The sequence below is a fragment of the Quercus robur genome, chromosome 12, assembly GCF_932294415.1.
Source record: "Quercus robur chromosome 12, dhQueRobu3.1, whole genome shotgun sequence".
Classification (NCBI taxonomy): domain Eukaryota; kingdom Viridiplantae; phylum Streptophyta; class Magnoliopsida; order Fagales; family Fagaceae; genus Quercus; species Quercus robur.
This window is the reverse complement of record NC_065545.1, coordinates 20,401,820-20,473,908: the sequence shown is the minus strand read 5'-3', so window position 1 is coordinate 20,473,908 and position 72,089 is coordinate 20,401,820. Positions and strand designations below refer to the sequence as shown.

At 36.5% G+C, this 72,089-nt stretch overlaps 3 protein-coding genes across 3 annotated transcripts; 1 reads left to right on the top strand and 2 right to left on the bottom strand.

The window, feature by feature from the left end:
• Positions 1–23,753: 23,753 nt before the first annotated feature.
• Positions 23,754–25,040, bottom strand: LOC126708269 (F-box/kelch-repeat protein At3g23880-like). Its single transcript, XM_050408071.1, has one exon. It carries the CDS (start codon positions 25,038–25,040, stop codon positions 23,754–23,756), a length of 1,287 nt encoding a protein of 428 aa, XP_050264028.1.
• A 28,559-nt stretch (positions 25,041–53,599) lies between these two features.
• Positions 53,600–57,393, top strand: LOC126710419 (RAN GTPase-activating protein 1). Its single transcript, XM_050410864.1, has 2 exons — positions 53,600–53,874; positions 55,476–57,393. Exon 2 carries the CDS (start codon positions 55,487–55,489, stop codon positions 57,089–57,091), a length of 1,605 nt encoding a protein of 534 aa, XP_050266821.1. The 5' UTR covers positions 53,600–53,874; positions 55,476–55,486; the 3' UTR covers positions 57,092–57,393.
• Positions 57,394–57,879: 486 nt separating this feature from the next.
• Positions 57,880–60,946, bottom strand: LOC126710420 (chloroplast stem-loop binding protein of 41 kDa a, chloroplastic). The gene is made up of 6 exons (XM_050410865.1): positions 60,533–60,946; positions 59,999–60,120; positions 59,240–59,342; positions 59,013–59,151; positions 58,458–58,735; positions 57,880–58,206 (listed from the first exon to the last, which is right to left on the bottom strand). The coding sequence occupies exons 1-6, from the start codon at positions 60,908–60,910 to the stop codon at positions 58,024–58,026; spliced, it is 1,203 nt and encodes a 400-aa protein (XP_050266822.1). The 5' UTR covers positions 60,911–60,946; the 3' UTR covers positions 57,880–58,023.
• Between the last annotated feature and the right edge of the window lie 11,143 nt (positions 60,947–72,089).

Sequence of the window (72,089 nt, the reverse complement as noted above, 5' to 3'; positions counted from 1 at the left end):
GAGAAGATTTGAGATGAGTTGATTAGCGGATTATTGGTCTGAAATTTTTTTTAGTTTATGTTAACCAACCCATATTGAATTTGTTTTGTTTGGTATTCCAATCAACATCATCAAATTATGTGACTCATCTTATTTTAACTGAGCCCCTTTGCTGATCAATCTGTTTGAGATCTATTAGGGTGGAGCTGGAATTGAGTAATGAATCAAATTCTTTGGATCAGATTATTACTAAATTTGGTAATTTTTGGCTTCATAAACTGCCAAGATTTAACCAGACTAGTAGTAGGTTAACAATACTAAATGTTGGGTTAAGATAGTTTGAACCTAGTTAATTAATTCAATTACCTAAGTTGATTAATTAGGTTCAATTGTATGCAAATTGTGAAGGCAACAACAAATCACCAAATAAACTAAATGCAGCAAAAATTAAATTGACACGGTAATTTGTTGACAAATGGGGAAAACCTCTTGTAGGGAAAAAACCCCACCGAGTGAATTTAAGGTCACTACTCCCAAGAATCCACTAATCAATAATCAAGCAGTTATAAGTATGAGGAATCTTACCACCACCTTGGCTTATCCCAAAATACCAACTTACAGTTGAACCTTTGCTCCAATACCTAATTGGACTTGATCTTGTAGTAGTATTCTTTCCTTTGATGCACAAATCTCCAATCTATGACTAACTCCTTTGCATGGATTATAGTACGTGACTAATTCCACAGCAACCTTTTGATTGTTGTAGTTGATTTGCAACAGCTTCACTTAGAAACACCAATAAGATTTTCAATGTTGATGCTAGAGAATTTGCTTGGTTACAGAACCTAAAAGCGTACAAGAAATGCAACAAGAACTCTTTCTTCTGTAGAATGAGGCTAGAGTTTCAAAAAGAAAATCTTATGAAGCTTTCTAGGTTTAGGGTTTTTTTTCTTCACCTCTTTATTTAAATAGGAGCTTAATAGGCCTTTTAAATAGGCTCTCCAATTCCAATTAGGTTTACACAAACCTTGGGCTTTCCTAGTCCTATAAGGATTATACAAACCCATAAACAAATAGGCTTTTAGAATTAAACATTGCAAACTATATCGAACATTCCGTAAGCTCGATAGATCGAGAGGTATCGAGACAAAAATATCGAGTTTCAATAAATCTCGATAGATTGACAGGTATCGAAGAGGTATCGAGACCTGCAGATTCAGTTTTTCTTGAGCAGTTCTTGAGTAATCTTTATGTCTTCAATGTAACCACTTGAAATGATCATCTTGAACCTACTTAGATTTACCCAAATACAAGTAAAGTGCATTTTGTCATAGAATATGCCAATTACATAAAAATATGAACCTAACACTAAAGATTCTTACAATTTTTGAGATAATGTAATATGTAAATCATTTTGGATTTTTTTTTTTTTAATGTTAAAAAGAAATGAAGTTCATATTGGTTGACCAAACTCCAAATTCAAACCATTTAATTAGTCCAACAAAATGGGGATTGGGTGCCAGACTTGTGAGAGACCGCGCTCCTTGAGGGGTGCTTTCAAAAAGAGATTCGGGTGCTTAGGACACCTCTCTTTTGGGGTAATTGTGTGGAGTCGCCACTTATTTTTTATACAAAAAAAATAAAATACAATTACATGTCCAAAAATTCCTCGAATGTTATTAATTGATTATGGAAATACAATTACATCATAGTAGAATAACTTTACAAGGCTTTGGTCCTAATACAATCTATGTAAAAATTGCAAAGTTTTGATCCTAGTTACAATCTACCAAAAACAAAAGATAAAGCACTAGTCTAGTATCTAAAAGCCTAAGTTCGGGGGCTAGGTTACAGAATGGGAAGGTGTTAGGCACCCATTCTGCCCAGACAAAGTCTCGTCTTCTAGTTTCTATTGACCATTATATACCCTTTTGTATGACATTGAATGATATGTTGTAATACATGTAACAAAAACTTACTTGACAAAATTAATTTAAACAAATTCGTCTTATGAATATGCCTTCTTCTCAAAGAAAAATCAGATTTGTTTTGTAAGGTTGAGAAAAATGAAATTCGATTAACAAAAATCAGATTTGTTTTGTAAAGGATAAAAAAAAGGGATTTGGCTAATAAAAATAAGATATGTTTTGTAAAGGTTAAAAAAGAAAAGAAAAGAAGAGATTTTAGAAGAGGATTCATATTCATAATTCAAATCTATTATGCATGCATCACATATTTATGGAATGACATATAAAACAAACTTTAACCTAGCTATTAATTCATTCTTTAAAATTCAAAATCTATAGTTTTTATTTAAGAAGAAAGCTATTTTAGGAAAATTTTTAGATCTGTATTTAATGAAAATACAGATCTGTTTTTTACCAGAAAAAATTTCAAATCTATATTTAGTGAAAATACAGATTTGTTTTTTACTAGAAAAAATTTCAGATCTGTATTTAATGAAAATAAAGATCTATTTTTGACTCGAAAAAATTTTCAAATCTGTATTTAGTGAAAATAAAGATCTGTTTTTGACTCAAAATTTTTTTTTTCAGATTTGAATTTAGTGAAAATACAGTTCTGTTAATATTTAAAAAAAGAAGAAGAGAGTTTTGGTGATTAATTGCATATTTTGAAATTGAAGAAGGATTAAAACATGTTAAACAATTAAAGAACATTCTAACTAAGCATGCGAACATGGCAAATATAAATTGAGAACAAGATCATTATAAAATCAAACACATATTAACAAAAATTCATGCAATGAACAACTCAACATGTCAATTAAAAGAAAAGAACCATAAGAATGAAAATACCTACTTGCATGAGTGTACCCTTCAATGGAAGAATATTTTAGAAATCAAAGCAATTTTCACTTCTTTGAGGAAAATACTTTACTTACAAAAAAGAAGTTCTTAAAGCCAAGGGTTCCAGAACGTTTTTAACGTAAAGGGAGCAGAGGAGTCAGAAAGGAAGGCCAGAAAGAGGGCTCAAAAAAAGGGTGTTGAATGTTGGGAGGCCTCCCTTATTTATAGAGGTTGGGATGCTTGGAAAATAAGCTGAATAAGATCAGATACAAATTGGAATGCGTTCTTATCTCTAAAAATTCGAAAAAGATAGGTTTTATCTAAATCAGGAGGTTCCCAAGCCGGGCCGAGCATTTGGGCCACGAGCCTTCTTGGGTACCGAGCCCCCTTTTCAATTTTGGTTTGATTTGGACTCCTTTTTTGAGGATTTTTTAGCCAGGAACTGCTCCTAGACACTTTTTTAATTCATATTCTAAAAATTAATCCCTTTTTCTTGATATTTAGGTCTTTGAAGTAATAATTATTTGATAGGTAAATATTCTAAAAAGACTTAATTATCCACAATTTCTTTATTATATGATTATCCACTTTATTCCGATGCAAGCAAGCTTATTTTTGACACTAACCAACAACCAATCACAGAATTATTTAATTAATTTTAATTGTTTAACCAATCAAAATTAATTTAAATTAATCATGCATGGTCGGTTCCACCAAAACAAAATGCATGCAGATCGTGAAAACTTGATCGTGTGATTTCTTTCAATCCAATGGTTCGATTTAGGAATCGGGCATACCATTGTGACCGTTAGAATCTCAAGATCATTTTTATGATATGCAATGAATGAATTAATGCATGTAATGCAACTATGATTTTTTGGGTATATGAATGGTCACTCTAGCCATCTTCCAAAATTAAATCATGGGTGCAAAATTGAGTGTTTACAGAATGCCCCTCATTGACAGAGGTTGCAAAGCGAATGTCAATGTAAAAACAAAGACACTGATTTTAGTAGTCATGAGTTAATTGAGGTTGAATTTTCAAAGACTACCTAGCCCTAGAACCTAAAACCTTGGGACATAAAACTAGTGTTTTATTATTCGGAAATATGAGAACTATGAATACTTGATCTACTTGATAATTTGATGGACCTGAATTAAATCTTGAAATTTGAGGTGACTGAGAGGCTTCTCTATCTCAATTTGAATCTAAGGGCAATTGAGAGGCTTCTCTATCTCAATTTGAGTCTGGGGTGATTGAGAGGCTTCTTTATCTCAATCTAAACTTGAGGTGACCGAGAGGCTTCTCTGTCTTGGTTTGAATCTGAGGTGATTGAGAGGCTTCTCTATCTCAATCCGAATCTAAGGTGACCGAAAGGCTTTCTATCTCGGTTTGAATATGGGGTGATTGAGAGGCTTCTCTATCTTAATCTTAATCTGAGATGATCGAGAGACTTCTCTATCTCGGTTTGAATCTGAGGTGATTGAGAGGCTTCTCTATCTCAATCTAAATCTGAGGTGACCGAAAGGCTTCTCTATCTCGGTTTGAACCTGGGGCGATTAAGTGGCTTCTCTATCTCAATCTGAAACTGGGGCGACCAAGAGGCTTCTCTATCTTGATCTGAATTTGAGGTGACCGAGAGGCTTCTCTATCTTGATTTAAACATGGGGCTTTGCCTACAAAAGATCAAAGTCTGGGATTAGATTTTAAATGATTAATGCTTTATTGTTTCATCATTTTGAGATATGTGATTCTTCTTCTTTTTCCTTGTTTTGATTTGTTTTGTTTTTTTGTTTTTTTTTTTTAAGAATTGAATTTCCTCTTCAAAAGAAAAAACCATTGATTTTTATGAAGTCTTTTGAAAATTTTTCATCATTTTTTTTTTTTGAAATTTGTTCATGGAGATTTTTCATTTTCATGAAGATGTTTTCATGGAGATTTGTCATTTGAAGATTTGTTCAGGAGATTTTTCCCTTTTTCATGAAGATGTGTTCGTGAAGATTTTTCCCTTTTGAAGATTTTTTCATGGATATTTTTCCCTTTTTCATGAAGATGTTTTCATGGAGATTTGTCCTTTGAAGATTTATTCAGGAGATTTTTCCTTTTGAAGATTTGTTCATGGAGATTGTTCCCTTTGTGAGGATGTGTTCATGGAGATTTTTCCATTGAAGATTGAAGTGTAGGAGATTTATCCCTTTTTGAAAATTTGTTCATGAAGATTTGTCATTTGAAAATTTGAATAGGACATTTATCCTTTGAATGTTTGTTCATGGAGATTTGTCCTTTGAAAATTTGAATAGGAGATTTATCCTTGAAGATTTAATCATGGAGATTTGTTCTTTGAAGATTTGTTCAGGGGATTTTTCATTTTGAAATTTTGTTTTGGAGATTTATCCTTTTAAAAATTTAGGAGATTTATCCTTTGAAATTTTCTTAGGAGATTTGTCCTTTTGAAAATTTGATTTTAGGAGATTTTTCCTTTTTGAAAAATGTTTTAGTAGATTTATCCTTTTGAAATTTTGTTAGGAGATTTATCATTTGAAAATTGAAGTTCAGGAGATTTTTTCTCTTTTAATTTCCGGCAAGAAAAACAAGAGTTGATTTCTAGTTAGTTAATTTGTATAACTCATGAACTACCACTCTTTGATCTTTGTATTTGATGACTTTGATATGTATGGACTTATTCTTGTAAGAGCTTGATTCAGAAAAGTTTAGAGTTTACCTGATAAAGCTTTGTGGTGCAAAGGTTTGAATTTACCTGACAAGTTTTGAAAAGGGTGATCTTGCCTGAATGAGGCATAGCTGAATGCCCCTAGTCTACAAATTGAAGCATGATTTTAAAAACCTTGACTTTTGAGGAAAAGATGATTTTTTTTTTTTCAAAATGGATGAGGCATGGCCGAATGCCCCTAGTTTAGAAATGGATTCATGATTTTTGGAAATCTTGATTTTTTTTTTTTTTCTGAAAAGATGATGATGGTGAATTCTCTCTCTCTCTCTCTCTCTTTGAAAATGAATGAGGCATGGCCGAATGCCCCTAGTTTGCAAATTGATGCATGACTTTTGAAAATCTTGATATTTGAGGAAAAAATGATTTCCTTTTTTTTTTTTTTTTTTTTTTGTCAAAATGGATGAGGTATGGCCGAATGCTCCTAGTTTAGAAATGGATACATGATTTTTGGAAATCTTGATTTTTTTTTTAAAAGACGATGATGATGATCTTGATGGGCCAATGGGCTTTGTTGGAGTGCCGATTGGCACATCTTAAGCCCTCTCCAGTTGTCGCATTTTCAGCCCTTTTTCTAGGACATATGGTAGTATCGAAATTGAAGATTGATGGTGAACGTTGAGTATTTGAAAGATCCATGTCCACCTCCTACAAAAGTTTCTTTCCATGAGCTTGTTAGTAATCAATTATTAAAAAAATGTTTTGGGCCAATGCCCCTATTTTAGACATGCTTGCACAGAAAAGTGATGATATGCTTAATGCAAAATAGATGCTCCTAGCCTAAATTCACACAAAGAAATGTCTTGATATCGAGTCATTCAAAAAATGTTTTTTGAGTGATTGTGATCGGGCCTTTGGAAAGGTTGCCTACGTACCTCTCTCTTAGAGGATCAGGTCTGAATGTAGTTTGAAAAAAGTTTTGAAAAATAAAGTTTTGAAAAATCTTTTTTTTTTTTTAAATGAAGTTTATGTTTAGGTGATTGTGACAGGGCCTTTAAAAAGGTTGCCTATGTACCTCTCTCATAGAAGATCATGTCCAAATGTAGTTCGAAAGCAAGTTTTGAAAAAATGATTTTTTATTTTATTTTTTAAATGAAGTTTCTTTTTGGGTGATTGTGACCAAGCCTTTGAAAAGACTGCCTACATGCCTCTCTCATAGAGGATCAGGTCCAGACGTAGTTCGAAAGAAAGTTTTGAAAAGTGATTTTTTTTTTAAATGAAGTTTCTTTTTGGGTGATTGTGACTGGGCCTTTGAAAAGGCTGCCTATGTACCTCTCTCATAGAGGATTAGGTCCAGATGTAGTTCGAAATTTTTTTTTTGAAAAATAAATTTTTTTGAATTTTTTTTTTGAAAAATGATTTTTTTTTTTTTTTTTGGAAAAAATTTCACTTAGAATGAGACTTTTTGAAATTTTATATATTTGAAATGAACAAAAGGTGATCCTTTGAATAGCCTCTTTGACCAATCATAATGCTCAATTGCTAACTCGATCTCATTGGCTAGGAAGGATTTGAAATTATTAAAAACATTTAATTAGATTTGCTTCTTCATTTTGAACATTTTCAAATTAAGTCTTCAAAGATAATCAAAGAAATGAAATGCTTGGGAATCACATATGTTGGGAACAAGCAAGAAAGGGAAAAGTCCCAAGTTTGAAGAGTTGAAACTTTTTGAAAATTTGGAAATTTTGTTCTCTTGAGAGTCATTTTTTTGCTGGAAGCAAACAAAGGGAGTATTTCAAACTTAAAGATTTTTTTTTAAGTCACTTGAGAATTTGTGAAATTTTGTCTTTGGAAGATATCAGCCAGTGGGGCTTGATAATTTTGAGTAATTTTCCTTTATAATCCAAGAGAAAATATTATCAGAGCTAAAGGTGCACCTACAATCAACATGACTTCAAGGAGGACTTTATTCAAAGGTTGTAATGTAGGCCAAGTTCAGGTTATGGAATGAAAGATATAAAAGGCTCAAAACCCTTATGACATTTCCCCAAGTATGCAATACTTTATATTCAAGCTTTGGAAGGGTTTTTCACATATTCCATTATTGACTCTTTTGCTAAAATCCTTGTCATGTTTATCATCTTCTCATTGGTCTTCATTGATTCCTTTTATTTGGTATTGATTTTTTTAGATTGACAACTTCCTCTTTTTGGTCTTCTTAGCATTCTATCTTGTGGTCAAATCACTCACTCTTATTTTTGTTTTTCTCTTCTTCTTTTTTTTTAGATTTGTTTTTTGCTTTTTTTTTTTTGCTCTAATTTTTGCCTAGACCGCCTTTTCGGGTTTTCAGCCTAGCGAGTTTTTTTTTTTTTTTTTGCTCTAATTTTTTTCCTAGACCGCCCTTTTGGGTTTTCAACCTAGTGAGTTTTTTTTTTTAATTTTTTTTCTTTTGGAATTTTATTGGCTTTCACTTAATTGCATTTTTTGTTTCTTTCAATTTGACAGACCTCCATCTTTCCTAGATGAATTTACATTTCTCCTTGATACCCTCTTATCCTTTCTAATACACTTTCATTTTTCTTGACTTGATTGAACACACTTTTTTTTTGTTGATGAAATGTATGTTGCTTTTTCCTTTCCTCATCTTCCTCAATTTGATTGAATTTTTCTTTTGATGAATCTTCATTTTTGCTCATCCTTCTCAACTTGAATTATCTTTCATGGAATCTCATGTCTTTTGTGTCTATTGATGAATCAGTATTCTCTCATGTCTTTTGTGTCTTTTCCTCTCCTTTTTTCTTCCCTTTTTTGTTGTTGTTGTTGTTGTTGAAGTCTTTTCTAGCTTGATGACCTTTTTTTTCTCACAGTTTGATACTTTCTCAAAATTTTATCTCTCCTTGATGGGTTTTCTTCCTTTCTAGCTTGATGGAGTGAACTATCCCTTTCTTTGATGAACTCTCTTTTCTGAACTTGATGAACTCTTCATCGATCTCATTTTCTTCATTGAAGACCTTACCAAGTGGTGCTGAATCCATAAGGCCAACACTTCCTCATCTTGAGATTTAAGCATGCATACTTAATTTTGCCACCCAAGGTTTAAGTTTTTAGTGGGTTCATTGAAAAACAGGCTAATTGTTTAAAGGCTCAAGTTGGTTAGCAATGGATAACTATTGTAATAGGTGTCAAGGAATAATGTGGGTTACCGAAGGCCGTCTCCTATCCCTAGTGATGCTTTCTTTTAATCACAGTGAATTAAACTCCTTTAATAAATTGTTCTTGGAATAGAAGTATAAATGCTCTAATGATGTGAAAATTATGTAGAGATTGAGATTGAGTGTATGTGTTTTGTGGTTTGAGGAATTGGGATGAATGGATGAATTTCTTTGATTGCCTTTTAGGACCTTTTCTTATCATATTTTGAATGTTTAGCAAAAGTCCTTACATGGATTGAATGAAATCAAATCCCTTTTTGGAACAAATTGATTGGTAGAGCAATTCATCATCATGATTTGGAAAAAGTTTTGTCAAATGGATCATCTTGTACTCTCTTGAAAAGAAGGCTTTTGAAAAAAATTTGGAGTCTTTGAAAGGGAGGCTTTGGAAAAATCTTGGAGTCTTTGAAAGAACAAAAAGGATTTTTTTTTTTGATTTTTTTTTTTGGGATTTTTTTTATAAACAAAATGGATGAAACATAAAAATCAACAAAAATACATTAAACCTCAACAAATATTCTCATTAGAAATATGTAGTAAACAACAAACTTTAAGATAAAACAATGATCCTGATAACCCAAATATGGCTTATGGCTTGACTGCTTATGAAATGAGGCAAAGTCGGGCTGCTTGTTTCTTCTTGGTCCATTGTGGATGTTTGAGTTGAAATTCTGAAAATTGGACCTTGGTAGGCCTAAACCTCGAGGAAGATGAGTTGATCTTGATGGAATTGGGCTTGAATGAGCTTGAGTTTGATGAGCTTGATGGACTTTGGGCTTAGCTAGATTGGGCTTGAACTGCATATACACATGACATACCTTTCTTTCTAGGAAAACAAAATCAGGTTTATAAAACATATAACATTCAAACAATTATGATAGGCCCAAGTGTTGAACTTGGGCTCACCATTGCTCAAACAATGGTCAAACACACACAATATGCAATGCAATTTTAACATGGAAGGGCCTAAGGACAGGTTCTAAGTCATTACATTGTAGGGTGGGTTTGTTGTTTCATTGTTTCCCATAGCTGGGACGTTACACCTCCCAACTTGTAATGTGATGAACATTATGTTTGTCCAAACGGCATGGTCTATCCTTTGTAGTCAACAATAAATGATCCAGTGACTTTGGTTTATGAGTTGGTGAGTTCACCATTGGGTACTTGAATCAAATGAATACCGGTGATCCATGATTACTACCACCATATGTTGAGATGGGTACATGCAATGTTTGTTGTTTTGATGGCACATACTATGATAGTTAGAAAAAGCTCTTAACAATCAAGATGGCAACATAAACAAAAAATATTATACAAACATCTCAAGACATAGACAACCAAACAAACAAAAACATCATACAAAAAACAAGGGTATATAATTGGTCACTAAAAGTCTAACACGAAGCTTAGTCCTTGACATCCCTAGCAGAGTTGCCACTGCAAGAGACCGCGCTCCTTGAGGGGTGCTCTCAAAAAGAGATTCAGGTGCTTAGGGCACCTCTCTTTTGGGGTAATTGTGTCAAGTCACTACTTATTTTTTTATACAAAAAAAAACAAGAAAAAATAAAATACAATTACATGTCCAAAAATTCCTCGAATGTTATTAATTGATTATGGAAATACAATTACATCATGGTAGAATAACTTTACAAGGCTTTGGTCCTAATACAATCTATGTAAAAATTACAAAATTTTGACCCTAGTTACAATCTACCAAAAACAAAAGATAAAACACTAGTCTACTATCCAAAAACCTAAGTTCAGGGGCTAGGTTATGGAATGGAAAGGTATTAGGCACCCATTCCTCCCAGACAAAGTCTAGTCTTCTAGACTCTAATGACCATTATATACCCTTTTGTATGACATTGAATGATATGTTGTAATACATGTAACAAAAACTTTACTTGACAAAATTAATTTAAACAAATTCGTCTTATGAATATGCCCTCTTCTCAAAGAAAAATCAGATTTGTTTTGTAAGGTTGAGAAAAATGAAATTTGATTAACAAAAATTAGATCTGTTTTGTAAAGGATAAAAAATAAAAAATGGGATTTGGTTAATAAAAATCAGGTCTGTTTTGTAAAGGATAAAAAATAAAAAATGGGATTTGGTTAATAAAAATCAGATCTGTTTTGTAAAGGATAAAAAATAATGAGATTTTAGAAGAGGATTCATATTCATAATTCAAATCTATTATGCATGCATCACATATTTATGGAATGACATATAAAACAAACTTTAATCTAGCTATTAATTCACTCTTTAAAATTCAAAATTTGCAGTTTTTATTTAAGAAGAAAACTATTTCAGGAAAATTTTCAGATCTGTATTTAATGAAAATATAGATTTGTTTTTGACCAGATAAATTTTCAAATCTGTATTTAATGAAAATACATATCTATTTTTGACTTGAAAAAATTTTCAGATTTGTATTTAGTGAAAATAGAAATCTGTTTTTTACTCGAAAAAATTTTCAGATCTGTATTTAGTGAAAATACAAATCTGTTAATATTTTTTTAAAAAGAGTTTTGGTGATTAATTGTAGATTTTGAAATCAAAGAAGGATTAAAACATGTTAAACAATTAAAGAACATTCTAACTAAGCATGCGAACATGGCATATATAGATTGAGAACAAGATCATTATAAAATCAAACACATATTAACAAAAATTCATGCAATGAACAACTCAACATGTCAATTAAAAGAAAAGATCCATAAGAATGAAAATACCTACTTGCATGAGCATACCCTTCAATGGAAGAATATTTTAGAAATCAAAGAAATTTTCACTTCTTTGAGTTCTAAAATACTATACTTACAAAAAAGAAGTTCTTAAAGCCAAGGTTTCCATAACGTATTTAACGTAAGGGGAGCAGAGAAGTCAGAAAGGAAGGCTAGAAAGAGGGGTAAAAAAAAGGTCAAAAAAGGGTGCTAAATATTGGGAGGCCTCCCCTATTTATAGAGGTTGGGATGCTTGAAAAATAAGCTTAATAAGATCAGATATGAATTGGAACGCATCCTTATCTCTAAAATTTTGAAAAATATAGGTTTTATCTTAATCAAGAGGTTCCTGAGCTGGGTTGAGCATTTGGGCCAATCGACACTCCAAGAGTGCCGACGGCCTTCTTGGGTGCTGAGCCCCCTTTTCAATTTTGGTTCGATTTGGACTCCTTTTTTTGAGGATTTTTTTTAGTTGGGAATTGCACCTAGACGCATTTTTAATTCATATTCTAAAAATTAGTCAATTTTTCTTAATATTTAGGTCTTTAAAAGTAATAATTATTTGATAGATAAATATTCTAAAAGACTTAATTATCCATAATTTCTTTGTTATCTGATTATCCACTTTATTCCCATGCAAGCAGGCTTATTTTTTACACTAACCAACAACCAATCACAGAATTATTTAATTAATTTTAATTGTTTAACCAATCAGAATTAATTTAAATTAATCATGCATGGTCAGTTCCACCCAAACAAAATGCATGCAGACCGTGAAAACTTAATCATGTGATTTCTTTCAATCTGACGGTCCGACTTAGGAATCAAAATTGTCATTAAAATATCTAAATTTTATTACAACAAAATTTGTTTTTGCACAAACCTATCTTAAATTTTATTGCAACACCTTGCATCAACTATTGCAATGATTGTTTTCCTTATAATAAACATTTTTTCTTGTAGTTGAGGAGGTCTTTTCTTTTTTGCATTTTTTGGAGTTTTGCAATTGATAATGACAACATCGGATTTGAATGTCTATTTTACCATCGGAGTTGTCCATTGATACGATGAAGAGAAAGAGGTAATCTCTTAATCTTCAGATAGTCTAAGATCACAATATATTAGAGAGAATCACAAATTATAACACAACTGCTACTACAAATGGTTGTCAACTTTGGTGAAAACCATAATTTCAATTTCCTCAATCAGGGAAATATTTCTACAAATTTTTTTTTTTTATCAACTTCATCAGATGCTTCAGGCCCAGCTATTATTTCATCTAACTGAAGACACTACCAAATAGTAATTTGTTTCAGGTTGGCAAAGTTGAGGAGCAACCCAAGAGCAAAGAGCTTCCTTATATTCAGACACTCATATATTGAAAATCTTCAAGATAGGAAAAGGTGCCAGGTGGGATCATTAGTGCTGGTGTGACTTTCTCTTCGCTAAACAGTATCTGTAACTTGTCCAATTTCTTGAGATGTATAATCACAAGTCCTTGATGAGGAAAGGTGTAAGAATAAGAAAGAACGTTGTCTATTTCTTCACACTCAGTGATCCAAATAGACTCTGTGCATTTTAAACACGCCTATATGCCTAACTCAACATGCCTGATGCAATAAATATATCATTGCATCAAAATTTTCATTAAAATATCTAAAGTTTATTACAACAATTTTTTTTTTTTGCACAAACCTATTACCTTAAATTTTATTGTAACACATTGCATCAACTATGCAATAACTTTGATGTTATTGCAATGATTGTTTTCATTGTAATTGATAATGACAACATTGGAGTTGAATGTCTATTTTACCATTGTTTTGGACTTTTGCAATTGATAATGACAATATTGGAGTTGAATGTCTATTTTACCATTTTTTATTTTTACTAGTCGTAGACCCACGAAAGAGCCATGTGTAAAGCACATGTCTGGAAGATGAAGAGACATGCCAGCTTGGAGGTTTTTGCGAGTGTCTCATGGGAAAGGCCACCATGCGAAGTACTTGCAAAACTTTTTGTTTGGCAAAAATTTATGTTTGCTTTACCAAATCTTTACCCACACTATATATACCCTCATTATCCACAAACTGTTAGGAGTGCTTTTCAAAGAGAAAACCCTAGAAGCTACACTTGAGTATTAGAGATTGTTATACCCACAATCATTTACACATTTCCTTGTGGTTTTCCTTAACTCCTACCTCTCCATCTTCATATCCTTGAGAGGTTGGTAGGCCAAACACTTACCACACCCATCTTGAGTGTAAAGTGAGAATTTGGTGCCATTGGGAAGCATTGGAAAAAGCCATTCATTGGCAAATGCAATTCATTGGCAAATGCAATTGGGCTGAATTGCGAGATCTAGAAAGCTAGAGAAGACAAGGTTCTGAGAAGCCAGTTGGTAGTAGGAGCTTGAAGGGCTTAAGTGCATGGGGTAGATTAGGCTTGGAGGGTCTTTTGTTATTCATGTATTCCAACTTTACTCTCTAGTGGATCGATTTCGACTTGGAGGGTCGCAGAGAGGTTTTTCGCTGAGTTCTTTAGTTTCCTCTTTGATAACTCGTCTTGGTGTTATCTTGTGTTTGCATCTCTCTTCCCTACTCTTAACCTTTCCTTTTATTGTTGATAATGAATGAATATGGCTTAAGGTAGTGATAACGGTTGTTTGCGCTTCTTTACTCTTATTCCACACTTAGTATAAGTTAGAGTAAAAGTTATCTAGCCGTAATTTTAATTTGGGGGTCTAAACAAGCTCTTGTGTTTTTACATAAATCCGAGCTTTCAATTGGTATTAGAGCAGGTACACTTATCAGATTTCATTATCCTAGTGTGATCCTAGACCCTAAGTGAGATGGATAGATCTCAATCTCTCAATGCTCCTCCCTATTTTGATGGGAGTAATTATGCTTTTGGAAAGTACGAATGCGTGCTTTTCTATGTGCGATTGATGAAACGGTGTGGGATTCCATCGAAAATGGTTGGGAAAGACCCACTACAGCCAAATCCGAATGGGATAAGGCTGCTTTTGCTTTGGCAAACGCCAATAGCAAAGCGATTAAGGCTATTTTCTGTGGTGTTTCTACTAATGAGTTTCATAGGATTTCACATGTGAAGACCATGAAAGAGGCGAGGACCATTCTTGAGACAACCTATGAAGGTACCAAGAAGGTTAAGGACACCAAGCTTCAAATGCTCACTACACAGTTTGAAGAAGCAAAGATGAGAAACGATGAGTCGTTTGATTCCTTCTATAGGAGACTCAATGAGATAGTGATTTCCAAGCTCAATCTTGGGGAGAAGATTAAAGATGCTAAGGTGGTGAGGAAGATTTTGAGATCCTTACCTGAAAGCTTCTGGGCTAAGGTCATAGCCATAGAGGAGAGTAAAGATTTGGATAAGATCAAGATTCAAGAACTCATTGGATCTCTTCAAACATATGAGCTCGGACTACCTTCTCACAAATCTAGCAAATCCCTTGCTCTCAAAACTATAAATGAGCGATTGGGTGATTCCTCCAATAAAGATGACATAGAGAAGGATGTGGTATTTCTTGCGAAGAACTTTCGAAAATTTCTCAAGATGAAGAACAATGGGAAGTCGTCTGGCAAAGGAAAGTTCTCATCCTCCAAAAATGAAAAGGAGTTCAAGAAGAAAGATGGGAAGGATTATCTATCCACTCAAGGAATCGTGTGCTATGAATGCAACAGCCATGGAGATTTCAAGAAAGAATGTCCAAACTATTTGAGAGGATGCCACTACCCTTAGTGATTCAGAAAGCTCAAATTCTGATGCAAAATGAGAGTGTGATAGTGAGGGAAACTATTTAGCCTTCATGGCAATTACCACAGTTGACTTTAGAGATAAGCTGAATGAATTGGTTGAGGAGCTTGATGTACATTCCAAAGGTGAAGAAGTTGATGATTTAGAAGATAAAGATGTGTGCCTCAACGAAGGTGAGAAGAACCTTCAAGAAGTCTATGATGCGTTGCTTGAAGATTGTGGCAAATATGCCAAGGTTGCTAAGAGCGCAGTCAAGAAAATGAAGAAAATTGAAGAAGAGCATAAGTTCACACTTGTGCAACTTAAGGACGCAATATGTGAAGCTGAAGGGTTGAAGGAAGAATTGTTGAATGCCTACTTGAAAACCAAGTTCCTTGAGCTTGAAATCATTCAAGCATATGTCAAAGTGGAGCGCATTTCCACCAAGAAACTTGACAGCTCGATTTTTTTCTCAAAAACCTTCAAATGACAAGACTGGTCTAGGCTATACCAGTGAAGGAAGCTTAAGTAGCGAACCCAAGAAAGAGGTGCGGTTTGTATTAGCCAAAAATGTAGAGAAATCTAAAATGGAGAAGTCCAAGATTGAGACCCCTATTGTTGCCAAGAGAACCATTGGTACAAAACCAAAGGAAAAAGGGAAGTCATTACCCAAAAGTCAAAGGGACCTCAAGTGAAGCATTTATGTCATCATTGTGGCGTGCGAGGGCACACAAGACCAAATTGTTTCAAGCTTCAGGCACTTAAGAGGGCTGATTCTTTGCATTGGCAAAGACAAATCAAGAAGAATGCCAAAGGGAGTTAAAGCTAAAGGAGAAAATGAGGGACACCTCATTGGAGATGTTATGGAAATGTTGAAGAACATTTCATCATGCCTTGCAAGCTTCACCCTGTGGTTTGAAAGTTATGTCAGTCGTACCCCTCCATCTAAGGATCTCACCCAAAACACTCGTACAGTGTGGGTGAAGAAGGGTACTCATGCATGATCACTCACTATGCCCATGCATTAATACTTCTAACAAATTAGGGTTATAGTTTCATGCATCATGATATATGCTATCTTCTTGTGTCATTGCTTTTGTTTTAAGCATGTTTCTTTTAAAATGTTTTTTTGTTTACCTTGTTTTTGTAGATCTTACTTTGTTTGTTCTGTTTTTGAGTGTGTTGAAAAATTCAAAAATCCATAAAAAATTATAAATCTCAAAAAGTTTGATCGCTTGTGTTGTGTATATCATACGTGAGTTTGGCCTAGTACCTCCGTACTAATGGCGTAGTACATTTACGAGCTTAACTTGTTATGTATACACTTTTTCTAAGTGTGAGTGACATCTAGAAATCTACGTTTCTTTGTTGTAAATAGATCTTTAAGCTTGTCATGAATGATTGGTCAATAGTCTTGCTTGATCTTGATACATGCGTAGACTTGTGCACATATATCTCTTTACATTTTTTTTTTCAAAAAGAGCTCTTCAAATGTCAATCTCTAAAAAGAGAAAGAGCTAAAAAAGCCTTGTTTCAAAAACTAGTTTGACTAGGAAAAGGTGGAGCAAATATGTATTAAATTGTATGCTGCCAAAGCCAAAGGCTTATTCGTCAAAACAATCAAAAAGTTTATGGCATCGCTTCTCAAATTTTGAGTTGTATCTTATCAAAAGTATGAAAAATGGAAGCCAAATGAAAAGCTTTCAATCAAATGTAATCACATTGGTGAGGGGTCATATATATTCATTTATACAAGTGAGATAGGTCATTTGACTTCATACTAGTTGTGTATGACTTTATTAAATTGATTATTGAAGCTTCATACTAGACTTTAGAGTAGTTCATACTTGATCCACACACACAACACACAAATTTAATACTCAATGAATGCTTATTCTATTTGTGTGATTGTATGTGTTCAAATGTGATGTGTATACTCAAGTGCTTGCTGATCAAACCTAAAAATATTTTTGAGTATTTTTATATGTTTTTGAAAGTGTTTTTATGATTTTGTGTGTTTAGAGGTTTTTTTTCCAAACAGTTCATTTCATTTTAGTTGAAAACTCTTTTAGAGGCATTTTCATGAGTAAGTCTTGAGTAAGATCCTACCTGCGAAAATGAGGATGGAAAATTTTAGAAAACACTGAAATTCAAATAGAGAGTTTCGCGACTGGCTCACGAGAAAGAGCTTCCTGTGAAAATGGTCTATATGCTTTAGTGGCCATTTCGTGAGTAACTTTGTAAAAAGCTTACCCGTGGAATGAGCGATTCTGAAATTTTTAAAGCCAAGTAGTGATAGTTTTTCAAACATACTCATTTTGCCTCCTCTGTGCCTCTCTCAACCCAAAATAGATTTTCTCTCAAAAACTCAACCAAAACTCGAGATCAATCCCTCCTAAGATTCATCTAAGGTATGTTTCAACATCTTTTTACTTTTGAATCCTTAGATTAAGCCTTAGATTCTAGGATTTCTAGGGTTGGGTTATTTTTGATAGGGTTGGGAAAAACTTAATTTTTTACAATTTTTTTTTTCTTGATTTGGTTGTGTCCTATTTTGCTTGTGTATGTGTTGGCTATATGTGGAATTTTGACATGTATTTAGGCAAGATTTCAACATGTTCATGCATTGTTTTACATGTTAGTGGTTTGTATGCACACTATATGTTTGATGAAATGCCCAAATGGCATTTTGTTGTTGTTTTGGACTCGATGAGTACCAAATTTTAGGGATTACTATGATTTTACATTCTTAACACGTTTTAAACATTGGTTGTGTGTTTTATACACTTTTCCCCATGTGTGTCTTGTCATGCTTTGTTCATGCATCTCTCATGCACACCACATGCACACACTTGATCACTTGACATGTTTTTCACTTCACTCATGCTAGATAAGTGTTGTTACATGTTTAGCACTTAAAACATGGTCTTGTGACTTTTGGTTTTTTGTTTTCATATTCTTTTAAGGGCTTATGGTTTGGTTTATGGACTAACTTGTATCTAATCAAGTTTGGTTCCTCATTTGTTTTTGTCTTTGTTTCTTTGTGTTTGTGTTATCTTTGTAGATGTCTCCTCCTAAGAAATCAGCCTTAAAGAAGTCCTCAAAGTGTCCCCGCACCCCCTCGAATGCACTCCAAAACGATGATGCAGATATGGCCTATAATGATCACTACAAAAGGGCCCCAATCATCTTGGAAAGGACTGTGGAGTTAGAGTCCTTAGAGGGCACTTTCATTCACGACGTGTTCAAAGAGAGGACATGGACAAAACTGTTGAACCTGATGGGCAATGTCTATGAATAACTCATTCGGGAATTCTATGCTAATGCCATTGTGGAAGGGGATCGCATAAATTGTTGGCTAAAAGGGAGAGAGTTCTATATCACAAGGGAGTCCATTCAAGAGATCTTGGAGGTTCGTCCAATGACTCCACACACATCCGTACAATATGATAAGAGAATGGAGAATCTAGGACCTATTGTGGAAGTCCTTGGTGGACAAATCAACAAGAAGGTTTTGCACACCATTCCTTTCACTTTGGAGATGCGAACCTTGGCCTACATCATGATCTTCAACCTCTACCCGATGAGGAACTTGACGAACCTGTCAGCACCAAGGGCCATATTTCTGTTTGATCTCTTCACACACAAGGAGATCGACATCTGAAGCCACATCTACCACCTCTTCACCAAATGCATCACAAAGAGAAATACAAGGATAATTCTACCATTTCCTAGCCTTATCATGTCTCTTATCACAAAGGCAAGAGTGAAGATTTTGAGTGGACTTCAAGTGATGCAAAGAGATTATCCAATCAATGCACAAATCAATAAGAAGGCTTTGCACACCATTCCAGTCACTTCGGAGATGCGAACCTTGGCCTACATTATGATCTTCAACCTCTACCCGGTAAGGAACTTGATAAACCTGTCAGCACCAAGGGCCATATTTCTGTTTGATCTCTTCACACACAAGGAGATCGACATCTGTAGTCACATCCACCATCTCTTCACCAAATGCATCACAAAGAGAAATACAAGGATAATTCTACCATTTCCTTGCCTTATCATGTCTCTTATCACAAAGGCAAGGGTGAAGATTCCGAGTGGACTTCAAGTGATGCAAAGAGATTATCCAATCAGTACACAAACCATGACTCGAAGCAAAGCTCATATCCCCGAACCATCAGTTGGTGTCTCCCAAATTCCAAGAGATGAAGAAGGAGCAGACACTGAAGAAGAAATTGAGCATTTCACATCTGTTTTGGAGGACACTGCACAACCTTCTCCCCAAGAGCGTGCACGAGCACTCGATCTTCTTGATCATCTAATCAGACGGGTTGAAGGGTTGCACGGAATGATAGCTTCCCAAATCAGCCACTCCACATCTCAATTCACCTACCTTGAAGGACAAATCACTGCTCTCTTGTCTTAGATTGATGACATGATGAGGGACTAGCAGCAGCAAACATCAGACTCAGAGTCTGATGCATTCTAGTCTCTTTGGCCATTTCGATCAAAAAGGAGGAGTAGTTTAAGGGGGAGTACAGCTTGAGGGGGAGCATAGTTTAGCACATTTTAGTTACATTGGTTTATTTTGGTGGTCTCTAGTTTACTTTAAGTTTTTATAGCTTTTGGATATTTACAATGCTTTCGTTTAAACCTTTTAAGTACTTTAGTTTAAAACTTATTTATCTTTAGTACTCATTTGTATCTTGGTTTTTATAACCTTTTGATACTTATTGCTTTCTAATACTTTTAGCTTTAGTTTCTTTAATGCATCATGCTTGTTGGCCATGCAATTGATTTTAGCATTGCTCTTAATTGCATTGCATGTCCTATGATCATTTACTAGATAAATATTCATTGTGATTATTTCTTGATGACTGTTCATGTTTGATCAAGTTATTCTTCATAGCTTACATTTATGTTCGTATCTTGATCGCATTTTACTTGTTCCTATATGTATCTTGAGTTTTACTTGTCATGAGCTTAACAAAAGTTTGTTGTATGCGCAAGTGTTTTAGGATACAGGTGTATATGGTGCAAGTGCTTCACAGCTTCTAGAATTAGGTGTGAGTGAGTTTTGCCTATGTTCTCAAACTCACATTTAAGTCTAGAGTCTATTTAGGGGTTTTGTCATCGAATAGCTAAAGGGGGAGATTGTAAAGTTGTAATTTATAACTATTTTATGTTGGCTTTAATTCCGTGCCAAATTTGATTGTAATTTCTTCAATCATATTTCCCTATATGTAAGTGGGTTTCTAATTGTGAAAGATGAGTATGAGAGAGTGTGAAGACTCAAGCTTAAAAGGATGAACAAGTGGATTTTGCGAGTGTCTTGCGAGAAGCCTACCCGCGAAAGAGCCATGTGTAGAGCATATGACTGGAAGATGAGAGTCATGCCAGCCTAGAGGTTTTCGCGAGTGTCTCGCAGGAAAGGCCATCCCGCAAAGTACTCGCGAAACTTTCTGTTTGGCAAAAAGCTATGTTTGCTTTACCAAGTTTTTACCTACACTATATATACCCTCATTACCCATAAATTGTTAGGAGTACTGTTCAGAGAGAAAACCCTAAAAAATACACTTAAGAGTTAAAGATTGTTATACCCATAATCATCTACACATCTCCTTGTGGTTTTCCTCAACTCCTACCTCTTTTTCTCCATATCCTTGAAAGGTTGATAGCCTAAACACTTACCACACCTATCCTGAGTATAAAGTGAGAATTTGGTGCTATTGGGAAGCATTGGAATGAGCCATTCATTAGCAGATGCAATCGGGCTAAATTGCGGGATCCAAAAAGCTAGAGAAGACAAGGTCCCAAGAAGCCAATTAGTAGTAGGAGTATGGAGGGCTCAAGTACATGTGGTAGATTAGGCTTGGGGGGTCTTTTGTTATTCGTGTACTCCAACTTTATTCTCTAGTGGATCAATTTCGACTTGGAGGGTCGCGGAGAGGTTTTTCGCTGAGTTCTTCGGTTTCCTTTTTGATAACACATGTCTTGGTGTTATCTTGTATTTGCATTTCTCTTCCCTACACTTAAGCTTTCCTTTTATTGTTGATAATGAATGAATATGGCTTTGGGTAGTGATAACGGTTGTTTGCGCTTCTTTACTCTTGTTCTGCACTTAGTATAAGTTAGAGTAAAAGCTATCTAGCCGTAATTTTAATTTGGGGGTATAAACAAGCTCTTGTGTTTTTACACAAATACAAGCTTTCAGGATTGAATGGAATAAATGAGATCAAATTTATACAAAATAAGATAGGGAGAAGATGAGTCAAAATATAAGAAAGAGGAATTGATGAAGGAAATTTAACGGTAAAGTAAAAAGTAGTAGGGAGATAAAGTGACAAAGAGGGAGGGGAAATGTTAGAGGAAGAGAAGAAGATTTGTTTTTCTTAGAATTGGAAGATGAAATGTTTAAATATTCAATTTTAACAATTACTTGAAATTAGAAAGAAAAAAAAAAAGAAAAAAGAAAAGTTGAAATCAATTTAGATAGTTGAATATTGTCAAACATTTGCATCTAATGAATAGTCAAACATGTGAATATATCCACTAAAAAGATAATGAATTATTCAATTTGAACAATTAATTGAAATTAGAAAGAAGAAAATGAAAACTTGAAATCAATTTGGGAAGTTGAATAGTTAAATATTTACATATAAAACAGATTAATAGTAACATGTTGAATAGTAATGGAGTGCGTTAAGGTTTTTTCATGAACTATATTTAATTATTTTATATAAAATAAAATAGAAAAATCATAAAGTATTTATTTTTTTTAGTATGAGATAGCTCAAACAGGAGTATAGCAACATTAAATTCTATGTCTTACCTTTTAGATATATAGATTATACTAGTATATGGTAAAGTCTTCAAATAGAAGGTTTATCCTCCATCGTACCACTTCTTCGCACTCATCACTCCACCTACTGACCCTAACCCCAACCCCAACGCCACTGCTGCTCCACTGCACCTCTCCTCTTCTCTCATCACTCCTCCCACAAAGCCTAAACCCAACACCTCTCCTCCACCATACCACTCCTCCTCACTGAGCAAAATTTTCTCTCTTCCTCCTCCTCCATTACCCACAAACCCCTTCCCTTAATCATCTTACAGTCCGTACTTTTTATTCCTAGGGTCAACTCAAGCAGATGGCTAAGGACCTGATTATGATGCCAAAAGTAATGTCTAGCCTAGGCATGGTCTTTTAAGGCATGCTCTCAGCTGTGGGTGCGACCATCATTGCTGGAGTAGTGAAGCTTCTTACACTTTGCCTTAAGGCAGGGCTGCAAATCTGCATCTAGGCTTTGAAGTTTGTCCTCAAACTTCTAAAGCGCTAGTTGCAGATATATTTAAGGCTCTATGAATAGTTGAGGAAGAAAAAACTGCTAGAGAAGAAGTGAAGAAGAAGAAATGGCTAGAGAAGTGAAGAAGATGGTTTTTGGGTTTTCTAAAGAGGGTTTTTTTTTTTTTTTTTTTTAATAGGAAACTGTTTTGGGAACTTAGGCCCTGTTTGGAATGAAGGGAGAGGGAGGAAGAGTGAAGGAGAGTAGAGTAGAGTAGAATTAACGGAAAATAGGTTAATTTTGGATCAATTTTACTCTATTTTCCCTCCTTTCCCCTTAATCTAAACGAACCATTAGGTTTAGTTAATTTGAAAAAAAAAAAAAAAAAAAAAAAAAAAAGAAGAAGAAGAAGAAGCAGAAGAAGAAGAAGAAGAAGTTGCAAATGCTTTATTTTCATTGGCATATTTTGTTTAAAGGTATGTTTGGATACCACTTATTTTGCTGAAAATTAAAAATTGAAAACTAAAAACACTATAGCTAAATAAATTTTAAATGTATGAATAATGCCGTGAGACCTTTTTTTAATGAAAATTTTGATGAAAAAGTAGGTTTGTAGGTCCCGTGAACAGTGTATGGAACTCACTGAAAAAGACAAAAACGCGCTTAAAAAAAAAAAAAATGCAGATGCAGACCCTATAATCAGTGTCCAAACTATCACTAAGTGAATAAAAATTAGTATTAGTTAGAAATATTCTCCGGTATAAAAGCAATATATTCTTTCGAGGAAAAAAAAAGGAGAAAAAAAATGTAATTTATTAAACAGCCAACTTTCACAACAGATGAATGTCAACCATGCATCTTTTTGACCAAGATAGATCAAGTCTTAGATTTTGATTTTTTTCTTTTCTTTTCTATGTGCTTCTCTGGAGATTTATTAATTCCTCCTGCTATAGAAAAGTAAACATAACAAAGGAAAAAAGTATATGAAGAAACCAAGTATTCTGCAAAACAATTCAAAGAAAATTAAGACGGCAAAACAAACAATGAAAATAAACTATAGTTTGTATATTGAATCAAGGACCCCATATAATCACCTACCTCTAGTCATTCTACCAGGCTACCAGCCCATGACATAGAATAGATATATGGCAAAAAAAAAAAAAAAAAAAAAAAAAAAAAAAAAAAAAAAAACAGAAATAAACTGACTGGTTTATTCTTTTCATCTTTTGAATGATGAAGCATTTGTGTAAAAACATAATCTCGAGAGAGAGAAGGGAGCTTGACATAAAGCAGAAACCTCCAGCTTCTTTATTCGCTTACATTTGTTGGATAGAAGAAATGAATTAACTTAGGAAGGATAACAACATAAGCAACCATAACAACTAGCCCAAAAAGAAGTTGAAAGAAAATAAAGTATTTCCCAAACCAAGAGTATTTACGCACTCTTTTGGCGTAGACTTTTGTTCCTTCAATTGTAACTAGGCTCTCAATGTGATTAACCACCTCAACCCAAGGTACAAAATTATTTCCAATAATATCAGCCTCTAAAATATCATCATGAGGAGGTTTTATCCGTTGTAGATCATAAAGGTACATGGTTGAGTGAGTCGCAAAGAGGAGCTCTTCATTCATGCCACATTCCACCAATTTAAGGACAAATAGAGGTCCAACGGTTAATTGTTTGGTCCAAGACTTCTTGACCCCATATTCATTCATTACCCATATGTTAAATATATAATGATGCTCTTCATGAGTTTTTGATCTAATAACCATAGCAAGCGATCCATTCCTAACAAAAGGCCACCATTCTTCTTTAGCCAAGTCAATTTTATATGGTAACTTTATGTAACGAGTCACTTCACTTCCTACATCGAATGATATTATATGACAACGAACGTCCCCTCTTTTCAATGTTACACCCCTCCAATGTAGAGCACCGTTAATAAACGCTTTGGAAAACGAATTCACCAGAACAGTTCCAAGCACAAGCCTATTCTTTCTTCTCCAAGAATTAGTACTCAATGAGTACACATCAACTCCAGAATAAAATTGATTTTCCAACCTTTTAGAATAAGAAATTCTAACTAATTTGTAGTCATTACTTTCTGGTTCATAACCAAATCCAAGACCAATGAAGTCAGAAATTGTATCTTCTTTAAGTTCATGTATTGGATAATTGGGTTTTGGGAGCTCCTTGAATTCACTAGTGGCAGGATTAAATAAAAAATTTGTGTCTCCAATTTCTGAAACATTTAGGCACAAAATGCCATTGCATGAACCTACAATTCTGAAAGGTGCCTTACCATATTCCTTAGATGGAATAGTTATCCTAATGACTTCACGAAAAGTTTCATAAGAGATCAAGGATATTGAACAATTACCACCAAAAGTACTGCCTTGGCGCGTGACAGCAAGATAGCCATTGTTGCTAAGAGCAGATTGGTTAACATGCTTGGTGATGAAGATGGGTTCTTTGATAAGATTACACCATGATTTGCAAACGCACTTGAATTGCAAGAGTGACTTGACGGGTAATCTGGCAAATATGTCCATTAATACATCTTCAGGAAGATTGTTCAACATTGAACTGGACATCTTTATTTGATTGCTTAGCTTTAAACTTTATAAGGAAAAGTGAATAAAGAGAATGCATGGCTTTATAGGCTTAGGTGTTGGGAGTATGTTAGTTTTTGTTGCATGGCCGTAGATTGTAGAAGTCTACAAACTATAAATTTGGATCCGGTTTAATTGGTCTTTTACTATCTTATTGTATTAATTTTCCTTCAAAAATTTCCATTAGTTCCGTCCACTCAATGGATTAGTTAGATGACTTGTTGTTATCATCAGGGTAGCTAAAAAAAGGAAAAGTTTGTTGATTTTCTATTCATAACTACGATGAGTTGATCTTCTATTCAAAGGGATACTACATTACCACATCATTACAAATTACATGTTCAATAAATTCCGGAATTTCCTCCAATCATGTGCAAGACCCTAGTACTTTTCGTTTTTTAAATAGTTACAAAATTACAATATGATGTTGATCTCACAACTTGAACTTTTTTTCTCTTAGATCCCAAACACTTTGTGCATGAGAATGTACCAAAAGTTACAAGATTTCTTGGCTAGAAGCTGACAAGACCTTTGATTCTACAGCTGTCTTTGAAATTTTAAATTTTGGATGCATGATTTCGTCCCAGATTGAGCTCCATCAGGACAAGGTTGCTGGTTTATTGCCCAATGAATTCCAAGATTTTGCCCAAAAAAAAAAAAAAAAACGAAAAAGAACACAGAAAAATTAACAAGGAAAATACTCTAAAGTTTGTATAGTGAATCAAGCATTCCATGTCACATACTATATTGATCATTCTGCCTGCCCATGAAATGAAAAAGAAAAATACAAATATAGCTAAAAAGTCATTCTTTTAAATGACAAAGCATTCGTGTAAATTCATATAATGTGAGAGTGAGAGAGGCAACTACCAGCTTCTTTATTCACTTGTACTTCTTGATAACTCTATGACTTAGCAAAGATAACAAGAAGAAATAAATTTCTCCCCAAACCAAGAGTTTTTATGCTCTCTTTTGACACAGACTTTTGTTCCTTCGATTGTAACTAGGCTCTCAATGTGATTAACCGCCTCTACACCGCAGGGGCAGAACTACCCTTGGACTAGGGGGGGAGGGGGGGGGGGGGGGGGAATGGCCCCCCCTAAATTTTTTTTAAAATTTATTATATATATGTGTATTAATTTTAGCAATTTTGTTCTATAAAATTACATTTTATTTCCCTTTAACAATATCATTTGTAGGTACTCAAGAATTCTTTGCCTTTGGCTTTGGTTTTTTTGGCTTGATTGCCTTGCCTTGCCTTTGGCTTGAATTCTTTTGTCCCACATTGGAAAGATCTCTTTCCTCTTTCTACCTTATAAGGGATGAACCAATGGAGTTAGAGTACCATTAGTTTGGAACTCCATAGGTTCATCCCTTATAAGGTAGAAAGAGGAAAGAGATCTTTCCAATGTGGGACAAAAGAATTCAAGCCAAAGCCAAAAGCAAAGAATTCTTGAGTATCTACAATAAAAGGATCCTTTTATTGTAGGTACTCAAGAATAACCAAACTAATGGTCCTCTAACTCCATTGGTTCATCCCTTATAAGGTAGAAAGAGGAAAGAGATCTTTCCAATGTCGGACAAAAGAATTCAAGCCAAAGGCAAGGCAAGGCAATCAAGCCAAAAAGGCCAAAGCCAAAAGGCAAAGAATTCTTGAGTACCTACATCATTGATTCTTTTAAGAGTAATGTTATATTCACAAACTTTTTTATAACATTTTTACAAACTTTTCTGGTAGCAAATTTTTATTGGTTCGCATATGGGCACACCACTCACATCATTTTTTTACTTACCAGTAACCATGTATTACATAAGTAATTTATTAAAAAAAAAAACTTGCAGCTCTAGCATTTTCCTCATTTTAGTGACCATAAAAAAATTTATAGATCTAATATCTAAAACAAAATAAAAAAGAAAAAAGCACAACAATAAAAATTACTAGTAAAACTTAAAACAAAATTAAGCTCAATTAACTAATTTTATCCAAAATAAATAACCCTGCCTTTTAGAAAATTCTAAACAAAAATAATTTTTTTCTTACTTACAAAAGTAGAAGAATCAAATGTTAAAATCACTACAAACAACCAACAGTAAAACCGCCCCCCCTAACTCAAAGTTCTGGCTCCGTTCCTGATGTACAAAATTATGACCAAAATCATCAGCCTTTGAAATATGATCACGAGGAGGTTTAACTCATTGTAAATCATATAGGTACATCGATGAGTGGTATGCAGGGGCGGCTTGATGCATTTGGGGGCCTAAGGCGAAAATTGATCATCTTATTTAGATGCAAAATTACTACTAATTAACATGAACTACATAGAATTTTTTTTTTTTTTTTTTTTGAATTTTTAAGACAAAAAAAAAAATTGACTTAATTTTTCATACTTGTTGATGTGGTAGATTGATAGTGGTAAGTAAAACAGTGGTGTTAGTGGTAGATTTAGATGAAAACTAGTAAAAGTTTGCTAATTAAACTCTTATTATTATTCTTTTTTTTTTAGAAGTGCAACATTCACAATATTTTTTACAATAAATCCTAGATTTTAAACTGTTTTTTATTTTTTATTTGAAAATATCACTATAATTATTTTTTTGCCATCAACAATAGGCTGTAATAACTTGCTACTTAGCATTAGTTGTACAAGTGTTGTGAAAAATATTGTGGACGACGTTGCATTTTTCTCTATTTTTTTATTTTTTTTCATCTAATAAAAAAAATTATTTTATTTATTGATTATAAATAATCCTATTGGTTAAAATTTAGGGGCCTTTTTTTTACTTGGGGCCTTAGGCGGTTGCATTTTTTGCTCCACCATAGACCGGCCCTAGTGGTATGAAAAGAGGAGTTTTTCATTTTTGCCATATCTCACAAATCTATTGGCAAATCGACGTCCAACAGTTAATTTTTTGGTCCAATACTCCTTAACTCTATATTCATTCATCACCCATATATTAAATGTACTACCCATGCCTTGATAATTTCTTGAACTAACAAGAATAGCAAGTGATCCATTCCTAGCTATCAAAAGGACACCCTTCTTTTCTAGCCAAGTCAATCTCAGGTAACTTGATGTACCAATTAACTCACCTCATTTCTTATACCTAATGATATGATAAGATAAAGAAGGACCTCTTCTTCATTGTTACACCCCTCCAACGTTGAGCACCGTTCGGAAAAGCCTTGGAAATAGAATTAAGAGAAACAGTTCCAAGCACAAGCCTATCCTTTGTTCTACAAGAATTAGTGCTCAATGAGTACACATCAATACTAGAGTGTTAGGACATATGTGGAACCTGTTAGAGACATATGTTATATAAATTGGCTAATCCTTTGACAAAATGCACTTTATTTGTAATTGGTTAAATCTAAGATGGGTTTAGTACTTCAAGAAACAAGAGTTCAAGTTTAGTATTGAAGCTATGAAAATTTGTCCAAGAAACAAGTGAAGAAGTGTTGTTCATTAAAACTTGACAGATATCTCGACAAATCATATCTATCAAAGTTTAATGCTGATGCTTGATAGCAACTCGACAGAAGTTATATCTATCAAGAATTACGAAATTCAGATTTCTAGATCTGATTTTATGCATATCCATGTGTATTTGTGTAGAGTTTCTTTTCTCACAACCCTAAACATATATAAGGATTATTTTAAGGGTCGTCAAAGGGATGTAAGGTGATGAAGGTGATGCAATTTGATGAAAAGTCATTGTGCATGCAAATTGTGACCAGAGACAGAATTTGCTCTAGTTCATCATATTCTCTTTAGAAGCTACTGCGTCTTTGTGCCAAGAGTTTTATGACCAAGGAGCTTCCTGATCTTTATTGTTAGATGAACTGAAAAACTTTGCAGCCAACATCTTCCTCAATTTGGTGTGTTAGTCACATACTGGGATTCGTGCATTGAAAAGAGAAATTTCTGCTACATCACAAGTCCAATTGGGTATTGGGGTAAGGGTTCAACTATAGGTTGGTATTAAGTACAAGGATTCCTTTTACTTGTAACCGCTTGTTTTTTATAATAGTGGATTCTAGGGAATGGTGACCTTAAATTCACCCGATGAAACTTTGCCTTGGTGGTTTTCCCCATTCGTAAACAAATCACCTGTGTCAAATTTATTTTCTGCTACATTTAACTTAGTTGGTGATTTGTTTATGCTACCACGCTTATTGCATGTAATTGAATCTAATTAATTTCACTTGGTTAATTAATTTGATTAAGTTACCAAATGGGTCAATACATTCTTGGCCTATCAAGTGGTATCAAAGCAGGTACACTCTGATTAGTTTTAATCTTGGTTGTATGATCCATTGACCCCTGTTTGTCATGGATAGAGGATAGTTAGTTATTATACCTCCTTTATTTGGTTGCATTAATTATGCATACAGGAAAATACGCATGAAAGCTTTCTTGCAATGTTTAGATGAGAATGTGTGGCAAGCTGTGGAGATTGGCTGGACTAAGTCAAATGAAGAGCCGGCTGATTGGGATGATGCCAAGATCAAAGCAGAAAACTTCAACAGCAAAGCATTGAATACTCTATTCAGTGCGCTCACCAATGAGGAGTTCAAGAAGATATTCCCTACTAAAACTGCTAAGGAAGCATGGACTATCCTCCAGACAACCTATAAAGGAACTAAGGCTGTCAAGGATTCAAAACTCCAAAGGCTCATTACTAGCTTTGAGGAGATAAAAATGGAGGAGGATGAGTCTTTTGATGAGTTCTATGCCAAGTTGAAGGACATAGTCAACTTAGCCTTTAATCTTAGGGAAACCATTCCCAAACCCAAGGTTGTAAGAAATGTGCTAAGGTCTCTGCTTGAGAGATTTCATACCAAGATCATTGCCATTGAAGAATCAAAGGATATTGACTCTATTCCTTTGACGGAGCTGGTTGGTAACTTACAAACCTATGAATTGGGTTTGACTAGAATCGGGAAAGGAAGCAAGAGCATGGCATTGAAGGCCAAAAGCAATGAGACCAATGAGTCTTCTGATCATGAAGATTCTAAGATGAAATCCTACATCATTAAGTAGTTTAAGAAATTCATGAAGAATGCCAATGCGAAATAATTTGATAAGGATCGTAAGCAATCCAGTTTAAGAGCCAAGACAAAGGAAAGAAGGATGCTAAAGATGGCGGTCAGTATACTATACCCTCCAAACCAAAGTGCTTCAGATGTCAAGGTTTTGGACACATGAAACAAGAATGTCCAATATATCTCAAGTCAGTTGAGAAAAGTAAGGCTCTTGTTGCTATCTTGAGTAACACTATGCCTGAGATTGAGTCAAATGACAGTGATGACGAGGGAATTTTAAATGCCTTCACTGCTACAATTGATCCTATTGAAGGGGTCACAAAAATAGAAGATGAAGAAGAGGGCTTGGTGGCATCTAAGTTTGAGAAAATGGATGAACAAGATGACATTCATACAGCCTATGCAAAATTGTACAAGGTCTCTGAGAAGCATGAGAAACTGTATAGGCTGGCCACCAAGAAGCTAAGTGATGTAGAGCTAAACCGAGAGGAGCTCTCTACCAAGGTTGATGAAGCAAATCAAACCATTGGAGCACTGCGGTTTGAAAACAACTTCCTTGCTGAAAGGACAAAGAAGCTTGAAGCAGAACTATTCCAAGTTAGAACTCAATTGGAGAGGACTTCCAGTGTAAAGCTCAATGAGATGCTAAGCCTTCAGAAAGCTGCTTCTGATAAAACTGGTTTAGGGTATGATTTCTCTTCTCCTAGTATTGCCTCTTCTAGTGCTACTATGTTTGTCTCACTTGCTAATGATATTAATTCTGAATGTAAAACTGATATAGCTAGTAAGAACATAGACAAGGACAAATCTATTTTAGGAGCACCCTCTAAGTTTGAAAAGAAAGAGACTAGAAACCTTAGGACTAAGAAGGTTAATAACAAAAAGTCTCAACCGAAGAAGCCGCATCTCTGTCATCACTATGGAGTTTCAGGGCATACTTGTCCAAATTGCTACAAGTGGTTAGCCACTCAACAAAGTAATAATATGATCTCATCTGGAAACTAGAATTAGTTTCCATCCTTTTTTTTCTCCTCTTGGAGATCTTCTTAAGGCTCTCATGTTCCTTTCGAACTTGAATGATTTCAATTCTTCCCCCTCACCACCGGATCAAAGGTTTGCTCAAAGGAAAGGTTCTTCCAAGGTGTGGAAGGAAAAAAGCTCAAAGTGATTCAGTCATTTTTTTTCCTCTCTCTCCCCTTATGGTTATGCATTACTTGTATGTTTTTCTTTTTTGTTCTTGAGTCAGTCTAGTTTTATGTTTTGCTTTGTTTAACATGTTTTTGTTTGCTTGTTTTCAGTTTTACTTTATTTTTTTTAATAAAAAAAATTGAAAAATCAGAAAAATACAAAAACAATGTGTGTTTGTGTACATTGGTACTTATGTACCTTGGATGGCCATTGAAACGAAATTTTCTAAACTTTATATTTTTTGTAACTTAGATAAGCATTTAATGCACAACTAAGTAAGTGAGTTTTGTGGCTCGTGTTAGTAATAAGTACGATTAAGTGATCTCTTATACTTAACACTCATATCACTCTTTTTTACGGGAAGGACTAAAAAATCTTAAGAGAAATGCATAGATAATCATCTCACCACTAAAACCCACCAATCATGTATAGCATCTATGTGCTTTGACATAGCAAAATTGATGTTTAAGCTTACATAATTAGGTATTTCTTCTCTCTCTCTCTCTCTCTCTCTCTCTCTCTCTCTCTCTCTCTCTCTCTCTCTCTCTCTCTCTCTCTCTCTCTCTCTCTCTCTCTCTCTCTTATATACCCATGCATAATATGCTCAAAAAGAAAAATATGCAAAGAAAAAAAAAAGTAAAAATAATTAAAATGCTTTTAAATATGGTTGCAAGCGTGTTTCTAGGAAATGTGGGAGTTATAGGATGTACCTCAAAGGTGATAGTCCCTATCAAGCAGTTATGATTGTGTGTGAGTGTGTTTGATTTTCTCATATCTCAAATCGTCATAATATGAGACACTTATGTAATCTTGCTATGTTTTCACACATAACACGCAAATTCTTTGCTACTTTTCATACATGTGCAGGTATAATATGATTTGGCCATCACAAGGAATATATGTGTTAATGTATACTCACTAAACTGTTTTAACTTGTTTTTGAAATATAAAATTAGTTAGACTCGTTTAGTGTGTGTGTGTGTGAGTATTGGATCTTTGAATTCTTTGCATTTTCTTGTTGAGAGATGTTTTTGAGAGCTTAACATGTTGATTGGATCTATGGTTGAGTAGCATGCTTGTTGCATTCATCTCTATGTGTTTTTCCTCTCTTTGAAAAAACTTCTTTTTCTTCAAGCTCAACAATTTCTCGATAGATCCTCGACAGATTCTTATCTACCGAGCCCCTTGGACTACTTTTCTCGACAGAAATTAGCGCAATCTCGATCCATCGAGCTTTCTAGAATTTGTCTCAATAGCTTCTCAATAGCTTCTCGACAGCTTCTCAATCCATCTAGAAACTTTTTGTTTAACCGATAGATTCTCGACAGAATCTCGATCCATCGAGGTACTTTTGCCATCGACAGATTCTCAACAACACCTCGACAAATTCATATCTGTTGAGATTTAGTGCTCGACAGATCTCGATAGCTCCTCGATCCATTAAGCTGCATTTTTCTATATATACCTGAGGCGCAATCTAGTTTTCATTTTCTCACTTCTCTCTTGACAGAAAATCTTTTTCTCTCCCTCCAAACACTCTCTTCTCACTCAAATCTCTTCACCCATTGCATTTTCGGCCTAGATCAAGCCCTAATCCTCTGGTAAGTGTTCTTAAACCCTTATTTTCATGCATTCATGCATTTTTTTACTTAGGTTTTTAGGGGGGGTTTTGCAATTTTTTGGGGTTTTTGAGGTTTTTGTGAAATTTTTGGGTTGGGTGTTGTTTTATTGATGCTATATGATCATGCATTGCATTCCATTAGCATTTTCACAATGTTTCATGCATTTAGATGTGTGCTTGATTGTTGAAAATTGTGTGCTGATAGGTTTGGATTAGGTTTCAACCCATAATGCAATTATTTTTAGCACGTCACATGCTCATGCATATTTCATGCATACGTATCCTTTCTTTTCTTTCTTTGTACTCTATTGTGACTGTGTTCTCTCTCTCTCTCTCTCTCTCTCTCTCTCTCTCTCTCTCTCTCGGATAGACTACGCATGGCACCCAAGCACAAATCTAATCCGACTCAGAACCTTTTTCATTCCGAGTCTTCATCGTCTTCTGATCTTCCCGTTCCCCCTCTTCACATTCGATTCCAGGATGAGAAGGCCATCAGGATTTCTTTGAGAACTTTTCTAAACATGGCGTTCATTCGGAGTGCCATGTGATTCTATCAAACTTTTCTGACACTCCTTTACCCAATGTCATTCACACTCGGGGATGGGAATCTCTTTGTGAGATACCCTTGAGGTGTCCCATTGTGTTTATATAGGAGTTTTACTCCAATATGCACAGTATCGATACCTTTGTACCGCAATTTACTACGGAACTCCGAGGTACACGTATCACTCCGAATCTTGTATCTGAGATACTACACATCCCATGGGTAGCGCATCCTGACTACCCTGCTAGTTAGCATCTAAGGACTATGTCCAAAGATGAGCTTCTGTCTCACTTCTGTGAGATGTACATCATATATATATATATATATATATATATGATGTATGTCTTCTGTCTTCTTTCACAACACATGTAAAGATAGGTGAAGAAGACATACATCATATATATATATATCTCAAAGATAAGCACAATGTATGTAAAAATAGTCAAAAGACCAGTGTATAAGAAGCTAAAAGAAGCTCCTAAAACAGCAAGAAGGTAAACACTCCCCCTAATAAGATGAAACACAACTCCCCCTTACAAAGGCATGTATTTCTCCCGCTAACAATCTTAAAAAGAAACCACATTTCTCCCCCCTTTTTGTCATGATTGACAAAGGGTACGAGAAGTTATAAAGCTTCACCCAAGAAACATAAAGATGATCTAAGATGATCAAGGGGGCACAAGGAATCCATATAAATACATGAATGTAATGAAACAAGATACTATGGATAACAAGATAAAAGAAAGATGCAAAACAAAGAAAAATGAAATGCATGCAAGGCTATCTCGATCGATCGAGGAGGTGTCGAGAATTTATTGAGAATAAGCCAACCTTGATGGACTGAGAATCTGTTGAGGATGTGTCAAGCAGACAAAGAGCACAAGATTTTGGCTCGATGGATCGACCTATTTGTTGAGAAGCTATTGAGGTCAAACCCAGAAATCTCGATAAAAGAGGTATCTGTCGAGACTTTGTCAAAAAGCTATTGAGGATGCAGAAAAGAGGTTTTTCAAGGGAGGAAAAACATACAAGATGAAAGCAACAAGATAGCTACTCAAACAAGCATCCAAGTAACATGTTAAGCACTCAAACCACACCTCAACTCTAGATGCAAAGTATTCCTAGATCCACAAACACACTAAACAAGTCTAACCAATTTTATATTTCAAAAACAAGTTAAGACAGTTTAGCAAATATATTAACACATGTTTCCCTTATGATGACCAAAACACATTGTACCTGCACATGTATCAAAAGTAGCAAAGAGTATGCGTTTTGTGTGTGAAAACATAACAAGTGTGCACAAGTTTCTCATATTCTGAAGATTTGAGATATGAGAACATTTAATACACTCACACACAATCATAACTGTATATTCACCTTTGAGGTACATCATATAACTCCCACATCTCCTAGAAACACACTTATAATCATTTTAAAAGCATTTTGATTCTTTTTGGTTTTATATTTCTTTGCATATTTTTAAGCATAGCATGCATGGGCATATAAGAGAGAAAAGAAATACCCAATTATGTAAGTTAAAACATCACAATTTTGCTATGCCGAAGCACACAGATGTTATATATGATTGACGGGTTTTAGTGGTGAGATGGTTATTTATGCATTTCTCTTAGGATTTTCAAATCCTTCCCATCAAAAAGAGTGATATGAGTATTAAGTATAAAATATTACTTAATCGTACTCATCACTAACATGAGTCACAAAGCTCACTTGCTTAGTTGTGCATTAAAATGCTCATCTAAGCTTCAAGATATACAAAGTTTAGAAACTTTATTTCAATGGCCATCCAAGGTATACAGGTACCAACATACACAAACACACACTGTTTTTGTATTTTTTTTTTTCTAATTTTTCTCTTTTTATTTTGAAAAATAAACAAAATAAAGACTAAACAACTAAACAAAAACAGACAAACAACATGAAAGTATGAAGATAGATGCAGATGCATGAAAGCATGATTCCAAAAACAGATAAAAAATCAAGCAAGAAAGTCTTACTTTAGATAGAAAGAATTAAAGCAGAGGATAAATAGAAAAGACAATTAAGTCTTAGGTTCTTTTCTTATCCACATGACATGAGTCTTTAGCAGTGAAGATGAAAAGACACATGTCTTAGTATGTCTACTAAAGGACATAGAAGAATTAGAATTCTCCTAAAATTGAGTTAAAAAGCTCAAAGATTTTAATAACTCTCCAAACAGAGGTGTTGAACCTTGAGAGGGAACCTGTAACCGTTTGGACACTTGCTTATGAGGATACAACTTGAAGCAATTAGAACAAATGTGTCCGGAAACACCACAATGGTGACAAACATGAGTAGTTTTTGAACTACTAGACTTCCTAGAGTGAGGTCTAACAAAGGATTTAAAATTAACCAAATCAGTTTTGGATTTCATACCTTTATCACCTTTCTCAGAATAGGGCACAAAGACAGTCTTTGATCTAATAGCTGTGGAAGAGGAGGGGCCAGAGGAAATAGCATATCCTAAGCCAATCTTATCAGAACTAAGCTTTTGAGCACTCAATACCTCATCAAGTTTTGCACTAAACATTCTCTCTATTTGAGTTCTAGCTTGATTAAGCTCAACCTCGAGATTCTTGACCTTCTCTTCTAATGAGGTGCTCCCCACAACAAGAGTCTCAACTAACCTTGTAGTCTTATCTAATTTGATTAACAATTTAGCTTTTTTAGTTTTTACCTCATTAAGCTCTTTTCTACAAAGATGAGAAGTCTTTTCAGATTTTATAAATTCAGTGCATAGCTTATCATAGGCTTCTTGAAGGGTCAACTTCATGGGTACTTCATCATCAGAAGAAGAATCCCCACTGTCACTAGAACTCTCCACAATCACCTTATCGATTGTGGCAGCAAAAGCCATATAATGACCATATTCATCCTCATACTCATCAGAAAGATCACTCTCAGAATCACTCAAGGTAGCAACCAACACTTTAACTTTTGAATTCTTGGTCTTTTCCTTCATAAGATAGTTTAGGCACTTTATCCTCATATGACCAAAATCTTTGCACTCATGGCATTGGATGAGGGGTTTCTCATTCTTGCCCTTCCTAAAGGATTCAAATTTCCTAAGGGCTTTGTTCTTATCCTTTTTCCTATATTGGAGAAGCTTGATAATCTCATTGGCTATGAAGGTTAAGTCCTCATCCTCATTCTCATATTCATCTTCATCTTTAGAGTCCTCATTCTCTTCCTCTATACCCTTTAAGAGCCTTGTTCCTACTCTTTCCACCTTTTCCCATTTTACCTAATCCCATCTCATAGGTTTGAAGGTTCCCTACAAGCTTAGTTAAAGGAATTTGATCAATGTCTTTCACATCTTCAATGGCAGTGATCTTGGTATGGAATCTTTCAGGTAGGGACCTAAGGATTTTCCTAACAATTTTGGGTTCCACAATAGATTCTCCAAAATTGAAAGCAGAATTCACAATATCCTTGAGTTTAGCATAGAACTCATCAAAGGTCTTATCCTCCTCCAACCTTATTTCTTCAAAACTATTGGTAAGTCTTTGAAGCTTAACGGTCTTCACTGCCTTGGTACCTTCGTAGGTGATCTCAAGAATAGTCCATGCTTCCTTAGCAATTTCTATGGATGATATTTTCTTGAATTCCTCATTGATCACACCACTAAACAGAGCATCCAAAGCCTTATTGTTGAAATCTGCCACTTTGATCTTTGCTTCATCCCAATCCACCGACGCTTCCTTTGGCTTAACCCAGCCGACTTCAACAACTTGCCATGCTTTTTCATCAAGAGCCTTCAAAAAAACTTTCATACAAACTTTCTAGTACGCATAGTTAGTACCATTAAACAAAGGAGGAATCAAAAGAGATTGTCCACAATCCATAACAACGGAGGTCAAGAATCACACTCAGCAAATTAATCTAATCAGAGTGTACCCACTCTAATACCACTTGTTGGAAAATCTAGACCCTGATTAATAGAATTAATAAATTTTAAACCCAAGTTGTTAATTATATTTATTATGATTAAACTTTATTAAAACAAACAAACATCAATATCATGCACAGCGGAATAGTAATTAAGATAAAATATGATAACCCAAGAAAACTAATGAAACAAACTAATTTCACAGTAAAAAACCTGGGGGGAAACCTTCTCGAAAAACAATTCACTATAGTAAAGAGAAATTTCAAATCTAGTACAAAACATTTGTCCCTAGACTCTACAATCCCTATAGATGAACTTATAGCAGAAACCTTCTACCACTTCAGAACCTCTAAACTCTTCGATATATGAACACCACCCTTTTGCACAGATCCCAGTACATGACTAACTCCAGTAAGTTGACGATATTGTTGGCTGTAAAGTTTTTCACTTCATCAACAATGAAGATCAAGAAGTACTTGGTTACAAAACTCTAAGGCGCAAAAGATGCAGTAACTTCTTGTAGAGAGAATAAGGCACTAGGTCACTTTCTGCATGTGTTCTCCTTGTATAACGGCCTTTAAAATAAGCCTTATATATGTTTAGGATTGTGAGAAAAGAAACCCTGCACATACATGTCAGCTAAGGCCAAAAATCAAATCTGGAAATTCTAATTTCGTAGATCTCGACAAATTCAGCTTCTGTCGAGCTTCGTTCTTAAATCTCGATTGATACTATTTTTGTCGACGTATCTGTCGAGCTTTAATGAATAGTTTTTCTTCACTAGATCTACCCAATTACAAGTAAAATGCATTTTGTTAAAGGATTAGCCAATTACATAAAATATGTCCTTAACACATTCCGATCAAAAAGACACCATTCTTTTTCAGCCAAGTGAATTTCAGGTGACTCTATATATCTAGTCACTTCATTTCTTATATCAAAAGATATGACAAAATAATGAATAACCCTACTTTTCATTGTTACACCCCTCCAATGTAAGCACCATTAATGAATGCCTTGGAAATAGAATTCAACGCAATAGTTCCTATTAAAAGACTATCCTTTCTTCTCCAAGAATTAGTACTTGATGATACACAAAATCATTAGTGAGTTGATCGTCCATACACGTGCCAATGGGTGTACCTGAAGAACAAAAGAGAAGAACCAAACAGAGAGCACCGGTGGGGTGCCGACCAAAGACCCTCCGAAGGTTAAGTCAGTGATGGAATAATCTCCTAAGAACTCAAGAGCACAAGAGCTAGGGAGAATTTGCATACCTTGAGAAGTTTAAGGTTTGGTGCTTATATAGTAGTGGAGAGCTGACCTGAATCCCTTGATGTGAGGGGTTTTCATATGGAGAGGATACGGAGTTAAAGGCCATGAGATCTTAGGGCTTCTCTTCCCATATATGGAATATTTGATTGCATAATAGGGTCTTTGGGCATGGTGTGCAAGTTATTTCTATGTAGAGGCATATGAATGGGGAGCACGCAAATCCTACATGGAGTTTAGAGTAATCTATCGTCGGGGGGGGGGGGGGGGGGGAGGTTCTAGCCCGTCGGTCTTCCAAACCGATGGGTCAGGAGGATGAGTGACATCCCTCGACGGATCCCTAATGACGGAGTCGATTAGCATGGGAATTATTCGAAGGGTAAGGAGGATGCATGACGGATCCCTGATGATGGAGCAGATCAGCATGGTTATGATCCAATGGGTCAAGAGGATCTGTGATGGATCTCTGATGACAGAGTCAATCGGCATGGTCACAACCCAGTAGGTTAAAAGGATGCATGATGAATCCCTGATGACACAGTCAATCGGCATGGACAGGATCTGATGGGTCAAGAGGATGTGTGATGGATCCCTAATGACGAAGTTGATTGTCATGGTCACGATCTGATGGGTTAAGAGGATGCGTGACGGATCCTTAATGATGAAGTTAATCGGCATGGTCATAATCTGATGGGTCAGATATGCTGACGACCCCTTGATATGTGACGACCGTCAAAACGGAGTGTGTCGCATGGTGTCAGGGAAGGTACGTGACGATGCTTTTCGTTTTCAAAGACTCTTTTGGTGAGCTCATGATAATTTTGGTAACCGAAGACTCTAGGGTGTTAAAAACTTTCTGGATGGTGAAAATATTCCCTATTAGTTGCCTCCCATTCCGAGCTCGTCATGCAAGTGGATGAATGCAGAATATGAAGGTTTTCGTTGTAATCGTAGAGTGTTAGGGGTTCATTTATTTGCCCCCCATTCCATGAGTGTTTAGTGTAACTTGATTGGGTGACCACCACTTACGCATATCGATTATTGACCAGTTTTTTGGGTCATCTTAGCCACTTAATTGAAGGATCATTACTTAAGTTGATTGTCATGGAAGGATCACTACTTGACTCAATCATCATTGGAAGGTTACTTGGATCGTTTGTCTCCTTGGTTACTTGATTCGACAATTTCTACTTAAGTCAATCATCTTTGGAGGATCACTTGGATTGTTCATAACCTTGATGACTTGGTTCGACGATCTCTATTTGAGTCGATCATATTTGGAGGATCTCTTGGATCATTCGTCACTTTGGTGACTTGGTTAGACGATCTCTACTTGAGTTAATGATCTTTGGAGGATATTTTGGATCGTTTGTCACCTTGGTGACTTGGTTCATTTGTCACCCTGTAGGTAGGAAGACTCAGATCTTTTACCAAGGCACTTGTAGGTGGCTTGGTTCGTCCCTCCTCCAATAGGTAGGAAGACTTAGATCTTACACCAAGGCACTCATGGGTGGCTTAGTCATTCCTCCACCCGTCGGTGTGATGACTTAGATTTTTTACCGAGGCACTCATGGGTGGCTTGGTTCGTCCCTCCACCCGTCAATAGGAAGACTTAGATTTTTTACCAAGGCACTCATAGGTGGCTTGTTTCGTCCCTCCACCCGTCAATAGGAAGACTTAGATTTTTTACCAAGGCACTCGTAAGTGGCTTGGTTCGTCCCTCCACTCGTAGGCAGGAAGACTAAAGACTTAGATTTTTTTACCAAGGCACTCGTGGGTGGCTTGGTTTGTCCCTCCATCCGTCGATAGGAAGACTTAGATTTTTTACCAAGGCATTCATGGATGGCTTGGTTCGTCCCTCTACCCGTCGATAGGAAGACTTAGATTTTTCACCAAGTTACTTGTGGGTGGCTTGGTTCGTCCCTCCACCCGTCGGTAGGAAGACTTAGATTTTTTAGGCACTTGTAGGTGGCTTGGTTCGTCCCTCCACTCGTAGGCAGGAAGACTAAAGACTTAGATTTTTTACCAAGGCACTTGTGGGTGGCTTAGTTCGTCCCTCCATCCGTTGGTAGAAAGACTTAGATTTTTTTACCAACGTACTCGTAGATGGCTTGGTTCGTCCTTTCACCCATCGGTAGGAAGATTTAGATTTTTTACCAACACTCTCGTTGGTGGCTTGGTTTATCCCTCCACCTGTCGATAGGAACACTTAGATTTTTTACCAGGGCACTCGTGAGTGGCTTAATTCGTCCCTCCACCTGTCAGTAGGAAGACTTAGATTTTTTTACCAACACATTCGTGGGTGGATTGGTTCATTTATTCACCCATAGATGACTTTAGTCGTCGTCCTTCCCTCTTGGGGATGACTTTACTTTGGTCGTCGTCCTTCCTTCTTAGGTAGGACTTTACTTTGGACCGTCCACTCAGAGGTGACTTTGGTCGTTGTTCTTCCCTTTTGGGTAAGATTTTACTTTGGACTGTCCACCCGTAAGCGATTTTTGTCGTTATCCTTCCCTCTTGGGGATGACTTTACATTGGACCGTCCACCCATAGGAGACTTTGGTCGTTCTCCTTCTCTCTTGGAGATGACTTTACATTGGACTATCCTCCCATAGGCAACTTTGGTCATTGTCCTTCCCTCTTAGGGATGACTTTACATTGGACTATCCACCAATAGGTGACTTTGGTCGTCTGTCCTCCCATAAGCAACTTGGGTCGTTGTCCTTCCCTGTTGGGGATGACTTTACATTCGATTGTCCACCCGTAGGTGACTTTTGGTTGTTCATCCATCCCTAAGCGACTTTGGTCAATGTCTTTCCCTCTTAGGGATGACTTTATGTTGGACTATCCTCCCATAAGCAACTTTGGTCATTGTACTTCCCTTTTGGAGATGACTTTATGTTGGACCGTCCACCTATAAGCGGCTTTGGTCGTCTGTCCACCCGTAGGCGACTTAGGTCATTGTCCTTCCCTCTTAGGGATGACTTTATGTTGGACTTTCCACCCATAGGCAACTTTTTTTCGTCCACCCGTAGGCAACTTTGGTCGTCCTCCCCTCTTAGGGATGACTTTACATTGGACTGTCCTTCTATAGACAACCTTGATCGTCTATCCACCCGTAGATAGGACTTAGCTTGCTTTATGGATCTAGTGCCCGTCGGCATTTTTTAACGTCAATCTTGTAAGGATGAGGATTAGGTGCTTGTTATCATCTTTGATCGTCGGTCCATCCCATTGGTAGGACTTAGTTTTAGATGAGGATCAAGTGCCCGCAAGCATCCTTGATCATTGGTCCATCCTGTTGGTAGGACTTAGTTTTAGATAAGGGTAAGGTGCCCGTAGGCATCCTTGATCGTCGGTCCATGCTGTAGGTAGGACTTAGTTTTGGATGAGGATCAAGTGCCGTTAACATCCTTGATCGTCGGTCCATCCCATAGGTATGACTTAGTTTTGGATGAGCCTTAGGTGCCGTTGGCATCCTTGATCGTTGGTATCCTTGATTGTTGATCCATCCCGTAAGGATGAGGATTAGGTGCCTATTGGCAGCTTTCATCATCGGTCCATCCCATAGGTAGGACTTAGTTTTGGATGAGGATCAAGTGACCGTAGGCATCCTTGATCATCGGTCCATCCCGTAGATAGGACTTAGTTTTAGATGAGGATCAGGTGCCATTGGCATCCTTGATCATCGATCCATCTCGTAGGTAGGACTTTGTTTTGTATGAGGATCAAGTGTTGTTGGCATCCTTGATTGTCGATATCCTTGGTTGTTAATCCATCCCATATGGATGAGAATTAGGTACCTTTTCTGTTGCAATCAATGATTCTGTATGGTCCTTCCCAGATAAGTCCTAAATTTCCTTGTGTTGGATCCTTTGCGACCGTGGTCACTTTCCTCAAAACAAGGTCCCCAATGCTGAAGTGTCGAGGTTTGACCTTGGCATTATAATGTTTACCCATGAGGTCTTGGCAACGGGCCATTCGTTGTTCAACAGTCGCCCTAACCTTATCCAGCAAATCCAAGTGTAGAGGGATCCCTTCTTCGTTCTTCCTTTTTTCATTCTTCCCTTCATCGTTCTTCCCTTCGTAGTGTTTAGCCATGAGGTCTTGCTGAAGCGTTGGCACTTGTCACATGCTTTTACATAGGATTGGGCATTCTTCTGAATGGTAAGCCAATAGTACCTTGCTCGTACGAGCTTGTGGACCAACAATCGCACCCTCAAGTGGTTTCTACACACCCCTTCATGGACTTCCCTCATGACGTAGTTTGCTTCATCGGAAATCAAACACCTTAGGTATGGTCGGGAGAAACCTCTCCCATTAGCACAAAGCGCAATGCCCAAACTTTCAACCTTCGAGATGCATTGTGGTCCTCCAAAAGTGTCCTATTCTTAAAGTAAGAGGTGATTGGAATTGTCCAATCAATACCTACTGGTATCACTTGTATTTCCAATTCCTCAATTTCAAAGGAGTGTTAGGTGAAGGATAGTACCTGACGATCAATAGTCATGTGTTCAGCAGATGCGGCATTCACCAATCAATTAGCATGTTCATTTTCTTCCCTTGGAACTTGTACAAATTCTGCTGTAAAATTTTGATATGTCTGTCTCTTAACAAAGCTAAGGTACTTCTTTAGCCGCTCTCCTTTGGCTTCGTAGTCTCCGTTGATATGCCCGATGACAACTTGGGAGTCGCTATGGATGACGACTGAGAGGCCCTAGCTGCTTTGGCTAAGTCAAGTCCCATTAGTACAACTTCGTACTTAGCTTCATTATTGGTAGTCAGGAACTGGAGTCAGACGACGCACTCTATGACGTCCCTTTCAAGAGATTGTAGGATTACTCAGATCCCTCTAGCATGTCTGTTGGATGATCCGTCTATTCAGACCTTCCATGGGGCTGCCCCCAGCCTTCCACCTTGTTCGTCGTAAATTCAGCGACGAAATCAGCTAATTCTTGGGCTGAGGGGTTTGTTCATCTAGACTTCTATGGTGTGTGCTTCAAAGTATGGCCTAAGCTTGTGGACCGCTGTGATTAAAGTGAAGGCCAACTTCTCCATGGGAGGATATCTTTCTTCTGCTCCTCTAAGCACTCGGCTGGTGTAGCATACAGGTAATTGCACATGATCCTCCTTTCGAATGAGAGCTGAACTGACAGCCATGGGGGATACTGCCAAGTAAAGGGAAAGCTCTTCATCGGGTTTGGATTGCCTAAGGAGTGGTGGAGATGCAAGGTACGCCTCCAGCTCCTCAAAGGCTCTTTGGCATTCATCGGTCCACTTAAATGCTTTCATCTTGGTCATCCTTTTCCTGGTGATCGTTCATCAGGGGACGGTCATTGTTGCATTCGTTGCCGCCTATTTGTCATTTTGATCGTCTGGATGTTGTTCGCTCCGTTGGCCCAACTTTCATTCCAGCTCATGTTTTTGTTAGGTGAGTCATTCAACTGTCGTGGCGAGGGTTTGCACTTGCCTCTCCAAGGCGTTGGAAGAGTTTCCGATCTATTGGTTAATGGTAGCCATTGATCATCTAGACCATGCAACTCTTTGTCTTAGGAGAGGTGATATGGCTGATCACTCGTTCCCCACAAATAGCGCCAATTGATAATGCACAAAAAGAGAGCACCAATGGGGTGCTAGCCAATGACCCTCCGAAGGTTAAGTTTGGGTATCAGATAATCAAGTTTTGGGAGCTCCTTGAATTCACTAGTAGTACGATTAAATAAAAAGATTGTGTCTCCAACTTCAGAAGCATTTAGACACAAGACACCATTACATGAACCTACAATTCTAAATGGTGCATAACCATGTCCTTAGATGGAATAGTTATATTAATGACTTCGCGATATGTTTCATAAGAGATCAAGGATATCAAACTCTTACCAATAAAAGTACCACCTTGGCGTGTGATAGCAAGATAGCCATTGTTGCTGAGAACAAATTGGTTCACATGCTTGGTGATGAAGATGGGGTCTTTGATAAGATTACACTATGATTTGCAAACGCACTTAAATTGCAAGAGTGATTTGATGGGCAATCTTTCAAATTGATGATGCACAAAAATTGTAAATGAGCTGATTGTGCTCGAATGCTCCAATGGGTACCTGAAGAGCAAGAAACTGAGAATAGAACAGAAAGCTAGGGATTTTTTGCGTACCTAGAAGAAGAGGAAGTCTGATGCTAATATAGTGGTGAACAGCTTATATAGTGGTGAATAGCGAACCAAGATCCCTTGAATGTAGGGATCTTTCCTTATAGAGAAGATCTGAAATTAGGGCTCCAAGATTTTACGGTATCTTTCCATATGGGTAAAATATGGGCATGTAGTAGGGTCTTTGGACATTGGCGCAAGATATTTCCATGTGAGGATATATGTGTGGGGACTATGTAAAGGGTTGTGGGGCCTATCATTTATACCCGTCGATGTGGCCATCTGTTCGTTAGTATGCAAGTGAAGAGATGCAGGCCATCTGTTTGTCGGTATCCGCTCGTCGCATGTTCATCCATCTAAACCTTACCACGATGTACCCAAGGAGCACTTATCTTGACAAACCCAAAGCCTTTATCATGACAGGCTCTTGGCCGGTAGGCCTTATGGCTCGTTCATCGGGATGGTGTGGATGGGATCATCGGCCCCTGTGAGTAACTTGCCAGACGGAGAAAAGGGGGGCCTTGTGTCCAACAGAGTTATTGGGATGGTTCACTAACGAAATTTCCTGCGGGACAAAAATACCCTTATCACAAATATTTCCATTAATAGACCTTTAGGAAGATCATTCAACATTGCACTCCACATCTCCATCTATTTGTATAGCTTTAAACTATGAAAGAGAAAATGAATACACGGGGGAATGCTTCGTTTAATATATATAGGCTTAAGGTAGGGTTGGAGTATGTTCGTTTTTGCATGGCTGTAGAGGTCTACTAACTACAAAAGTTTGGATCTAGTTTAATTGTTTTTCCCTTATCTCTCTCTATCTAATATTATTTGTTACAAATTCTCCTCTGAAAATCTCCATCAGTTCTATCCACTCAAAGGATAATTTAGATGGCTTGTTGTAATCATCAAGGAAGCTTAAACTAATAAAATAAGAAAAGCTTTTTTATTTATTGGCATATTCCGAATTTTTGTTTAAATTGGATAGAAAATAAGTTATAATTTTTTATGTATTGAAGTACACTTTTGCCTTTAAAATTTGAACTTGTTTTCACTTTTAGTTTAGCCTTTCATATTTGATTCTATCTATTCTCACGTTGGCATTAACATCCATTTTCATTAGTTATATAACCATGAAATACCTGATTCTATCTACTCTCACGTTGACATCAACATCCATTTTCATTAGTTATATAACCATGAATTACCAAATAAGTGACGTCCATTAAACCACGTTACCTTCATATAATGTCAAGTGTCATAAGATTGCTAACATAAATGAACAATAAGGTCAATATGAAAAAAAAAAAAATATATATATATATATATATATATATATATATGAATGCCCAAAATAAAAATTTGGCGAAAAGCACATTTTGGTCCCTACATTTTTAGCCGATTCCCGTTTTAGTCCCTAAGTTTTATTTTTACCGTTTTTAGTCCCTCTCCTGAAAAACGATTCCATTTTGGTCCCTGCCATTACATCATAAACAGATATTGCTGACGTGGCAAACGGCATTGATAATCAATAATAAAATAATGTCTACAGTAACCTGACTTGCCACTGTTAGTTACTCCCTGCCCTTAGTAGTCATGTGCCACTCACGTGACGGTCCCTAACCCAAACAAAACCCCAAATCACCCAAATAGAAATCCCTAACCCCCAAATTTCCTCAGCTCCTCGCTCATCAGTCACCACACGGATTGAAGTCCCTCACCAGTCACGAACTCAAAAACACCTTCAAATCAATTGCTCCTCTCTCACCACACAGCCGAAAACCATCTTCAAATCAACTGCTTTCCATGGATTCAAGCTCGATGTCATCGAGTGGAAGCTTGAGGAAAAGGGGCCCAACCCGATGCTTCTGCTCGAAGAAACTTGTTTTGGTCATTTCGTGGACACCTGACAACCCTGGAAGAAGGTTCTACGGGTGTCCAAATTACTGGGTAAGGTAGTATCTCTCTTTGTAATGTTTTTAAATTTCTGGGTTTTTAACTTTGGAAGCACTTCAGGTTCCCTTTAGCCTTTCTGTTTTCCTTCTTCATTTTCGTTTCAATTTTGCAATCCCCTTTAGTCTAAGTCTAACCCCTCTCTCTTTCATTTACAGACCTTTTATTTCTCTTAGTTTTCATTATTGTCTCGCTAAGACCGTCATTTTGATCTTAAACCAACACAGCTTCATAATATTTGACAACCAAATTTTTTTTGCTAATTCGTAGAGAAAACCCAAGTTGGTTTTCTTGTCTTGGGAACCCAGAATTTCTTTTCTTAAATAAATAAAAAAAATTAAAAAATTAAAAAAAAAAAAAAACTCAACTTGTTGCTGACAATATAAATTGTGCTAATACAAGAACATTGTGCTAATACTATTTTTGTTTCTGATAAGGTAGTATTTGCTAATACTATTTGTTATTGTTTTTCATGATTTTGGTTGATCATTTAACATCATTTATCTGGCCCTTGGGTGTCAGGTTGGACGTAAGTGTAAATTTTTTCAGTGGCTTGATGATGAAATCTGCGAGCGTGGCAAGGTGCTGATTCCAGAGCAGAGGCAACAGATTTTGACTCTTAAAGCTGCCATTGTAGGCTACAGGAAGAGAGAGAAGAGGCTGCTCATTTGCCTGGGGCTGTCTCTGGTGATAAGTGGGATGCTACTTTGTTTTATGCTTCTTCTGGTTGGCTAAATAGGTGGGGGGGAGGGGGGAAATGGGTCATTAGGTGGGTAGGTATTAGTGGAAAAATGCCTGAATTTTGGTGTATGTATTAGTGGCAAAAGGCCTGAATTTTGGTGTATGTATTAGTGGAAAAAAGCCATAATTTGTGTTGGAATGTATTGGTATGTAGTAGTGGGAAAAGGCCTGATTTTTTGGTGTAATTCTCTTTGCAATCCAAGACTTTAGCAATGGAATATGGTCTTTTTAATTAATCTATGATTTGTGTACCAATTTATTACATTGTTGTTAAGTGTTTGTGCCAAAGCAGTTTGTGATATTAACTGTGCATCAACTGTCAATTTTGATATTAACTGTGCAATTTGGGAAAACATCCTGTTTTAGACAGCAATTTGACACAACAATTTGACACTGCAATTTTGAATGGAAACAGCAATTTGACACTGCAATTTGATACTGCAATTTGACAGCAATTTAGAGAGCAACTGGCTGCAAAATAAAAAAGGCAGCTCCTGATTTGATGCTCTTAATATTGTATCTGAGATAACATCATGTGATCAAGTGGCACCAAAATACTATTCTAGTAAATAAAAGAATTTATTTCCTAAGAAAGCATTGGAACAACCACCACTGCACCTCATATATCTTTGCTGCTTCAAATAATGGTCAGGTGATGAAGTACCTTCCATACTCCACCCTCCCCCAAGAAATATAAAATTGGAAGAGGTTCTACCTTCCATGAACCGATTGATATTTCTACAGTAGTCCTGGCAGATATGTCATTTGAGTTGAATTATTTTTTAGTACTTAACATCAGAACATCATTAGAGAGCAACTGGCTGCAAAATAAAAGAGGCAGCTCTTTATGTATTAAAGGAGCTGGCTGTAAAATATTTAGCATCACTCAAAATGAAGGGGTTGACTGTAACATATTTAGCACACCAGCAGCCTGCATAATTTATCAAACCTGCATAAATTCTGCATAACTTACCAAACCTGCATAATATACATTTATTCATACATCATTACATCATTACACATTAATTCATACATCATACATCATTACACATTAAACTGGCTACTGCCCAGCACATTAAACTCCAATGCTCGCCAAACCTGCATAATCACCAAACTGCCCAGCAAAGCTAAAAACCAGCAAATTTGAGTTTAAGCCTTTTAAAAACCAAAGCTAAAAACCAGCAAATCTGAATAATGGAAGCTGAATCATCATAATAATGGGAGAATAATTACAAAATATTTAACACCAATGATAGTTTTTGGTGTACCACAATAATTACAAAATATGGGACAAAGTCTACCAAGCACATTCATACAAAAAAGGACTTGGTCAGCCCATAAACATATGCCAATTGTTCTAGCAAGTACATAAACATCTGAAGAGTGCTTCAACATATAGCACAACAACAACAAAAAGATCCTACTTCAGTTTGCTATCTTTTAGCAGATCTCATTGCTGCCATATATCTTGCTGCATTCCCAGTTGCATTCAAGGTCTCAGTAGTGACTGCACTTCTCTTCCGCTGTCTTTTTGGTCTTGGATTGGACTGGTTATCAGTAGGGGGTAGAGGTGCACTTGTGGTCACATCATCATTAGAGCTTGGTTGTGCCCTATGTACTGTTGGCTAAGCATCCTTGGCTGCCTACAAGCACAAGCACAATAACAATTAATAGTTTGCCAACCGAAAAACAAAACAATGAGGATATCTAAGTCAAAGTGTATATTTACCCTCCTAGTGGTCCTACTGGCTTGGGATGCACTCCCAAGCAAGGAGGAGTTCCCTCCTACTTCTCCCTTGCAGCTCCTCTTGTTGTGTCCTAATTTCCCACATAACTTGCATTATTTTGAGATGCCTAGGCCTCTATTTTTTCTGTGACTTCTAGGTTCATCAGGCTCCAGTGCCCTCTTCTTCTTAAGCCTGCTAGGAGGTTTCTTCTTGATAGGGGGTTGCACAAGTGGCAGTCCACTAGGTCCCCACATATTCTGGCCATTGATGAGCTCTATAATGGGTTCATAGCAATCAATGTAGGTAGTCCTTTTGTAGCAAGCATTGACATACTTTTCAGCATCTTCTCTGTTGAAAAATATACAAGAAATGGCATGGCAACATGGTATGCCAACTATGTCCCACTTCCTACAGCTACATTTCTTCTCTTCCAAGTCCACAATGAAACTCTCCGACCCATTCTTCACTTCAAACTTCATACGACCAGCTCAACATGCTATCCACTTGCTACATGCCAACTTCTCCTTGTACAACCTCTTCCTTATCTTAGGACACAACTCAGTTTCCACCTTCATAATCATTTCTCTATTTTCTTGAAATCAATTCATCAGATATAGCCTAATACACTCAAGCTGCAAGCACATAGAGAGAAAGGGAGAATTAATCATTCATGAATTACACAGGTCTATAGATCATAATGCACATGAAAGGGAGAATTATGCATACCATGGTGATTATAGGTTTGCTCCTAAACTTAACTATCGTGCTGTTGAAGCTTTCACACATGTTGTTCAGGACTGTGTCACTCTAGTCATCACTCTTGAACATGTGCCTAGCCCAAATAGTTGTTGAGTGAGATTGCAGCCATTTGAATGCATCTTCATCCACCTCCTTTAGCTCATTCATTGCCCTCTCAAATGCTTGCCGATAGGTAGCCTTGGCTGCTTTCCAAAAAAGGTCTCTAATAAGGATACTAGGATGATTTTTCCTCAAATTTTGGTATAAATGTCTGCAGCAGATCCTATGCTCATACTGTGACCAATTGTCAACAAAGGTGTTCACCAACCCCTACAAAACACAATCATTTAATTCAGCAAGCAATGAAGCTATCATCAACTACAATTAATTCAACCAGCAATAAAGCTACCATCATACCTTCTGCTGTTTAGATATGAACATCTAGTTGTTGTCATCTTCTATGTCATCAAGCAATAAATTAAGAAACCAGGTCCAAGTGTCCTTTGTTTCAGCCTCGACTACTGCATATGCGAATGGGAAGTATTCATCATTGGGATCTCTGCCAACAGCACACATCAGCTGACCACCTGTCTTGGTCTTCAGATGGCATGCATCTAGACCAATGATTGGCCTGCACCCTGCCAAGAAGCCCTTCTTGCAACCTTCAAGGCAGATGTAGATTCTTTCAAAATATGGCAGCCCAGTTGCCAATCCATGCTCAGCTACCAAATCACCATCATTATAAGTATGCACCTTCATCAATATTGTGCTCCCAGGACTGCACCTTCTCAACTCATCACAGTACTCCCATAGTTGGTTGAACTGTGCAGTGTGGGTCCCATCAACAGCATCTTGAGCTTTCCCTCTAGCCTTACTTGCCTTGCCTGCACTTATGTTAACCACATACTTCTCATGCACAACATCCTGAATATCCTTAAGCTTTATGCCAGGCTGTCTCCTAACCCTCTTCACTAACTTCTTCCCAATGTATGATACTGTGCACCTTGGATTTCTATAACTTCTGCTGCATGTGTGTTCCATGTTCAGTGTTTTCAATCTAAAACTCTTCTCCCTTGGCACCTTTGCAAGGTAGGCAACAAACTTGCACCCTGGCTGGCATCGGGCACTCACTCTCACCAAGTCATTTTTCACAAATTTTATACCCCACCCACTATGGACTGCATAATCAGTTATAGCATCTTTAAATTGTTTAGCTGAGATGAACAACATATCATTTTCAAACCTAAGGTTCTCAGTATTGGCTACTGGCCTAAAGATTGGGTATTTGCTCCTCCTAATAGAATTGTCAACCTCAGCAACAGGGATGTCATCATCACTTGAATCATCACCATCCTCACTGCTTGATGATGATTCGTCAAGGCTAAGCAACTCCTCACTCTCATAGTCAGAATTCATGACACCACCACCCATTTGTCCTGGTTCAACCTCATCATCTTTAGCTTGATTGTCCCTACTATCAGGACTATCTTCACCAATATTCATTGGTTGCACTTCTGGCTCTTCTTTTAAGTCACTCCTCTCATCCTCACTACCCTCACTACTCTCCTCAACTTGGTCATCAACAACTGGTGCTTTGCCAGCCCTCCTAGCACAAACTTGCTCAGCATCTACCTCATGTGGCTCACCATGGTCAACATTAACAAATTCAGCATTATCATGGCCTCCAAATTGTGAAAATCAAATCTGTACTTTTCATTATCATACTCATAATAGTGATCATTTTGAAGCACACTGTCACTAACAAAAACCTCTAAGGTCTTAGCATTTACACCTACACCTTCTACTTCACTACCACGTACTCTAGCAGCTAAGGGATCAAAATCCTCCACTGGTAACTCAAGTGGTTCATGCACTGGATGCTTCACAAAGACATGAACCTCCCCATATCCCTTCACCAAGTCAGTCATGAACATAGCAGCATCATCATCAACCACTTGACGGAAATTTGACCGCTCTGGGTTCACACCAGGCATTTTATACCATAGCTTATCTACTTCAGAGTAGCCAACCTCCCTACATATACTCTCAATCTCTACTTTTGACCACCTATCTGGGTCACAATTATCCACTATATCAACTGTCCCTCCCACATACACTTGAGGGTCCCACATGAAATGCCCACCATGGTGGACATGCAGAGTAAAAAGCTCATCCATCCTACATGCAAGTCACAGGAAGAAAACATAATGAAAATGAAAACAAATATTAATAATACTTTGTTAGGCTAATAAACAAATAAAAAAGCATATAATACCGACAAAGGGATCACATAGACCCAGCCACTTCTTGAAAAGCAAGACACAATACAGACAATCAATGCAAATACCAACACAAAGATTCCATGGTTTATCAAAGGTCAATATAGTGGTCCCTGATAAACAATAGTGACACATAATACAGACAAACAATGTAATTGCCAACAAAAATACAGTCAGTATTGTGGTCCCTGATAAACAAAAGTAAAACAAACAGAGCCGCAAATAACAAAAGCAACACACAACAGCCAAACAATGCAAATCCCAACAATATTCCACTATCACGGTCAGTATTATGTCCACTACAAAAGCTATAAAGGGAGAGAGGAAGAGAGAGAGTGAGAGTGAGACACAACAAGAGAGAAACAGAGATAGATTGAAATTCTAGAGCAATAACAAAACACAACATCTCAAAATTCCCAAATTCTCAAAACCCAACAACTGAGATTCAGACCCAGAACGATTACCCAGCACTTAAAATGGCATTCATAACATAACGAGAGAGAGAGAGAGAGAGAGAGAGAGAGAGAGAGAGAGTTGGAGAGAAATACAACCTTCGCAATCTGCTCAGCACAAACACACTGAAGCTTGCCAATTTGTGGGTTTTTTGATCTATGCTCTTGTGATGAGCAATGGGTAAGGTAAGAGATTAGGGATTTTCAGCAAGTTCGCCGTTAGGTCTATTTGGGTGATTTGGGGTTTTGTTTGGGTTAGGGACCGTCACGTGACTGGCACGTGACTACTAAGGGCGGGGAGTAACTAACAGTGGCAAGTCAGGTTACTGTAGACATTATTTTATTATTGATTATCAATGCCGTTTACCACGTCAACAATATCCGTTTATGATGTAACGGCAGTAACCAAAATAGAACCGTTTTTCAAGAGAGGGACTAAAAACGGTAAAAATAAAATTTAGGGACTAAAACGGGAATCAACTGAAAATGTAGGGACTAAAATGTGATTTTCGCCTAAAAATTTTGAATCGTAAATTATCAAGAATACCTAATAAATAAAGGGTTGTGTAGGATTGTGTTAACGGGTATTGTAAGATGACTATTAACACACCATTTTATGTCAAAAATTTTGTCAACCACTCAACTTTATATCAATATTTTGTCAGTTTTATAGGTTTTAAAGTTAACTTTATACAATTTCTCTTATTTATATAATTTTTTTATTAAGTGGGACTCACGTTAGATTAAGAAAATTGACCAAGGCCCAACCAAAAATACACAAGCCCATTAATATCAACATGACCAGGATCCAAGAACGTAAATAAAACGAAAAGTAAGGGAAATTTCCGTCATTTTAGAAAGCGGAAAACCTACGCTTTCACATTCTCTCTCCCAATAATTTTTTAAAAGTAAGATTTAGATTTTCATCATTTCCCTCCAATTCCAATTCCCACTCGCACTTTTGAGTTTTCATTTTTAAAAAAAAAAAAAAGATATTTTTCCCTTATCCTTAAGTCGATAATTATTGTTTTGAAAAAGAAAAAAAAATCATAGAAATAAGAAATTTTCCTTAGAAGCAAACAAGATATTTATAAATCTATTACTCTCTCGTTTCTAGGGTTCTTCATAGCCTCTGTTTGTTTCCCGAGAAAGTTTCTAGTTTCTCGTTTCAGGTATCGAATCTGCTTCTCTCTGTTTTAATTTTCTGGATATTATTAATGTGATTCTTACTGTTACTTGCATACTTCAGATTTCTTTTTGATTGATTGTAGAGAAAGTTTATCTAATTGAAATTAGAATCGAGATTTCAAATTTTTTTTTTTTTTTTGGTTAATTCTGTTTTAGATCTACGTGGTTTCCTCTACCATTAGCGAGGGTTTCTTTCTCATTAGCTAGATCTGTTAATTGAATATACAGAAAGCGAACTTAAATTGTTAATTTTGTTGGAAATCAAAACTGTAAAAGTACATTTTTCTTCAATTGTTCTGAATTCTGATGCAGCCAAAGAAGGTTATAGTTACAGTTTCACTCTCTGCTTTTTTTTTTTTTTTTTGGTTTCTTGTATCAATTTTCTTTGTTTTATGCAAAATATATACACTTTCAAAGACTCTTGTATGTGAATTATAAGGTTTTGGGCTACCCGAGTCCTTTAAGAACTGCTTTCATTTGAATTATCTGTTGTTTTTCTCTCCATATGGTTTGAATGTGCCTTCAAATCCCGCACTCCCAGCTATCAAATCATCAACAACAACAAAAAATGGGTTTGGGAACGTCTTCTTTTTGGGTATATCTAGATTGGTTTGGTTGTGGGGATATAATTGATTTGATAACCTTCTAATGTGTATATAAAGTAGGACTTGTTAATTTGAATCTCTCTCTTTCACGGGCCTATTGTTAACTGTCCTAGTAGATAGGTTCAATAGCGCTAACAATCTGTAATATGTGGCCTTCCATGTCCAAAATTTACATTGGGAGTAATCTTCTGTATGACCATTATGAACCTTTATAGTTTTATATATAAATGTTTGGGCAGGGAAGTATTAGCACATTTAGTGTAGTTTTCCTCCTTTTATACCCAAAAACAAATAAATGAAATTCATGTGTTTTGGTATTTAATATGGGAAATGATTTTGTTAATCAGCAAGCTAAAACAAGTTCTCGCCCCCACTGCACATTTGGTATAAATTAGAAGAACCATACATGACATTTTCTGTACTGATACAAACCATCTTATTGTTATATCATTGGCATTTTCTTATTTGCATCACATCTACCATCATCAGTGTTGCTGTTATTGTGAACACCATGGCCAATTCATGACAGGCAATCCACCATAACTGCCATCACTGCAGCTAACCACCAACACCACTTTAACCATCACTATTGTCACAAAACTAACAGTACCCTTCATGTGAAGTACACATACTAAATTTATTGAGTCAAAGCTTTAACTTTATTTCTGAAACTAGCAGAGAAATTTTGTTATCTATAAAAACAAACAAACAAAACTAATAGTGTAATTCTATCAAAGCTTAAACTTGATTGCTGAAAGTAGTAGAGTAATTCTGTTATCTATAAAAACAAAACCAAAAAACAAAAAACAAGTAGAGTAATTTTGTCACTGATTAAAAAAATAAATTATTTTTGATTATTTTAAGCAATCTGTTTTGCTTATAAATTAACATGCTTGAATAAATGTTCTCCCCTCCTTAGGTATGTTACTATATCTTATTTTTGTTACACTTTAATGAATTAATTATATACATGGTTCTAGGCTACTTTGGCATGGATTCGGCAACACAAACTTTCCAACACCGCTCATTGCCAATCAAATTATGGCCCCCTAGCCAGAGTTCAAGGTTGATGCTTGTAGAACGAATGACCAAGAATCTTACAACTCCATCCATTTTCTCGAGAAAGTATGGCCTGTTGAGTAAAGAAGAGGCAGAGGAGGATGCCAAACACATAGAAGATATTGCTTTTGCAACTGCAAGCCAAAACTTTGAGAAGGAGCCAGATGGTGATGGGAGTTCTGCAGTGCAAATTTACGCCAAGGAATCAAGTAAACTTATGTTGGAAGTCCTTAAAAGAGGCCCCAGAATAAAGGAGGATAGAGAGGTTATGATAGCTAATGAAACAATCTTTGATATATCTGGAGGTCGCAGGGCTTTTATTGAAGCAGACGAGGCTGAGGAGCTTCTACAGCCATTGAGGGGACCAAACTCATATACTAAGATTTGCTTCAGCAATAGAAGTTTTGGCTTGGATGCTGCTCATATTGCTGAGCCCATTTTGTTATCCATTAAGGATCAATTGACCGAAGTAGACCTATCAGATTTTATTGCTGGAAGACCTGAGGCAGAAGCTCTTGAGGTCATGAATATATTTTCTTCAGCATTGGAAGGTTCTGTTTTGAGATATTTGAACCTTTCAAACAATGCCATGGGCGAAAAAGGTGTTAGGGCATTTGAGTCACTTCTAAGGTCACAGAGAGATTTGGAAGAGCTTTATTTGATGAATGATGGTATCTCAGAGGAAGCTGCAAGAGCAGTTTGTGAACTAATTCCCTCCACTGAGAAGCTTAGGGTTCTTCATTTTCACAACAACATGACTGGAGATGAAGGGGCAATTGCTATATCTGAGATGGTGAGAAGTTCTCCAGCATTGGAGGATTTCCGGTGTTCTTCTACAAGGGTAGGCTCTGAAGGGGGAGTTGCCTTATCTGAAGCACTAGGGACTTGTACTCATTTAAAGAAGCTTGATTTGCGTGACAACATGTTTGGTGTAGAAGCTGGACTTGCTTTAAGTAAAGCTATATCTGTCTTTGCAGATCTTACTGAGGTTTATTTAAGTTACCTCAACTTGGAGGATGACGGGGCAGAATCCCTTGCCAATTCTCTCAAGGATTCTGCGCCATCACTTGAAGTTCTGGATATGGCTGGAAATGACATTACTGCCAAAGCTGCTGCTTCTTTAGCAGCCTGTATAGCAGCAAAACAATTTCTCGCCAAGTTGAACTTATCTGAGAATGAACTGAAGGATGAGGGTGCAATTCTGATCAGCCAGGCATTGGAAGTGGGCCATGTCCAACTAAATGAAGTTGATCTCAGTGCAAATTCAATTAGAAGGGCTGGGGCAAGGCTCTTGGCACAGGCTGTTGTGCACAAACCTGGATTTAAGTTACTAAATATCAACTCTAATTTCATATCTGATGAAGGGATTGATGATGTTAAGGATATATTTAAGAATTCCCCTAATATGCTTGGGCCCTTGGATGAGAATGACCCTGAAGGAGAAGATCTTGATGAGGAGGCTGAAGAGGATGGTGCTGATAATGAGGATGAATTGGAATCAAAACTCAAGAACCTTGAAATCAAGCGAAATGAATAGAGTTTCTTGCTCTATCACAGTAGCCTTGGGTGGATTTGCTTATCGAAACCTGATTTTCAGCTATATGTTTCTGTATTAGCTAGTCCAGCTGCATCTAGTTGAGTGTAATAGGTCTATCTGTGTTAGGTTAGGTTGGAGACCTCCATACTTTAAGAAACCCCCCTAGCTTAGAGTTAGTTTTCAATATTGCTGATTGAAATTGGATCTTTGTGGGCAGTATGTTATGTTTAGTAGGAGGTATACAGTAATTTTCTTTTCGGGATGTTTATGTTCAGTGTTAATGCAATTTGTCTTTACAAATCTGTTCAAGACTAAATATGTTCTTTGCATGGATATTACTGTGTAGTAATTATCAAGAAAAGGCTGGTAATGGGACTGAAACTTCAGTATGTGAATGGGTCAGGTAATATCAGTCCTATTGTTAACTCAACTAGCAGGCTAACTTCAGATTAAAGAGACCTCTTATCCATCTGTGCTCGTGATTATTACATTGTTTTTAGCTCTTATGAATTGGTTGTGCGGTCCTATTGTTGTATACAGTTTGTTAGCTTGTTACTTTGCTTATTGGGATATTTTGCCAAACGGGGTGCTCATAGTGATTAGGTTTTTTGGCCTTTTCCTAATAAAGTACAAACTCAATCAATGTAACATATGACGTCTGATTGTTTTTAAGAATCTTCACAATTAAAATTTTATACTTGGTCTGGTGTTATAATCCGATTCAAAAATTTCAAGCTCCATTTCCTTTTCTTTCAGAATACAGAATCAATCTTTTTACTCAACAAAAGTAACAATAGTCATATCATTTTATTTACTTTTATATGATAATTGAATACATTGATTCTTGACAAACTATAGGAATACGCAGAGATAGAAAAAAGGGCATCCCATATAGCCTTGTAAGTGGGTAGATATAGGTGCAGTTTGATTGATCATACAGCCACGGGTACTTTGAGCGATTCTAATATCTTATCGTCTATCTCAAATGTTATGGGCTTCTTGTCTCTTCCAATCTTTACATACTCATCAAACTGCTCCTTCAAATCTTCAGGAAGATTTGTGGTGCCCTGCCAACCCAAAATGTCCTTAGCAGCTCTTGGTTCTGCATAAAAGTGCTGCACAGTACATGAATTGTGTAAATTATCTAACAGTTGAAACAGTTTCAGAAGCAGAAGTCAGGACCCAGCATTCAGTGGGTCCATTCAGGGGACCCTCCGCTAAACAATTTATGTATTTGATCTTTCTCTCTATTTTTCAAATTTTCTTTATCATTATGGTTATCTTGACCCTAAATATGGTTGTTAATGGGTGGAATCATTACATACTCTCTCCAAAATAATTTAATGGCGGGTAGAAAAGTCATTACCATGTTCCGGAAAGGAAAAGCTTTCTTTGCATCAATTCCAACAGCTTTGGGATCATAATGAACAATGTTAACCGGACGACCAGCAGCTTGAGCACATAGTTTGGTCATTCCATCCAGAGTCACTGCACGGTCACTTACGCAGTTGAAAATCCTACTATTTGCAGCATCTGGTTTCTCGACAGCTAGAGTAAGCATAGAGGACAAGTCCCTAACATGAGAGATGTTTGTGAGTTGCATTCCAGAGCCAGGGATTGGAACTGGCCTGTCCCGAACAATTCCTGTGTTAAGTAAGTGAGCATATTGAGTTACTGTACTTTCTGTAGAAATAATATCGAGATAATGGAACAACAATAAGTGGAGGATATACTGGCACTGAATATTAAGTTAAAACCATCCAAAGAATCATCCAAATCAGATCAAAACTGCATACATCATCTAGGTAAGAAACAATCAGGCCTCATAAAGGAAGGAAGGACTAATATTCATATATCAGATATCTTACAGGACATCATGAAACATTAATTACTAAAAAAGTGCTTGGGATTATACACTTACTATCAAAGAACCATTCCTCACAATCTTTATTGTTTCCAGATCCAATCATGTATTGTGGACGGAATATTGCCCAAATACCGAAAACCTCTGCAATGTATTTCTCCACTCCAACATGACCAGCATCAGCTTTAACTACATCCTGTTATAGTGAACGTTTTTATTTGGTGGAGGAAATCCAGGATATTTTAAATGCCATTGGGAATTGGGATAATAGATATACAACATACCCCTTCGACATGAGGTAGCTCATCAGTTGGCTTATAGATTCCGGCACTGCTGATGAACAGAAATTGCTTTACACCAGAACTCTTGGCCCAATCTATCACAGGCCTATGCGTGAAGATTGATGTTAGCATAAATGGATCACAGATTACATATAAATTAATTTTTTAAATTATCTTTTGCTCTATATTTAAATAGTACATTTGGTTTCAATTACTTGCACACTCCTAGATACTAAACTACCACATACAAATTTTCCCTTCAGCGTAGGGGGATTGAAAAAGGCATAACAAAAGGACATTGGAGCTTGGCATGCACTACAGTGATGTAGAACATATATGCTGCAAGTGTGATTGATTAAACAATATGCAGTCATTTTTTAATGGAAAAAAAATAGGCTTATGCTTGAGTTCCTCCAACATAATTCAAGGATCAAGGTCCTATTACCAACATAGTAAAACATTGCAAAAAATAATTTGTTTTAACTTCACATCATCCTCTATCATGGGCATACCCTCATTTCAAAAACAGGAACTCAAAATGTGGAAAGTCTAAAAAGTAAAAATACTACATACTAACTTTGAGGCCCCAAACAGAACCATAATCACTATTGCCTTATTAAGGTCCATTAACTTCTAGAAAGCATAATGCCAATACCAATCTTCCAGTTCTATCAAGTAGGATACCTAACAATTTTACAATCAATATAGCATACCAAAACTACATAATTCAAGATTTGAGTTTCAAGAACTAAAGCAACAAACCTCACAGCATCCAAGTCCTTGCCATTGTTGTCCAACACCACATCAAATGCTGCTCCTCCCACAACCTTCCCAACTTCTGCCGGGTCCCCCCACACTGTCTTACCTCCAGCACTCACAATTTCCTGAAATTTTTTCAGATAACACAAAAGTTTCAATTGTAAAATAAAGAAATTCACCATATATACCTATACCCATTACAAATCACTAAACGCCATATTAGTCAACCAACAAAAATTAAGTACAGTTCCTTAAGTGTCGTACCTCAGTTTCCCAAATTAAACTCAAACATATGACTTCATTGATTTTAATTGTCTTAAATGAATATAACACATTTATATGTGGAATTGAATCAATTGATCAATGTAGTCATGGAACCCAATGCACAACACTCTACCTAAAGTGTGATTAATGTAAAGTGTGAATCTTTGTGCCTTAGTCATGGAACCTAATTGTACCTGAATTTTGGCCTTAGACAAATACACACATAAAGTACAAAGACATATTAGTGATGTAATGCAAAGTGTAAATCTTAACTGAGAATCTGTTAAATGGAGGCTTCTTCATCTTGTCAGAGCTCTCTTCACCAACAGTCAGTATTGTGACCTCATGGCCAGAACCGAGAAGCTGTTTTGCAAAATAAAAGCCAATAACCGCATGTCCACCACTATTGGTATTAACTATGAGGACCTTCTTTTTCACCTCAGCACTAGCTCTGACACTCAAGGCAGAGAGAGCAAAGCGTTTGGAAGGTGTGGGGTATGTGAGAGAAGATGGAGTAATGGAGAGGGAGGAAGAGAGAGCAGAGGAGTGAGACAAAGAGAAGCGTGGAAGAAGAGGAGAAAGTGAAGGTGATGAAAATTTGGAAGGTGGAGAGGAGAGGAGGAGAGAGGATGAGAAAGCAAGAGTGGCCATTTTTTGTGTGTACTTTGGTTGTATGAGAACCAGCGGTTTTTTTAACTAGATAAAGGAAACAACAACCGTCAACCGGCCTCTTCAATGACTTCCTTACATGACAGTTAATTTAATTTCCGAATCAAGGACTTCTTTTTTCTAATGTTGTTTTCTAATTTAATTATTATTATACCTAGTAAGGTTCTAAGTTTCTAACTAAGGCTAGTCTATTGCTGGCTGAAAACTATTTCCAAACCCTATTAATTGTCTGTTTGAATACCATTTATTATTGAAAACTAAAAACACTATAACAAAATAATTTTTAAATGTGTGAATAGTGCCGTGGAATCCAATTTTAAAGTTAATTTTCTTGAATTTCATACTTGTAGGTCTTATGAACAGTGCACGGGACCCATAAAAATAAAACCCAAACGCAAACGCCAAGGCTGTTTACACTATCCAAACTCACACTAAGGCCTGGGTTTGGCTAGGCCTTTGAGAATTTCTAGAAGGGCTTCTTCATCCAAGTAATTGATTTTGGTTGATAAATATTGGTAGAACTGGATATTTGAGCAATGGGATTTGTGAGAAAATGGGTTGATTTAGTTTTATACGAAGGACAAAATTTAATTACAAAATTAGTTATAGCCTAAAACTATAACTTTACTCAATAAAATAAACATTACTACATATTTCAAAAATCTAACCGTTAAATTGCATGTTTTTTACACTCTAATACACATATCAAATTTTATGTCAATTGGATATTATTTACTATATAATTTATAAGTTTATATTCTATGCATAATTTTAAACTACAAAATTTGCAATTTCAAAATTTTATTGATGACATAACTATTGATCTTTAATTTTCTAAAAATTTTGCAAGTATGAAAGATATAAGAAGAAGAAGATATAGACTATTGTAGGGACCCAAAAAAACGCCCAAACCCACTTTAGAATAGTGGCTCCCAGTTCTTCAAGCCCAAAACAATAAATTTGTAAAAGAGTGGGTTTTCCGAGTCAATTGAAATGCTAAGTAAATTACAAGCTTGAGGACAACAGGACTAAAGCAATTAACATGAACGAAAAAAAACACAAATTCAGTGTAAATTCTTCCTCGGGCAAGTCTGAGGATGGATGCTCATTAACAGTCAAAACTGATATTTTTACAGTCAGATCTTTATTTCTCTCTCTCTTTTCATTTTTAAATTGTCCATCCCATTTTCTAGAGGGGTTCCTTTCCTTATATAGTCCTTTCCATTGCATTTCAACCCTTCATCTATACGTCTCAAGGAAATAATTTGGATGTTTGTCCCATCAGGACCCTTCTAAAGGTGGTAAAGAGAGTTATGAGCTATGAAGTCACTGTTCAAGTGTCTTTTCCTCATAAATGCGGCCAACTAAGTTGGTGCAGAGTATTGAATGTGGAGGTGATGGCTACCTTCCCAAATATTTCCCATTTTCGTTGCTTGCACGACTCTGGTGTCTTCCATAGTGCTTTACTTTCTGGTGCAAGGAGCTAAATAAGGTACTCCCGAGACGCATTTATTCCTCAAGCCCTTCGAACGACGAGCCTGCTAGCCTCCTTTTTTCAGACCTCTTATTCTAAGTTTTAGTTCAGTTTTAAGTGGTCTTAACGTCTTCCCTCCTCGGTCTTAGCCCACGTGTCAGACTTAGGCTGACACATGTATGGGCCTTTGATCATCCTCGGACAGGGCCCATAGGCTTTTAGAATGTCCTCAGACCACTTGCTCCCATAACTACAATCAATTTTGTAGCTAAATTTTGTCCTTACACAAATCAAGTCAATTCAGTTAATTTCATGGGTGTTTTATAAATGATCTCAGGGCTCAATCATATTTGCATCCAAGGAAACACTGTCCCTTGATATGTGGGCTTGGACCACATAGGAGTAATGTAAAAATAATATTACAAGCTTAAGGCCCATTCAACAGTAAACTCCAATTGGGCTATGTTCCGTGGCTTTGGACTGGGCCAACCGTCCAGTAAAACCCATCTCATTAATGTTAAAGTTTGGGTCATTAATTACATTTGGACCTAAGAAGTGGCGTGGTGTCTCTTGCTAGTTACTAAGTTCATTTGCTTTGGGTTGTTAATAATATTGGCTCTCAACTAAAACAAAACAAGTCATGTAGGTGAAATATTCTCATAAGAATTGAACCTTATAATTATCCCTTGATATGTGGGCTTAGACCACATAGGAGTAATGTAAAAATAATATTACAGGCTTAGGGCCCATTCAACAATAAACTCCAATTGGGCTATGTTCCATGGCTTTGGACTGGGTCAGCCGTCTAGTAAAACCCATCTCATTAATGTTGAAGATTAGGTCATTAATTACATTTGGACCTACGAAGTATTGTGGTGTCTCTTGCTAGTTGCTAAGCTCATATGCTTTGGGTTGTTAATAATATTGGCACTTAACAAAAACAAAATGAGTCATGTAAGTGAAATATTCTCGTAAGAATTGAACCTTATAATTTTGGATATAATGAGGATGCAAAATTTCATCGCCCAAAAATTCACCTCATCAAGCACATTAGCGCCTCTGCCTCAAACTCAGCAACAGAGCACATCGGCAACAACAAGATCGGATCGGAGATAAGAGATTGCCTTGGCCTCGAGCAACAACAACAAAACAACTCAGCAAGACCCCGCCCCTGGTCCCAGAGCACATTGACATCGACGACAACAAGATTGGATTGGAGATTGCCTTGGCCTCAAGTCCTTGACATGCTGCCGCGGCGCCGCCCCTCAAGGTATTTCAATTCTCTCCCTTTTTCTCTATCTTATCTTTGCTGTGCTCTGAGAGTGAGAGCGAAGCTTTCTCTCTCTCTCTCTCTCTCTCTGTTTCTCTTTGAACTAAGTTATTGAAAAGTGAGATTCTCTCTTTGGAATTAAATAGCTTTACCTAATGTCTAATTGCCTTTAGTTGACATTTTGACTTTATTGGTTTGTGAGTTTGTCGTTTTGTGTATTGTGAATGTTTTATATCTTTAATGTTTTGTGTAATGTTGATTGGCTTAGGGGCCGTGGGGTTGGATATTTGAATTGGGGAAGTGGACAGGCAAAGGCAGTAAAGACATAAAAGTAACTAACCAAGACATTATAAAAGACAAACAAATTAAATTATGTTAGGATTTAGGCAGTGGGTGTTGAGCCGGGTGGATAATGCACAATGGGGTGTGTGCTAGACTTCTAGTAGTCTATAAAGAAAAATAATGAAACAACTAAACAACAATAATTAATAATTTTATTAATATTTCAAATGAACTTATAGTTTATTGTTTATTCTTTTGCTAGAATTATGAACAAATATTTGATAAGAAAATCATGTACCCAAGATTCATCTCCTGTGCAAGATTCATCTTTATCTTCTAAGTGAATTTGTGTTGATTTTAACTTAAAAAATCTTCGTTCAGATCTTGGGCTACAAGAAAAGATATCATCTTAACATCCTAATAATCATGATGTAACATCCTAATAATCATGATGAAATAAAAAGATTTTATTTACAAAAAGGCCATTGTCAACCTTTTCTCCATGAATACCTTCTAACAGATTTTTCTGGAAAACCCCGTCGATTTAGATCCAATTGGTATGTAAATAGAAACTGGTTGGAATATAGTATAGACAAGGATGCAGTATTTTGTTTATATTGCTCCCTATTTGGGCAAGATGTTGGTAAGCAAGGAGGAGAAAAGACTTTTGTAACAAAAGGATTCAAACTTTGGAATCAGAAAGAGAAGTTATCATCCTATGTTGGAGGAGTTAATAGTGCTCATAACCAATCTGTCAAGAAGAGTGAAGATCTAATGAAGGAAAAGCAACACATTCAAAGTGTTTTAGTTAAGCAATCAAATCAAGATAAAATTTAATATCGGGTTCAATTAAATGCAATAGTTGATTGCATAAGATTCCTTTTATGCTGGGGGTTAGCTTTTCGTGGTCACAATGAATCTCAAGGTTCAAGTGATAAAGGAAATTTTCTTGAGCTTCCACAATTTTTGGCGGATCACAATGAATCTATCAATGAAGTATTGCAAAAAGCTCTGAAAAATTGCAAGCTTACCCACCATGAAATTCAAAAAGACATTGTGAAGGCCGTTGCACGTGAAACATCCAAAGCCATCATTAAGGATCTTGACAATGGGTTCTTTTTAATACTAGTTGATGAGTCGCATGATATCTCAATGAAAGAGCAAATGGCCCTCGTTCTTTGTATATGAATAAAAAATGAATTATTATAGAGTGGTTCCTTGGTATTGTACATGTAGCAAGTACCACTGCTTTGTCACTCAAATATGTTGTTCAATGTTTACTTTGTGAACATAATTTGAGTCTATCAAAACTATGTGGGCAAGGTTATGACGGGGCTAGTAATATGCAAGGTGATATCAATGGTCTCAAAAATTTAATTTTGAAAGAGAATAAATCAACATTTTATGTCTATTGTTTTGCTCATCAACTTCAATTGACTCTTATTGCCATTGCTAAAAATCACATTAACATTGCTGAATTTTTTTATGCGGTTAGTAATTTAGTCACTATTGTTGAAGGCTCTTGTAAGAGACGAAATGCTCTTTGAGATGAATAATTTGCCAAATTAAAGAAGAATTATAGAAGGGTGTACGGAGAAGTGGGCAAGGCTTGAATCACGAGACAAATTTTAAGCGTCCTGGTGATACACATTGGGGATCATATTATGGGACTATTCTCAACTTAATTTTGATGTTCTCTGTTGTTGTTGATGTACTTGAGATTATTGAAGAAGATGGCCTCTCTGACCAAAAAGTTGAAGCTCGATTTATTATGAAGTCAATTCTATCTTTTGAATTTGTGTTTGCTCTACACTTGATGAAAAACATTTTAGGGATCACAAATGAGTTGTCAATAGCATTGCCCAAAAAAAAAAAAATCAAGATATAGTAAATGATGTGGATCTTGTTAAAATGTCTAAACAACGATTGCAAGTGATGAGAGATGATAAATGGATATCTTTATTGATTGAAATGTCTTCATTTTATACCACATATGATATTCCTATTTTGAACATGGATGAAATATTTGTAGTTAGTGGGAAGCCGCGATGCAACACCCAACAAAATAAAAATTTACATCAATATTGTGTTAAGCTATTATACACAGTCATAGATTTGTAACTTCAAGAGCTTAACAACTGTTTTTTAGAGGTGAATACCAATTTGCTAGTGGGAGGCCTCGACGCAATACCCAACAAAATACAAATTTACATCATTTTCGTGTTAAGCTATTCTACACAGTCATAGATTTGCAACTTCAAGAGTTTAACAACCGTTTTTTAGAGGCGAATACCAATTTACTACTTTGTATGGCTTGCTTGAATCCAAGTAATTCATTTATGGTTTTTGACAAGGAAAAGTTGATACGTCTAGCAAAGTTCTATCCATCTGATTTTTCTGGGATAGATACCTTGGCACTTGGCTCTCAACTTCAAAATTACATATTTGATATGTGCAGTAGTGACTTGTTTTTAGAGATTCAAGGAGTTGGTGAACTTGCTAAAAAGTTAGTGAAGACAGGGAAGTATGACACTTATCCATTAGTCTATTTGCTTGTGAAATTAGTTTTGACTCTTCCTGTTGCTACTGCAACAGTAGAAAAAAGTTTTTCAGCAATGAAATATAAAAAGAATGAACTGTGCAATCAAATAGGAGATCAGTAGATGAATAATTGCTTGGTTATGTACATTGAAAGAGATATAGCTTGTAGCATTGATAATGAAACTATCATGCAACGATTTCAAAATATGAAAACTCGTAGAAGGAAATTGTAAATTTTATGTATTTACGTGTTTTTTGTTTGTTTTTGTTGTCAATATATGAATTTCTCTTTTTATTAGATTGTGTAATTTATACTCCTTAAGGAACACCCTAAGAAAAATTCCTAGAGCCACCACTGCTGATTGTAAATGTTAGAAAAATAAATAATGGGTCTATATGAAAATGACAAACAGTCAGTCATAATTTGTCACATAAGATAGTTGTGGGGAAAAAATTTAGCTAAATTTATGGTTCTAGAATAACTCTATTTGAAACTAGCACCTATTCCAATTCCACCTCACTAATTTATTGCTTGAGATTCACCAATAACTTCAAACCAATTGGCAGACTTTGCTTATGTCACATAAGAGAGAGGCTTACTTTTTTTCTTTTTTCTTTTTTTGATACCAAAAAAGGAAGAAATACAAACAGTTAAGTAACAACAGGGGACATATAAGGCCAACAAACATGAGTTGGCACATTAGTAACCTGACTAGTTACGTGGTATACATTTTCAAGGACAACCTTAGGAACAAAAATCAGCTTAAACACTACACCAGCTTGTTGTATGCAACTAAGATCTGCCATTATTGTTCTTTCTCTCCAATCAGGCTTAGCACACCCATTAAAGGGAAGGACTAACTTTATGCAGTTGCTGAGTACCAAAATTAGCTGAAAACCAAGGGTCCTTGCCTGGATAGAGGCTTCCACCATAGCTTCATGCAAAGCACCAGCAGCTGAGCTTGCTGCACTGCTTCTGACCCCCCCAAAACACCACTTCACCTTGTCTGTTCTTAGCCTTATAAGCAAAAGCACTACCAAAATGACCCCTCCTTTTTGCTCCTGCTAGTTTAAGAACTATTTGCCACTGACTCCTAGCAGGATTGGGATCACTTGACTGTTTGTACTCCTTGAATTGTTGAGACTCTTCCTTGCCAAAAGCTTCCTGGTATCTAGAAGACAGAGTTTGAGCCATTAACAACACACCAAGAGGGTCTGGTCAGATATTGTCTTGTACAACCACATTCCTATGGTTCTAAATTGACCACAGAATTGTAAACAGATTTTGCAGAAAATTCATATCCTCTGGATTCAACTTCTTATGTCTGACCAACAAGGAACAAATCCAATTTTGGACCGAGATGTTAGACAAAGAAGAGGTATGGAAACACAAAGTGGATCCATGCCAGATTGCTCTAGCAAATTGACAAGAGATAAACAGATGCATGGAGCTTTCAACCTCAACATTACAAAAGGGGCAATCTCTATTGACATTAATCTCTCTATTGTTCAGATTCAAAAAAGTGGGGAGACAGTCATGCAGCCGCTTCTAAACGAAAGTCCCAATTTTCATAGGAAGCTTAACTCTCCAAATCAAACTCCAAACTACCTTAGGAATTGAGACACTAGGCCTAGAGTTAGAACAGGAGGCTTGAAAGTCTTCCAAAAGTAAGGAATAAGCCTTATGAACTTGGAAGTCATCAGAAGATGAGTGCTTCCAAAGCAGTTTATCATTGAAGTATCCTGTTTTGGAAATAGGCATACTGAAAATCTCATTGCAGACCTGGTGAGGATATAAACTCCTGATCGAGTCAGGTTTCCACTCACCTTTGGACTGATTGATAAGATCAACTACAGTCCTAAGATCTGCTTGAGAACAGCTAGGAACTCCAAGGTTGGTTGCTAGAGAAAACCAATCTTTGTGAGCTAAGGGAATATCAGAACCCCTCCCTATCCACCATTTACCTTCCTTAAGCTTAATATTTTCTGATTTAATGATGTTCCTCCAAATCCATGAATTATGAGGTTTGGGAGAACAATCATGAATATAGCCTCTAGGATAATATTTACCCTTTAAAGTCATGGCCAAGAGTGATTGAGGGTTGTGGGCAATCCTCCAAAATTGCTTAGCTAGCATGGCCTGGTTCATCAACTTAAACTTTTTCAAACCTAGTCCTCCATCTCTCCTAGGCTTGCAAACCTCATTCCAATTGATAAGGTGCAATTTACGAGTTCCTGGATCATGACCCCACCAAAATGCTCTAGTGGTAGCATCGTTTATCACAGACTGTGTCAAGTATCCTAAAACAAGAGAAATTGTACAAAGGCATAGACTGCAAGACAGAGGAGATTAGGGTAGTCCTACCAGCTTGAGAGAGCAACTTAGCCTTCCACCCTTGAAGTTTTGACTAAAGCTTCTCCACCAAATAGTGGAAATCAGCAACCCTTCCTCCCCTAAGCTTAAAGTTGACTCCTAAATACTTACTAGGATTAACCACAAGATTGACCTGAAGTTGTGAAGCTAAACCTTCCTGGTCCTCCCTAGACATGTTTGGAGAACAGAACAAGTCAGACTTATCCAAGTTAATTTTTTGTCCTGAAATGATACAATACCACTCCAGAGTTGTTCTTAATGTGGCAAGAGACTTAGCATCATTTCTAAAATATAGAAGGGAGTCATCAGCAAAAAATAAATGGGTAAAGGATAACCCATTCCTTCCCAGCTTCACATCAATAATATCATGGTTTTGTTCAGTTTTAAGCAAAGCAAGTGAGAAAGTGTTGACACACATAAGAAAAAGGTATGGAGACAAAGGGTCTCCTTGCCTCAATCCTCTTGAGGGTTTAAAACTCTATGAGATACTCCCATTGATCAATAAAGTGTAATTAACAGATGAAACACACTCCATGATCCACTTAACCAATTTGAGCTAAAATTCATAGATATAAGCAGTGCTTTAAGAAAGGACCAGTCTACTCTATTATAAGCCTTACTCATGTCTATTTTCAAAGCACCAAAGCTAGTCTTCCTACCCCTTTTCTTTTTCAGAAACTCAAAAACTTCATGAGCAATGATCCACTTAATCAACTTGAGCTAAAATTCATAGATATAAGCAGTGCTTTAAGAAAGGACCAGTCTACTCTATTATAAGCCTTACTCATGTCTATTTTCAAAGCACCAAAGCTAGTCTTCCTACCCCTTTTCTTTTTCAAAAACTCAAAAACTTCATGAGCAATGATGATATCATTTATAATGCTTCTCCCACTAATGAATGCATTTTGAAAGGGAGTGATAAGAGTGTCCATGAAAGGTTTAAGCCTATTAACCATAAGTTTGGAAATAATTTTGTAAATTACATTGCAAAGGCTAATAGGCCTAAATTGAGACAGAACTTCAGGAAAATTAACTTTAGGAATGAGAGTAAGGTGAGTTTGATTGAGAGATTTGAGCAAGGAACCTGAATGGAAGAAAGTCTGCACAATGTTGCAAATATCATGTTTTACAATTTGCCAAAATCCTTGGAAGAAAAAAGCTGGAACGCCATCAGGTCCTAATTGGAAGACAGTGTTCTCAATCTCCTTGATTGTTACTGGTTTGTTCAGTAGGCAGCATTGCTAAGTAGACAATTAAGGAATGGCCAAATTGTGCAATTGTTCCATAACGCTCTCTACATTATAAGTGTTGGTAGACTTATAAGTAGATTTAAAATGATCCACAAAAATTTTTTCAATGCCCTCAGTATCCTCAATAAAAAACCCCTCAGCATTCTTAATGCAATAGATTCTACTCCTGGCCCTCCTTTGTTTAACCATAGCTTGAAAGTACCTGTCTCCTTTCAAAATCCATTCACTGCTAGCCTTCTGTGCCTACATAAGTTCTTCTCTCTTCAACAAGCACTCCAACTCTTCTCTAAGCTCTCTCTCTCTCTTGTCCCACATCCTCCATAAAGATCACATTGTTCTGTAGATCCTGTAACAGCCTCTTTTTCTGGTTAATCTCTTGTTCTATTCTGCCAAAAACCTTCCTATTCTAGTGCACAAACTCCTTCCTAACACTATAGACTTTATGCATTAGTTGGGAAGCTCTTAAACCATGTGTACTACTACCCTAAGCTCTTTGCACCACTTCCTTACATGATGGATGAGTTATCCAGATACATTCAAACCTAAAGGGTCTTCTTTGAAAGGGAATCTTGAGCTCAAAGTCTAGAGTGATTGGACCATGATTTGATCTGATAATTGGGTGATTTGTTAAAGCATAATTTGGATAGGTTTCAATCCACTCCACACTTGCAAAAGCTCTGTCCAACCTCTCCATGACAAAATTTTCCTCATACCTCTTGTTCATCCAAGTAAATTGTTGACCTTGAGCTACTAAATCACATAATTGTAAGTCTAACACTAAGAGCTGAAAGTTCTCTGCACCAAGGATTGGACCATCACCAAAGGAAAAATTTTTCCTTCACAAAGAGAATTTGGTTAAAATCTCCAATGCATAACCTTCTTTGATGAGCTAACAATTTTAATTCCTTAAGTTTACACCAAACTTCTTCCCTCTTAAAAACTTCAAGTTGTCCATACACAAAAGTAATAGATAGGGGGTTACCTCTATTGTTTAACAAATCCGTATGCACCAAATGTTTGGACTCATACACAATATGAAGCTTCTGTCTATCCATCCAAGCTAATAGAAGACCACCACCCATCCCCTCCCTTGGTAATTCCCAACCAACCTCAATCTTTAGGTAAACGAGTCTCCATCAGAAACATTAGATCTGGTTTTGACTCGTTTGCCTTTTTTTCACATTGAAGAACTGCAGAGGATTTGCCCAAGCCCCTACAGTTCCAACTCAATATCCTCATGGCACCTAGGGAAGCTGTTGAAGGCCAGCTTCCCTTTGCCCATTTGGATTATATTGGGTAGAAGGATTACCCCTTTGAACATCTCCTTGATCCTCCCTCTCTGAATCTCCCTATTGTGCTCCACACCTTGATCATCCCTACCTTCTTCTCTTTGGAAGAAACCACAAAATATCCTTTGCCTAATATTTCTACCCATCCTGCCAAATTCCCTCCTAATTCTCGTCTTGGAAGTACTCCCTTGGACCATTGACCCTACTGAAGCATTCCACGCTACATCTCTCTGGTTGGAATTAAGAGGAAAATGGTTAGAGTGTAATTCAAAGTGAGTTGAAGACACTGATTCCGGGCTAACCACACTCCTAGTACTATAAGAGCTCATACCAGCCCATTGATTTGTAAAGAAAGTGGGTACTTGGGCTGCAGACACATCACCTTATGACTGGGCCCGTAGGCCCAATTGTGAATTATCCCTTATTCTGTTGACTTCATAGCATTGGGCTTGACCTCTAGTTAAATGAGGTCCATCACTTGCACCCCCCCAATTCAAAATTAAAACGGTCTCTGTTTACTCTTCCAACCAAATCTTCTACCAATGAATCAAGGGATATCGGAATCTGCCCGAGAAAGGCTTACTTTTAATGCTTGGAACAAAGTTTGGTTTATAACATTGACTATGGTCAAGTCAATGTGCTAACATGACATGTTTTGCCCAAAACCAAAGCAGGATATGC

Bases quoted from the DNA above. Each gene is read 5' to 3' on its own strand.
- LOC126708269 (XM_050408071.1), bottom strand. From the start codon at position 25,040: ATGTCCAGTTCAATGTTGAACAATCTTCCTGAAGATGTATTAATGGAC.
- LOC126710419 (XM_050410864.1), top strand. From the start codon at position 55,487: ATGGATTCGGCAACACAAACTTTCCAACACCGCTCATTGCCAATCAAA.
- LOC126710420 (XM_050410865.1), bottom strand. From the start codon at position 60,910: ATGGCCACTCTTGCTTTCTCATCCTCTCTCCTCCTCTCCTCTCCACCT. The intron at 60,121-60,532 runs GTTAAGATTTAC...AAAAAATTTCAG, and splicing joins CTCCATTTAACAGATTCTCA to GAAATTGTGAGTGCTGGAGG. The intron at 59,343-59,998 runs GTTTGTTGCTTT...CTTCACGCATAG, and splicing joins AAGGACTTGGATGCTGTGAG to GCCTGTGATAGATTGGGCCA.